General features: G+C 37.7%; 3 protein-coding genes across 4 annotated transcripts; 2 read left to right on the forward strand and 1 right to left on the reverse strand.

The window, feature by feature from the left end:
• Window positions 1–23102: 23102 nt before the first annotated feature.
• On the reverse strand, window positions 23103–35272 carry LOC139196972 (uncharacterized). Its single transcript, XM_070823340.1, has 5 exons — window positions 34809–35272; window positions 34637–34714; window positions 33297–33378; window positions 32158–32300; window positions 23103–23386 (listed from the first exon to the last, which is right to left on the reverse strand). The coding sequence occupies exons 1-5, from the start codon at window positions 35112–35114 to the stop codon at window positions 23183–23185; spliced, it is 813 nt and encodes a 270-aa protein (XP_070679441.1). The 5' UTR covers window positions 35115–35272; the 3' UTR covers window positions 23103–23182.
• Window positions 35273–43742: 8470 nt separating this feature from the next.
• Window positions 43743–45398, forward strand: LOC114825591 (pentatricopeptide repeat-containing protein At1g77360, mitochondrial-like). The gene has a single exon (XM_029104369.2). The coding sequence runs from the start codon at window positions 43805–43807 to the stop codon at window positions 45251–45253; it is 1449 nt and encodes a 482-aa protein (XP_028960202.2). The 5' UTR covers window positions 43743–43804; the 3' UTR covers window positions 45254–45398.
• A 2970-nt stretch (window positions 45399–48368) lies between these two features.
• On the forward strand, window positions 48369–58173 carry LOC103431614 (uncharacterized). 2 transcript variants are annotated; one of them, XM_070823341.1, is made up of 17 exons: window positions 48369–48554; window positions 48767–48928; window positions 49736–49834; window positions 49995–50086; window positions 50667–50767; window positions 51474–51564; window positions 51643–51701; window positions 51847–51967; window positions 53250–53318; window positions 54555–54607; window positions 54732–54840; window positions 54977–55147; window positions 55237–55395; window positions 55818–55913; window positions 56271–56450; window positions 57088–57293; window positions 57696–58173. In XM_070823341.1, exons 2-17 carry the CDS (start codon window positions 48796–48798, stop codon window positions 58066–58068), a joined length of 2112 nt encoding a protein of 703 aa, XP_070679442.1. In that variant the 5' UTR covers window positions 48369–48554; window positions 48767–48795; the 3' UTR covers window positions 58069–58173. The 2 variants fall into 2 exon arrangements, with proteins under 2 accessions (XP_070679442.1, XP_070679443.1); XM_070823342.1 differs by having other exon boundaries at window positions 48379–48554; window positions 48775–48928.
• Window positions 58174–72089: the final 13916 nt, after the last annotated feature.

Below are 72089 nucleotides of genomic sequence, written 5' to 3' on the forward strand. Positions count from 1 at the left end.
ATGTATTTTGGATTAATAATTGAACATCAAATTCTCATGTTCACCCCAAATAGCCTCGCCTAGTGATCATAAAGCACAAATTAAATGATCGCCCGAACGTTGGTGAGCGTACCAAGCTTTTTCGATTTTTGCCTAGGGCTATGCAATCTTGTACACAACTATGTTGGTCCTCCTTAAGGCCCATTGCCACCCAACCTATATGACGTTACAATTTGTTACTGGGTACAAACTTGATAATTTTCGTATTTACGCATTTGGGTATGCATTCCATGTGCCAAGTTGCACCACCGCAATGTACCAATATGGGTCCTCAAAGAAGGATGTGTATCTTTTGTCAATCATGATTCTCCTTCACACTAGCTCTTTTCGAGCCCTTGTATGCGATCTCTTTACCGTTCATTTGCGGGTTGTCACTTTAATGAAACAGTCTTACAGCCGTTAGAAGGAGATAAGAACGTCAACATTATTGTAGAACGGCTCGAATTTACGTGGACGTTGCCGACTATGTCTCATCTCAATCCCTATACCGCATAAGTATGATAAGCAAGTGCGATGAATTCTAGATTTCAGAATGTTACTCCAGACGCATTCCTCTGATCTAGCTAAAGTGATGAGATCATATATCAGCTACAAACATGTCTGCAAGGATATACGTACTTAACGGACGTCGAGTCAACATCCCTGAAAGGTGTGCCGTCCTTGTTGGACTGTTTGGACGGTCCGGTACACCGGCGGATAGCCAATCAATCTGTCTTGGCCTGGAGCACGACAGATTACTCGGTTCGTCATATTCAATTCCCTAGAAGAGGAAGACACAACACAATAATGAATTCATACTTGATCGCTGTCTCAAATCATTTCCATCTCATGAGATTAATCTGGATTACTCCCAAGACTTGAAGTTCTTGGTTCAGTATACTAATTTGGATGAGCTAAATGGATTTGAAATGAGATTACCATCGATGATGTTTTTACTTATATGGTAGCTACCGACATAAATGAAAAAAGCCACGATATTGAACCATGTTCCGTTGATTAAGTGACAACGTATAACTGATTGGACAACTGAAATTACAATCCAGGTCAAATTTCTTACCATAGTGTGTTTGGACCTATCGTTCCTACACTGCCCAAGGTAACTCTATTCTGTTAAAAGTGGGAAAAGAAATGTTATGAGATGAATGAAATAGTGTGATACGATGCATGTCTTACGTCGTAAGGTTTCTCTCAAACGTCTTGTGATTGATAGCAGCATTATGAAATGTGGTTAGTGTTTTTTCCATGGGGATATAGATACGGAGATTTACATGTAAGTTCTCGAAGAATTACATGGACTGGTTCAAATAGTTCCTGTTTGTACCATACTTAGGGCCTCCGTATTTAGAACTCGTATAAATACTCGGGGGACTCAAATATAATTATGTAATAAATGAAGGGGAAAATATGTAATAAGTGAGGAGCCCTTATTCTATAAAATGACTCATCACTCTCCTCATTAAAGGGGCAAAGATTGAGGTCAAAGTTTAGGCCATAGAAAATGGGCTAGAGAGAAATTAGGCTAGAGAGCACACTGCCTCTAGCCTTCTTGTATATTCACCATTCAGAGTGAAACAATATCAACATCAGTGTGGACGTAGCCCAAACATTAGGGTGAACCATGATACATCTTGTGTTCTTTACTTTCTTGCAGATTTACGTTATTCCAAGACCCCTTTGATTTTGTGCATCAACGTTTGGCACCGTCTGTGGGAATCGACACGAAAAGCTATGTCAGTTTTCTTTCATTTTTTTCACCTTCACCATGAATCTGCAAAAACCCAAGAACCCAAAGCTTTCCCAGAAACCCACGGAGCCACCTCCTCTATCTCTCTCCTTTATTGGGTCTGATCGATTCTACAGAATAAGGCTATCGGATAATGAATTAACAGATCGAATGGGAATGGCAAAGTCTTCCTCCACTTGACGACTTTGTAAAATTGTTTTCTTCTGCTTCGCCACGCTATTGGCAATCATTCTCTTCACAGCCCTAACGTGAACTTTCTTGCATGACGCAAAGCTTAGCCCTGAATTCCCTGAGTTCTGGGTCGACTTGGTAGCCGTGTTGCCGTGCCCACTCACATCCACATCCAGCAGCGACTACTTAACAACCACGTGGAACTTGACGTTGGTTGCTATAAATCTCAACCGGAAGCTGGACTTGTATTACGAGAACTTTCAAGCTGATATCTTCTACGGCAATGTCGACGATAAGGAAAACAACAGCAATCTCAAGTTAGGAACGGCGTCGTTGCCTCCCATCTATGTATAATACTACATTGTTTGGACTGGATGCTTCCCAACTGACGCGCTGCTCTTGCGACCTTTTCCCACCGAATGGGATGGCATGGCAGTCAAGGGCATGCCGAGCTTTTTATCGAGGTCATAGTCATTCAGCTGCCCAGTAAGATCCAAGATCACCTGCTCAAGGTTTCTTCAGGGGATCAGAGAGAAGAACCAATGGCAGCCATAGGATTACAATCATCTGCGACCATGGCTACAGTTCTCGACTCCGTCATCTTTCCTCGATCCTCCGCTCTCCCTTCTTCAACCGCGCCTTCTCGGATCAACCCTCGTTCCTCGAAGTGCCTACTGTCAGTGATGCAACATAGCAATCACTTGTCCTAGATTCTGAATCCCCTGTTTTGGTTGAATTCTGGGCTCCGTGGTGTGGGCATTGCCGTATAATCCACCCCATAATTGATGAACTGGCAAAGCAACATGTTGTAAACCTGCAATGCAGCAGAAAAAGAAAAAGGGAAGAAAATGAGTACATAAAGGAAAAAGCCAGGATTGTATTTTTGCTTTTGTCGACCACCAAAGATAAGAAGATGCCCACCAAGGTTCCCTATCTCCACATTCTGTTGGACCAGAAGATGCCCATCAACATGCTGAAAAAGATGAAACTTTCATCATGAAGGTGAGTGTAGTCCCCAATGACTGCTTTATTTTTTTTTAATGATATGATTTATTTTTCTTACCTTTCGGAGACATCTGTATAAACCCCATCAGAGGGTAATCATAAAAAAATAATAAAAATAATAAAAATAAAATAAAATAAAAAACGGCAAGCCCAAAATATTGAGCTGGAATGTTATGTGGAGGGCGAATGCCCATATGCCCAAAAGAGCCAAGCCCTATGGCTTCAAACTCCAACCTCTATCCCTCCACTTAAGGTTCACCTTCTATTATCACCAACCACGTGATCAAAAGTACGTCTAGTACTCCAATATTATTCGGCAGCCTGCCGCGATTATCACCAACGAGGTGATCAAAAGTACGCCCAGTACTCCAAAATTATTCGACAGCCTACCGCTATTATCACCAACCAGGTAATCAAAAGTACGTCCAGTACTCCAAAATTATTCGGCAGTCTACCGCTATTATCACCCACTAGGTGATCAAAAGTACGTCCAGTACTCCAACATTATTCGGCAGCATTCCGTTATTATCACCAACCAGGTGATCAAAAGTACGCCCAATACTCCAAAATTATTTGGCAGCCTACCGCTATTATCACCAACCAGGTGATCAAAAGTACGTCCAGTACTCCAAAATTATACATAAGCATCACTCATGTCAAACATACATAAACATTCATGAGCATCACTCATGTCAATCATACATAACATTCATGAGCATCACTCATGTCAACATCCATGAGCATCACTCATGTCAATCAACATAAACATTCATGAGCATCATTCATGTCCATCAACTTTGAAAGCTTCATTTACAGAGCACCAACTTCGAGAGCTCCAGAGCTTCATTTACAGAGCTCCAGCTTCAAAGCTTCACTTTAAAAACTTCACCTGCAAAGCTTCAGTGCATGGTATACAAAGACCGCCTCCGAACAACTGCCACTTCGGCCCATACATGGATTGAATTTGAAATCTCCAGCCAACAACCTATATTGACTGAAGACTTGGGGGACTGCACTATGTACCAATATATTGGGCTTCCATAACTGGGCCTCATGAAAAATACTTGGGGGACTCTAACCTATTATTCATGTATTGAGGAATGAACCCTTATTTTATAAAAGGGACTCCCTCACCTTCATTAAAGAGAGACTCTTGGCCCATCACTTATGTATTGAGGAGCGAGCACTTATTCTATAAAAGGGACTCCCTCACCATCATTAGTGAGTATCGCCGCCTGCTGAGCAACCGCCTCGCCGTGAACATCAACTCTAGCCTATTATTTATGTATTGAGGAGCAAGCCCTTATTCTATAAAAAGGACTTCCTCACCTTCAACACCACAAGCCGAGCCAACCAAGGCAACACAAGCCACAAGCCGAGCAGCCTCGCAACATGTGCTAGTTCTAGTTGAGCATCATTTCACATTGCACACCGCCTCATATTGAGTATTCAGTTCTAGACGACATCTAGCTATTTCAACCCACACATGAATTGAATTTCAAATCTCCAGCCAAAAGATTATCTTAACTGAAGACTTGGGAGACTAATGTTTGTACCATACTTAGGGTCTCCGTATTTAGACCTCGTATAAATACTCAGGGGACTCAAATGTAATTATGTAATAAATGAAGAGGCAAATATGTAATAAGTGAGGAGCCTTTATTCTATAAAATGACTCCTCACTCTCCTCATTAAGGGGGCAAAGATTGAGGTCAAGGCTTAGGCCACAGAAAATGGGCTAGAGAGAAAATAAGCTAAATAGCACAGTGTCTCTAGCCTTTTTGTATATTCACCATTCAGAGTGAAACAATATCAACATCAGTGTGGACGTAGCCCAAACATTGGGATGAACCACGATACATCTTGTGTTCTTTACTTTCTTGCAGATTCACGGTCGGATTTACGTTGTTCCAAGACCCATCCGGTTTTGTGCATCAACAGTTCCAAAACCACGGAACACCCTCTTAACTTGTTTAAGGCGTTTACTTACAATCCAACGAATGTGGTATACCTGTCTAAGTGATTATTTGATCAGTTAGGGATATGAATTATGCCATTGCATGTTAAACTATGAAGTCTTATTCCAAATTGCTAGAGTTATAGTTTATATCGTTGACACGAATCTCACTAAGACTTCGGAAGAGCTTGAGAAAGCTGTCTCGCAGCTGAAGATGGAATTTGAGATGAAGGATCTTAGAAAAACTCGTTTATGCTTTGACATGAAGTTCAAGTGTTGTTTTGACGGTATTTTGGTCTACCAGTCGAACTACACCCTAAAGATGTCACCTTTTGAGTATACCTTTGATCATCTATACGTTATATGCAAATGAGACCCTTAAAGAGGTTATGGAATCCAAAATTCCATATCTAAAGTTCAACTTTGCGCTTCGTTGTACTTAGCTCATTGTATTAAGACAGGACATCTCCTTCGTTGTTGATCTTGGTAAAGATGCAGCACCGTGCCTACACGCATCCACTGAATTGGTATTAAAGACATACCCTGAAGGTACTACGAGGGTAAATCCCAACGCATCTCGAGTGGATCCAACCCTTTGATCCTCGAAATGGTGCTTACCTTGTTTGTTATGCTAACGCTGGTTACTTATCAAACCCGCACAAGGAAAAATCCCCAAATGGTTATGTCTTTACCGTTAAGGATATCACAATATCTTGGAGTCCACAATATGACCTTAGTTGCAAAATCTTCAAATCATTCCAAGACTCACCTTACTTCACTACGTCACAAGTGAGACATGGTTAGGAGTTCTTGTTAAGCATATTCGAAGTACTTGCTGTGTTTTTCATCCATCGTTGAGTCTCAACGACGATCCATAAAGACTATGCCACATGTATCAACCAGACCAAGCCATGATACATCAACAAAGTCAACACCAAGACATATTCCGTCTACATCTACATCAGCAAAGCATCAGGAAATTGAAGTCATGCAAGCCGATCCCAGATAACCTTCCCGGCCTCTACACGACATCACTGCAGAAGTCAACCTTCCAGAAGCTTGTCCAAGGAATTGGTATGCCTAACTATCATATGCAATGCTTGTAGTTCTCATTTGGAAGTTATGTCAAACTCAGTGGGAGTATCCAGAAGTATACTCACTTGATCTTAATGTACTCTTTTTCCTTACAATTATGAGCATTTTTCCCATTGGGTTTTTGCTACCTAACTAGGTTTTAACGAGGCACCCATCCTGGGCTGATCATACCCTTGTGAGATCTTCTACTTGCATGCAAAAGAAGTATAGTTTTGATTTAATGCAACTTCTCACTTTTCTCCTTAGACTATGGGTTTTTCTCCCACCTTGGGTTTTACCATAGCGAGGTTTAGGGTTTTACCTTTTTATGCATTCTTCCGTTGATCTGAGACTTGCATTCGCTCATTGTGCCGACGACTTCATCAACTGTACTTACTTCATCGCTGAAGACCTGATGCGCCATTTACTTGAGTATTTACACACTCAAGTGAGAGTGTTGCAGTCCTATTAGATTAGGAATGTGATTGTGTAAATCCTAGTTTATCTTGGAATATCTCTTATATTTCTATTAGGAGTTGATTACCTATAAAGAGTTATAATTCTAAAAGGGTAAGGAATTAACCTTCCCTACTACTATAAATAAAAGCACAATAGGGTGGAATAGAACACCCCCACAATTACACATCTCTCTCTTCTCTCTACTATTGCCGCACATTTCTCTCTCTCTCTATGGCCTTCATAATCGTTCAATAAATTATACTTACAACACAATCGAAATAATACAAATAGCGAAATAATACAATTAATTCCAATAATACAATATATTGATATTGAACTCCTTCCAACATAACTCAACTTTAATCCAATTATGTAACAATCGAAATAATACAAATACCTATAAAAAAAAAAAAAGGAAAACTAATGAAAAGGGTTTGAAAACTTTGAGTTTTAATGATAAGGACAAAATAAAGGGTAAAGTGAATAGTACCAGGATTGACTTTTTAGTGTAAAAATGTGGTTTTTCGTTAAAGTGAACAGTACTGGGTGCTTTTCGTTAAAGTTCCCTAAAAAAAATGAAACAACTAATTCCATGATTAACAGTATCCAAAATAAACAAGATACTCCTAATTTGTAGGCAATTCAAACTGGTTCCTAAAGAATAGGACTGCCACTATTTATTTGCAGATAATTAAACATCAATTATTAAAAAAAATAAAAATTAATACAATTAATTCCACTCGTACAACTAATTTTCAGAATAGTGCTCAATGCATTTTAGCGGTAGATTGGTGAAGATGGGAGAAAAACTTATGTATGGCTCATTTTGTCATTAGATTTTACTGAATGACACTTCAATTCACTCAAAAATCATCGCGTGGTAAGTTTAAATATAATATTTTATCATTCTTCTATTTTGAAATTTTTATAATTATCTTTTCTACTAATTAATATACACCATCATATCTGTCTAACAGTTCATATTTTTTGTTCTCATTCCTCTCTGTTTTCTTCCCTCTCTTCCATTGCAGTTTTCTTCGCCACTTTTTATTTCCTTTCTTCATAAGATAAAATATTATATTTAAAACGCATAACCTGGCAAGTTTTGAATAAATTGTACTGCTACTCAACAAAATCTAGGGGCAACCTAAGTTCCACACAATATTAAATAGTTCTTAATATTAAATATTAAATAGTTTTTAATATTATCTTGTACGCATGGCAATTATAACAAGAATAAAAAATACAATCATGTCACATAAGCAAATTTAACTATTATTAACTGAACTAACGGAATATGGTAAAATGATGTAAAAATTGAGTTTCAAAGTGCAAAATAAGATTGATAGTTTGAAGGACATACCATAAGATAAGCCTTTTTCTCCCTTCTTTTTCTTTGCTTGACCAACCCTAGTTCAGAACCATCGCACCATCAACTGCTGACCTAGACATCAAGGATAATATATTACATATTGCAATTTACAACTGATCAACTAGACATGAAGATTGAAGAATACTGCAACAGAAGTCCCGGTAGGCCGTAGTGGACCAGTAGCCACTCAAACCTGTGATACTTGAGCTCTCTTGAACTGCACTTTACACATACGCAAAGGCATAAGATTCTTTGGAGGCCACAAAAGCGATTTTAATGATCATCCTCGTATATAGTACAAATTTGGTAAAGTTCGAACGACTGGTTTGTTAAGTGTCGATTATTGTACAAATTTAGCATATACTATAATTCTGAGTTATATTATATATTCAAGTGCCGAATAACACTTTTTGTGGGTTCAATTCAAATAGTATTTTAATATGTCAAGCTGTTCAAGCTGTAATTAAAATGAGTGAATTGTCAATTTAGTCATTGAATTATCATCTGAGTGAAAATTAGGTCCTTAAATTATTTTTTCAGAAAAATCAGTCCTTAATTATAAAAATCTGCCAATTACATCCCCAATATTAGATTCGAAGCCACTATATTCAATTTTCCGTCAATTTAAATCATGTTACTTGTATGTGATACACAATGGAGGGTAGATTGGTAATTTTTCATAAAGAAATAGTGTATGGAGTTAACTTTGGATGGTAAATTAGACGTTAGATTCGTAACCTATATGAAGTGCAAAGGGCTTAAAGTGACTTAAGTTGACGAAAAATATGATAAAATAGCTTTGAATACAATAGTAAGGATGAAATTAACAATTTTAAATAAGTTTAGGGACTTATTTTAGCGAAAAAATAATTCAATGACCTAATTTTCATTGAGATGATAATTAAGGGCCTAAATCAACACTTATCCATTAAAAATAGACAAACACGATCTTTAAACAAAACACAAAAGTGACAATCATATTGTTGAGTGTTTAAACAAATTCATTTTTAATCTCCGGATATATTCTTCTAAACTTTTTTATTCCAAAGCATATGAATTTTATTAGGTTCTATCTGTCGCTTTTACCTCCAAAGCGAAAGAAATATAGAGCCAAATTGACTCAAAATTATCCCATCTAAGATTTATTTTTATGCATTTTATTCAAAATGGTTGCTGACGTCCATGAAATTTGACATCAATAGAAATGATCATTGAGTTTGTTTACCGTCAATCATTTTAGTATTTCCATGTAAAGCTTTGTTAAATAAGACTAAAATAACAAAAATACTTTTAATTTAATAAACAATTGGCCAAAATGATTTGACAAAATTAAGGGAGTTTTGTCATTTTTTCCTCATTTAATATAGATTTTTCACTGAATGACCAAAATAATTGATTATGGACAAACTTAGAGACCAATTCTATCGATTTTAAATCTCAGGGACAAAAGTAAGGAGTTACGCCTAGACCCTGCAATTTCTAACACGACAAAAAAACGACATGAAAATAACGGGTTTCGGGTCAACACGATAACTAATTGGGTCATTATCAGGTGACCTGTTAAGAACCCATTAATAACGTGTTCTTAACGAGTATACACACGGGTAACACGTGGGTAACCCATTAAGAAAAAAAATATTTTGATAATTTTAAAGTTTAATTACTAAAAGATTTATTATAAAATACAATAGTCATATTAATATATACAATATATTCTATATTAAATATATAGTTTTGTATTATTATTCTATATAAGTTATAAAAAAATGTTTTAGTCATTATTTATTTTTATTATGAGAGTTCCTTATTATCATTACTAGGATAAATTTTACTTAACATGTTGTTGTCCAAAATTAAAATAAACTAGTATAGTATTTGTATAGGCAAGAACTAAGAAGACATACATACAAGTATGAAAAATGTGAAAGAATATATAAACACTCGTGATTCATCGTTATTCCTCCACGAGTAGATAACGGTTACACTTACATTATCGTTTAGATTTTTAAAATCCTCCAAACCCTCATGAATAATGTTTTTATTTGAGGGAAAAATTAATAATAATTATTGTAGAAGTGTAAAAAATGTAAAAACAAATATACAATCACTCATAGTGACAACCTTTACAACTTTCATGAAAGGGTCAGCTTCGAAATCCAACACTAAAATCCATAAACCTTAAATTTATATTTAACCGTCAATTATCATTTACGCTTTAATATTCTTACTGATTTTTCTTTTTTTAATTTTCTTTTTTTGAAAACATGATCATCTGGCGGATGTAAGAAGATGAACGGTTCATATCTTTGATATCACGTCTCGATATTTACGGTTAACTGAAATATGAGTCGATGTCATATAATTTGTAGAAACTTTATAAACATCAAGCAATATTTTCAATAACCGTAAAACTCTGAATATAATATCGATGATCCAAACCGTTCATCTTCCTGCATTCTCTAATAGATCATGTTTTCAAAAAAGAAAATCTGAAAAAAACAAAATTTGATGAGAACAATGAAGCGTAAATGTAAACAACAATCAATGGTTAAATTTTGCTCTATGATTTATATGATTAATGTGGAGAATTTCGAAGTTAAGCTCTTTATGAAAGTTGTAAAACTTGTTATTACGAGCGTTTATATATTATATATATATATTTTAGATTTCTACATTAATTAAAAACTATTAAAGATTTTACTTAAAAAAAAAGGCGTAAGATAAATGAGAGTAAATATGTACCGTTGGATTCTATTTCACTTATATTATTAGAACTTTTTTGGATGAAAAAACCCCTTCTCTATTCCAATATTTTCCAATTTTACCTTTTGATCAATTTAGGTAAGCGAAAATATACTTAAAAGAAAAATACTTTTTTATGTTTTGGATATGACAATATGGTATGTATATATTTATTTAGTATTATGTTTTTCTTTTGATTATTTATTGGTTTAAAATATATTTTCCTTAACAGATAACGGGTCGAGTCATATTACCTGTTAATATTATCGGATCGATTTCGGGTCGGGTCATTTTACCTTTTTATTTTAACGGGTGTTACACAACACGACCCATTAAAATATCGGGTATGACACGAACACGGAAAACACGACACGAATGCCAGGTCTAGTTACGCCAATCTCAGAGACCATTTTGACTAAAAAAAACCTTATTCTTATAATATTTATTTACTTGCACTAAGGGACCATTTGATAACAATTCCTTTCAATTTGCACTCCAAATTTTCTAGAATAAGTAAGAAAATTACACTTGTGAGGGATGTACAATGAGATATTTGAAGTGCTAATAACAATTTTCTTCAGTTTTAATAAATTTTTTTTACATTTTTGAAAATTGAAAACTAAAATCTTATTTGGTAACTACTTTCAGTTTTCAAAAAAAATGAAAAATAAAAACTAGAAACAATTTTCTTGAGTTTTAAAATTTTAGCCTTGAGTAAATGAAAACTGAAACTGAAAGTAATTATCAAATAAGATTTCAGTTTTCATTTTTCAAAAAAGTGAAAATTGAAAAACCAATAACTAAAAACTAAAAACGAAATGATTATCCAACGGCCACCCTAAGTCGATCATAATCGTGAATATATATATTCTTTCTAAAATATGGGTTTGACGGACCCATATATATATAGTAATCATTGTACACTAAACAATACAATTAGTCATATTTATACGTTGTTCAACGCAAGGAAGAAAATATCGGTAATATCGGAAATATCGGTAGTCCGAAAACACGGAAATATCGATGGAAATATCGGGATAATATCGATATCGATAAAAATTACATGGAAACCACGGAAATTGTAAGAAAAACTTGGAATTTTTTATTGAAACTTTGCAGGATGTTTATTTAGTCAATTATCTATTAGTTTATCACAAAAAATTGGAAGGAAATGCATTGCATGATGGATTTAACATTATCAAGTTGATTATATAGCGAGCTGATAAACATTGTGACTATAGAAAATATGTAGAAATTAATGAAAGAAGTCTAAACACACCATAATCATTTATATATAATGAATTAGTACAATATTTTACACTTTATACATTGCATGGTAAGATACATGAGTGGCTTAGTACCACATAGAGTTCCTATGAGGTTCAAAATTTTCAATATCTTCATCATCTCTATGTGTAGAGTGAGTGTATTTTGAAGAGTAGTTACCAACTATGGCAATGGTTTTCAAGAACCAAAACCCAAAAGTCAATAGGAAACCGAATACTTCGGTATTTTTCGGGATTACCAAACAAATGGGATTTGGAAACCAATCCCATATCAAAAATTTCGGTATTTTTCGGGATGGGATTCCCGAACTTCAGGATGGTTTTGGTTTGGGATTTTTCGGTTTGGGTTTGGGACTTTTTCGGTTTGGGTTTGGGACTTTTTCGGTTTGGTTTGGGATTTTCCGGAATTTTTTCCAGCCCTTGACCAAATAAAAAATAGAAAAATTAAAAACCATTTGCCATTGACTAAGTAATTAATTGACACAATTTAAAATATAATACCACAAAAAAATTGGAATATGTGCAAATTTGTTTCTTGTAAAAATAAACCATATATATAAATATTGTAGCTTATTATCATAACAACATAAGTGGTACAGTGGTTAAGGCCTTAAGAAGTTAAGGGGGAGGGGTTCGAACCCCTTTATGCTCAAAACCGAGTCTTTTCCAAATTTTAAGGAATTTTTGGACTAATATCGCGATATTTTAGCTAATATCGCGATATTATCGAAAATAACGATAATATCGCGATATTTTGACGAAAACTCATTGGATACTCCTTAAAATATCGGTAAGTCAAAAAAACGAATTTCGCCGATATTTTCGATATTTAAATCCATGGTTCAACGCTATATCGATTTCATGTTCCTCCCTTCTTTTCTTTGTATCTCTCTTGTTTTCGTTCTAGAAGGGTAATGTTTATATCCCCCTCCCCTTATTTTTCGTGTATTGTTTGTGTTATCTATGATGTATGAGTGGTAAGTTTATGTCCCTCTTGATAAGATGTAATTTCTTTTTTTGTTATTAATAAAATTTATCTCCTACCGTCGAGGTTTTTCAAAAAAATAAAAAAAAACAAAAGTTTATCGATCCTAGGGTTTTCAAGTTTGTTTTGGTCTTTAGATTTCTAGGGTTCTTTCCTTGTGCCATGTCTTCCTTCTCTATACCTTCCATATTCCCGGTCCTAACATCATTCACTTTTTCAAACTCATTAGTTATAAGGAAAATTAATGAAAATTATTTTAAAACTTTGAGTTTTAATGATAAAAACAAAATAAGGGTAAAATAAATAGTACCATGATTGACTTTTTAGTATAAAAATATGATTTTTTTGTTAAAATGAACAGTACTAGAAGTTTTTCATTAAAGTTCTCAATTTATTACGTCGTCTGGTTTCGTCAAATCAATCCATTTCTTATAGGTCATGATCTTTGGAAGTTGTCGACGGTTCACATCCTATTCGACCTCCTACATACCAGTTCCAAGAACAAAGATAAGGATGGAGATCCTCCCGCCAAAGATCTTAACCTTGCTTATTCCCTTTAGATTCAACAAGATCAACTTGCTATCTAAATCAGAAGTGACACCGCCATTGATGTTTGGAATTTTCGTCAACAACATTTTGCCCAAAGTTTCTTTACCGGTGAGGCCAACCTTCGATTCCAACTCCCCGAAATGTCCAAAGGCTCTCTGAGTGTAGATGCATGTATCCAACATGCCAAATCCATCCAATAATATAAGCAGTCATTTCTACTATTTCGTTTTTGAGTACTTTTTGCATGGATTATCTTTGAATGGGGAAGATCTAAAATTTTGACGGTTCAAAATATTAATATAAAGTTGTGTGAAAAGTAAAAAAAAATATAAATATCACATCCCTTGACACTATGCAAAGTAGCTTTACACCCACATTCTCTTTCTTACCATCTATTGAAAGGACTTGGATTCTCTGCCCTCCCAATTCGGTGCCCTTCCCGTGCCCTCCTGTTTGTATGGTCACGGTTAAGCCACGTCAATATTTTATATTACTATTTTTTTTTTGTCTTATTATTTTTATAAAAAACAATATAAAATGTTAGCATGGATTAACCGTGACCACACAAAACAGGAGGGCACGGGAGGACACCGAAATGGAAGGGCAGAGAATCCAAGTCCCTATTAAAAAATGACTTGTATGAACTAGGGACACGGCTACCTTGGGGTTGAAACCTATCTGGAACGCCAGGCAATTAATGTTGAAGTACGTAAAGAAAAATAAAAGGTTTTGGATGCCAAAATGGCGGTGTACAAGCATGAGTGGTTCTATAAAAGGACCAATATGATCCTTTGGGCTCGTTTACTTATCAGCAATGAGAAAATAAAGAATTAATTAACTTTAGAATGAGAAATAGTAAGGAACTATGATGAGAAGAACTCATTCCTATTAAGCTTTTTACCAACCGCATCAGAATAAAAATGAAATTGATGCTCATGGTTATTGTTTACTAATCCTAATGAATCGGAATGAAAACAACTTGATTACTAATATACCCATGCATAAAATTATTCAAATCACTTTAAAAATAAGTGGACAAGCTAATCGAAATTTGAAAGCTTCTAATGAGAGTACAGCAAAATCGTTTGACATTTTAGGGGTGATGAGTCCATCTTTAATTGTTCAGATACTTTTTGTTTTTGCTTTTAACTGCTGTGAACAACAAAATCTTTGGAATTGGATCCTCTCCGAGGCAATGCCTCGGGATCCTCCTAACCAGACAATATGACTTCAACGGCTACAAACAGCAAGTCCCTCTAAAAGATATAATAACTGTAGCCGTTATATCAAAATTCAATGGCCCGTGTTATCGGGTCAAGAGGATCCCGAGGCTTTGCCTCGAAGAGGATCCATTTTATACTTTTTGTTTGTATATCACGAATGAGGATCCTCTTTGTGAGGATTCCGGAAATTCTTCAATCACATCCGTTCATCGTGTATCAGTCAGAAATCTTTGTAAATCTTTTTATTTAAAATTAAATATAAACAATAACTGACAAAAACTAATCGTACAATATATAATGAGCAAATGTGATTAGAAAATTTTCGGAATCCTACCTAGGATCGGGAGAGGATCCTTTCACCTCACCTCATGGCATGCTTTACTTGCATGTTTCTCATATCGTACATCTTGAAACTAGCAGTAGAAAGCTTCATAATCCAAGAGGGTATTTTCTTAGGTTTTGCCAGGGTATTTTGGATTATTATAGAATAATTAATGAGGATATTATCGGAAGACAACATGAGAGAAAAGGAATGAGAATCAGATTAACTACTCCCTCCAAGTCAATCAAGTTCCTGAAATTTGGCTATTCCATTACGAATTTTAATTTCTTACATACAAGTAAACACGGGAGAAGTCATAAAGAAAACTCATTCCCTTTCTTTTACAAGAATCCCATATAAGAATCTATGATGGAGAATCACTTATATTTTCCGTTGGATAAAACCGTTCAAAATGAACTATCATATATATGACCTAGAGTCAACAGTTGCCATTTCCATTTGGAAACCGAATGGTACTTCTCTGTGGAGAAATATGTCCAAATTCTTATTTAACCTTAGAACTTCCCAATTTCACTTATGGAAAGAGCTAAATTTCTAATAGCAGCATTAGAAGAACTAAATTAGCATCTATGATTGCACTATCGTGGATCATTCCGGTTGTGCAAACGTAATTATTAAGCACCGTAGCAACCGTTGTTTCTACCCCTAAACATTTTTAGTCTTCCTTATCCTATTCTAGTTGAAGTTCACGAGTATTGATATTGCGTTACCTCTAAACCATCAAGAAATCGTTTGAAAGGTTATAATCACTTTTTGTATCCAAATGCAAATGGGAAATATCACCATAAGCTCCTGGTACGAGGTATCTTGTACATGTGAAGATTATGATGATGTTTCGATGTTTATAGATTGATTTGACAAGTCAACCCATTTTTCATAGGTTCAAAAGGATTACATTTTAGACTACTCGGTAAAATTACCCATTCTTGAATTTATCGAATTTTCTGGCATTTTAATCAACATTTTTCTGATTGTGACTCCATATTCACTCCTTTGTGCTGGAAAGATATTCTAGTCAACTTTGAGTACGTGCCTACTCTATTGCAGTTTGCATTATTTCGAAGACAGATAGATTGTTCAAAAGAATTGCTTGGATGTTGAAATCGGGTTGTGATCATTAATTCTTCAATCACCCGTCAAATACTCCGTTGAATGGATCATTTCCGTTGGTGATTGAATATTTCGGAAGTCGTTTGTAGTGTGATGGCAGGCAATCAATCTAGATCTCTTGAACTTTAACTTTGATGAACTTGTTTTGATTCTCAAATTCTTGAGTGTTGAGACAACGATGAGTTATCGGCATTACAGGTTGCCGACTATAATATTGATGGCTTAATTGTTGGATTCATTAAGCAAGTGAGTAAGTTGGCTCCTCTACTACAACACTTATTAATTAGCTATGGTTCGGACTCGATTCATAACATACATGCTCATTCTCGAAGTTCATGACACGACAAATGTTTGGCAAGGTCCATTTTCATTTTGGGTTTTGACTTTTCATACAAATATTTTCTTACTACATTATTTTATTTATATGAGTATCTCTACCATTACAAATTTTGGGTGAGTTATTTCCACTCTTGGTTTTAAACTCCATACAAGTATTTTAATCATACATTTTTATATCTTGTTCTTGTCATTATCTTATTATATGCATATATTTTTGACCTTATGTTGTTACGTAGTATTACATATTTTTTACTCTATATTTTATACGGGTATCATATTACTATACTATTGAGGAAGGAAGAAGGTATGAGCTTGGAGGCATGAAAGAGGAATAATTGCAATCCGATCATGACGGAATGGCATTCTCTTTTATGCAGCTGCTCTAACTTGATTTCTTCTTTGTGTATGTATTTATATACATATTTTCTCCCTATTTTCAAGTATTTTACATTTAGCAAGTTATTTTAAATTTCGGGGACAAAATTTTATTAAGGGGGGTAGATTGTAACAACGCGTCCCCAATTATTAAGATTTTTATAATTTAAAAATGAGAAATTACGAAAATGCCCTTTGAGGCAAATACATTGATTTTTATTAACCGTCTTTTCGTGTCACGTAAGACTCGTTTTCTTGGCATATCCTCGTAGTACTCATCGCTACGAATGCATGGGCGAAATGGAACGTGATTTGGAGTTATAACGAATGAGTTATTAACGAATCAAGTCGAGGGCAAAATTGTAAATTTATTATTTTCTGGAATACTTCATATTTTTGGAGAAAAATCTGATAGCCACGTGTGTGGCCCAGATTAAAGCAAAGAGATGATGGGCAGTGGAGATAAAGGATAAAGGAGATAAATGAGGAAAAGTTGAAGCCAATCGGGAAAAGAGAGAGAATAGAGTGATCAATAGGGAAGAGAAGAAAGGAAGGGAAATGAGGGAGTGGAGTAGCACCGGATCACCTTGACCCGGTTCCTTATCGCGCGACCTGACCCATATCGACACTTCCCGTCACATTTTTCATCGGTTTTCCGACGATCTAAACCTCGCCATCACCTAAAAATCAGCCAACGTATTCCTCTCTTCCATTTCCACTCAAACTTCATTGTGTTTAACCATGAACTCATGAAGAACAAATCGTACGGGTTCGTGGGTGCACGGCGGTGAATCCGCCGATCCTGCAACAATTTCCTTCAATTTTCACCACCAATGTACTATGCCTAATCCCAGGAACAAGTCCCAGGCATTGGTAGTGGCGGCAAAGCACCATCGACATTGAATCGAAAGCCACCTATTCTAGGGTTTTGGCGGATTTTCATGAAATTGAGGCTTTTCCCGGCCAAATTGGTCTTAGTCATAGGTATGAAAGTTGCTCCACTCACTGACATCTTCATTTATGTGAAGTTTGAGAATTTTTAGAAATAATTGAATTTTCCGGCGAGTCAAAGCGGCCGACCACCACCGGCGGCGGCGCGTGGCCAGTGGACCACCAATGTTATTTTACGTTAAATCAAAATATTGATCTCATATTTGATATCCATATGATGTGATTTATTATTGTGAATCTAGTTTGATTAAGGTGTGTTACTTGATAATTATATGAATCGACGATCCGACAGTTGGATCGTCACCAAAATTTAATATGTTGTAGTACATAATATTTGAGGATCATAGGAACTTAGAGATTGGGAACTCGACACATGGATCTTCCCGAATTGGATTTGTAAGTTCGTAAAATAAAACGTTGACCGCCACTTGAATTTGCAATTGGCGGAGATCCAACTGTTAGATCATATTAAAATTTTAGAATGATGTTTTAGAAGCATAATGTGGATCCTTGGAAGTTATTGATCAGAAATCCGAGAAGCGGATCTTTCGGATCGAGTTACGTAGGGTTGTGAACCCTACTGTTGATCGTTGACCGACGGTTGACTTTTGGTCAATGGGTCTCAAATCATTATAGAACGTCCTTAAGGATGTTTTTTACGTAAGTTATATATTTGATCGATAAGAATTATGAGATATGATTTGATAATTGTTCTAGGCACCGATCGTTCAGGATGCCTCGATATTCGTGCTACGGAGTTGTAGTGTAGACTCTAGGTAAGTGGGCTTTTGTTTTCTATATATATGTATATATGCTTTACGATTTCCATAAACTATTTATAAATGAATTTACGAATTAAATGCCATGTCAAGGATGCATTATATCTTAGTATTTGCATTAGTATAGTTTTGCATATTATGGAATAATGCTGCGGAGGCCCAAGTAAGCTTCAAGTGAGTACATTATGATGATAGTGGTTGCATAGTGTATGGTTATGTTTACATGCATTTAGTGCTCATTATCCTGCACCCCAGTGTTAGTGTTCCACCCGAGGCCAGGGCCAGCCTTCACGTGATCGTTCACCTCCCACACCGTATGCTCACCTTGGATCCAAGGCAGGTGCCAGCCTTTCATACAGACCACATTAGGTGGTTCCGACTCGTAGGTGACTTACTTCACATAGCTTTCACATGATCGTAGCACTTGAGTGTATTTATTTACACCCAGCCTGTCGTACAGGCCACAATAGGTGGTGCCGACTCGTGTGCAGAAATTGGTTATGAGCTATAGTTTATGCCATATAGGTCACGTTAGGTGACTCCGGCTGATATATCATTTTATATTGATTTACATCACATGGATTACATATTTATCATTAAGATACTTGACATGGCACATACTTTGGTTTTCATTGCTTTTGAGCCTGATTTCTTTATACGTATGTATTATTATTTTCTATGAAATTATACGGGTTTTACGATGAGAGGTTATTATTTTTGGAAAGAGAAATGGTTTCAAAAAGCTTTGTTTTTTCCCACTCACGTTTTCTGTTTTTCGCCCCTATAGGTTTAGCTGATAAAAGTTCGTATCGGCGAGGATTCTTGGTGAATCTCAGTATAGGTGGCTACCTCTGAGGGTATGATTCTTACCCACACTATTGTACCTTACTTATGCTCTAACGTCGCATGTGAAATGGGTTCACACCCTCTCACCGTGCACTCTTGTCTTTAGGCACTTTTAGGTTTAAATTTGTTCACATTTTCCACATCACTATACTTTATGGCTTCGTCACCTTCCAGGTGTCGACCAGCATAGCTCGATTCAAAGTCCTAGTGGACATTCCGGGTCGGGATGTGTCATAATAACCCTTCTCTTATTAAAAAAAATCAAAAAATAAATAAATACATAAACATTCACACAAAACAAAAAAAACAAAAAAAACCCTCACGAAATGGGAATATAGGTGATTTGTAAGTTCATTATTTTTTATGATAATTTTAAAAAATAAAATTAAAAAAGAACTAATTGCCAGGCTAGTCTATGTTATTGATGATTACTTCATCTTCAATACACTTTAATAAAGGGTGTGCTATCCACACATCCTTTTTACTTCTCACACACTCCTTATTAATTTATGTTCTTTGATCGTATTCAATTCATCTGATCTGATGACCGAAAATTAGAAGAGTGTGTGAGAAGTAAAAAGGGGTGTGTGGATATCACACCCTTTAATAAACAGCAGCACCATCCGCCCCTTCCCCCACCTCTCTCTCCCTTCCCCTCACACCCGTCTTCCTCATCTCTCTCTCCCTTTCTCTTTCTCTCTTTCCTCCTCTCTTATGTTGGAAAATGACTTATGGGACATCAAACCTCACCAACTCTTAGATAAGAGTGGAGTTGGCAAATACGAAAATTAGAGTTTGCACCTTGTGGCAAAGTTAGGAATTGTCAAGTAGAGGGCGAAATTTAAAAGGACAAAAGGTCCCATAAAAATATAGACAACTATTCGATGTCTAAATCCATGGTTTGCCGGAAGATTAGACAATACTTCATTCAACTAAGTGACCTTACTTTATTGTGAACTATCTAAAATATTCGAATGAAGATTTATACTAACGAGAATATTCGATTGAGGATTTAGACTACCCGAAATATTCGAAGAAGGATTTGGACTAACGGGGAATATTTAAAGGAGGATTTTAAGCACCGTTTCTTATAGTATAGTTCCATTACATAATAGTATAATGAACATGGTTCTAACAAATGTTGTAAGACCCAAACTACAATCTCCCTGGAGTGAAGATAATATACGCTCGCTCCCTAGGGCCGGACCTGGAGTGAGCAAAAGGCTAAGCCTTCCCCCCAAGGGATATTGATCTAATTAGGTGGTTCCCGGTTTGATCGAATATAACTAGCTTAGCCTCCAAAGTGGGATGGTCCACTCTACAGTAAAGACTCAGCCAACTGTTTCCACCCAAGTACTAGACTGTGCAGTACCTTCTTGCCTACATGAAGTGTCAGACTGCATAGTCTGGTGCAATCGTGCCTCTCTCCCACGATGGAGAAGAGACAAATGGTCATTCTCCGACATGGCATCCGTACGTCAAAATGGTCTCCTCGCCAACCTCCATTATTCCTGGCAATTCAGAGGAATATCGGGTGACGTGGACTGTCTTCGCAAGGTCTATAAATACACTTGGTGACTCCTCACCAGAGGTAAGACATGCAACCCTGGAACACATTATATCATTCTCTCTACAACTGCTAACTTAAGCATTAGAGCCTCCACGCCAGAAACTACCCTTCCCGGCGCTTGGACTCATGGTGTTCGCCTATTTTTGGCTTGCGCAGATTTCACCCCTTGACGGTTGAAAATTAGCTCCAACAGATGTTATTCGCTAGCCAGGTGAATTGATGTGCCCTAATGCCTAGCACCTAAGCAGTACCTAGACAGACTAGCCTGATTTAAGTAATTTATTATATATTGTATAAATAAGTGTTATTTATTATGATATATTTTCTTTAATATTTTTGTCAATTGTAGTATGAGATAATGGTTCAAGTGATTATGGACTTGTAATCCTTTACAGAATGTTTTCTGAAACTCGTATGAATTTATAATGAATTTCAAGAGGAATAACTATGTCAAACATGTGTTAAAAAAACATTGGCAAAGTAGGACACATAGAAGGGCACAACTTAATTAGACAATAACTATATTTAAAATAAAATATAAAATAAAAAAAGAAGTGGTGTAACTTGATTAGACAACAATTGAAAAAACAAAAAAATTGGTAGAAGTTAAGAGGTCACGTGGGTGGGAATTGGAGAGATAAACTCGCTTCTCTTCTGATCTCTTTTTAGTTGGAACCAAAACTGCAAAAATTCCATTTTTTTTATTCTCGGGTTTTAAAAACAGAAATCAAATTTTGATTTCAAATTATAAAATAATCGGATTGAAAAAATAAATATGGCGTGCGTAGCGCAGTAGCAACGACAACATGCTTCATTTAAGCATTTATTCAAACATTTTTCGTGCAGGTTTAGATGGGCAGATTCCTCACTTTTCTTTGGGATTTTGGACTACCAAGGGGGCGACCATCCCTCTTTGCTCTAGTGCAGCTCCACCCATGTTTCCACCGATCATCCCTCGTGTTTCATGTCAAAGTAACGGTGAGAGAAAGAGAGAGAGAAAAGGAGATAGAATAGTGAGATTGAGAACACATGGAGGTGGGTGGTCGATGCGTGATTGGTGCCTAACGTCACTTACATAAAGGGGTGTTGGTTGGGGCATTTTTTTTAATTTTAAAAATGAATTAGACAGGTGTCAAGTTTTTATTTATGGTCAGTTTTTTTATAAAGACATACATATGCATTTGTATTTTTTAATACATGTCAGCAAATTCGATTGATGAAACGAAAACAAGTTAACATGGAGCGAATTTTGAATTTTAAGTAATAAAATAACCACTTTATACAAAAATAGGGTATGCCGATCTTATCAAAATTATCAATGTCCAATGATGGAGACAGTTTTAGGATAATCAGAGAGGAAGTGGATCTCACTAACTTCGTCTTGTTATGTTAACTCCTTATTATGCATGGATTAGTGGTAAATCTAATTAGCGTTATCCATGGACCCACTGGATTGGGATTAGTGTTAATCCGTCGATCAGTAATTTTGCGTGTGCCTAAGCTACATGTTGGGCACTGGTTCAACAAAAAAAAAAAAAAAAAAAAAAGCTACATGTTGGGCTTGAACTGGCCCACCAATTGCCTTGATAAAACAAGCATGGTTGGACTTGCTGTAATTAGATCCTAGGCCGAATTAGATCCTAGCCTCAAACGGACATTTTTGAGCTTCTCCTAGAGTTTCTTTAAATTTTTGTTTCACTACTGAACATGATTAAAAAATTATTTTAGCTACTCGGTTTAACATCCTCACTCTTCTCAGAAACTCTTAAAATTCGATTTTCTCCCTCCTGCTCCCGAGGACAAATTATGAGCTCGAGACTGAGACCACATGTCCGTGCGAGCTCTAGACACAAAAAACACCACATATCCATCCACTCTGATTTGTCATTCTAATCTTACCCCACTTTGATCCCACACTCTCTCTCTCACCCTCCAATCCGATTTCCCTACCAAAGAACTTCCTAGACTTAAAAGTGCCACTAATCATCTTCTCAAGTTAAAACACCCTCTAAAGAGTCATGGAGATCAAATTTCTTGAAGTAATGCTGCACTTATCACATATTTGTACTTCTCTAATAGACGTAGAACCCAACAACACATGGATTACATCTCTTCCTTGTAGTTTATATGCCTGGAATTATGATACACGATTCGAAACAGCTCAAAAAAAGGACTCCCGCAAGTGATCTTTACGCATAAACATTTCATTGACAAGCTGTATGAAAGATATATGTAGCTGTGTCTATAGTGTGTCTTTTCAAGTCTAGTCGCTGAGCTTAGACAATAAAAAGAGGCAAACAGAAGAAAGGAGGACAGACGCGGAAAAATAAAGCAAGTCCAGAGGAGATTGTATAACAGCCTTCTTACTCTTCTCGAACAACCCAATTAGAAGTAGCATCACTATTACATGGCCAAGCTTCGTTTTCAGCTCATTCACGCTTGTGATATCCAACCATTTCGGTCGCTCCTGTAAAAACGAAATGAAACGAAATGTTCAATACAGGGAAAAGTTTAAGGAAACCAAATCAATCAAATTTCCTTCTAGTTTCGATATGTGACTTCCACGCGACCCCCTATTGAGGATATTTCAGTTCCTATCTTTATTCTCCTGTTTTATTCTCTCCTTTCCCCTTTCTTTTCCACTCTCTCTTCTGTGAGCTCTCAGAACAAGGGTAAAGGACTTGGTCATTTGGAATGGCTACGGTGGCTGTGAAATGAGCATGCCGAGGCAGCGAGACCAATCTGGTTGAACCACTGGCCAAGCCAACCAGGGAAGTCTGATGAATACTGATTTTGCAATTTTTATAACCACTTACAAAATCAAAGACCGAAATCAGTACTACCCTCCCCAATGGATGTCATAAGAAAGCTGCTCCAGTTGAGAACCACAGATCTTTGTTTTTGTCTGAAACTATGGTATGAAAACTTCAGGAGCGAGAATAAGAACTTCAAGAAGAATAGAGAGTGCACCTCAAAGAATAAATTTTGTTCCCACCTGAATTGTAGTGTTTTACTTTGTTTAGAAACTATTTCTTCTCAAGTCTCAACTCTTACGTGAAGTTACTGTTTCTCAAGTTTGCGATCAATCCTACAGCCACAATAGCAATTCCAGATGCACAACCACTTTACCCCAGTTCTGAGAATTTGCAGATGAGAGAGAGGGAATAAATAAACTAAGGACTTAACCTAAGGCTAGGGGTGTGCATCGAGTGTTTCAAATCAGGTTGAACCCCAACCTGCTGACTGGTACAGTAAGCTCGGATTGACAATATTAAGGGCAAGTTGCATAAGATTTTATTTTTTCGGAGTAGGGTTGGATACGAGTTCGAAGGAGAAATTTTGGGAAGATCTTGGAGACTTGGTGCAAGGAATTGCTCAGACGGAGAAGTTATTTATAGGAGGAGATTTAAATGGACACGTGGGCAGGGAGACAGGCAACTATGGAGGTTTTCATGGTGGCCATGGTTTTGGGGAGAGAAACGAGGATGGGGAAGCTATCTTGGATTTTGCAATGGCATATGATCTCTTCTTAGCCAACACCTTCTTTAAGAAGAGAGAAGAACATGTGATCACCTACAAGAGTGGGTCGTCAAAAACACAAATAGATTTTCTTCTAATGAGGAAAGGGGATCGTATAACTTGTAAGGATTGCAAAGTTATACCAGGAGAGAGCGTGGCTAATCAACATCGCTTGTTGGTGATGGATGTACATATCAAAAGAGTAAGACAAAAGAACAAGACTTGGAAGTGCCCAAGGACTAGATGGTGGAATCTAAAAGAAGAAAAACAAGTCATTTTCAAAGAGAAGGTAATCACCCAATGTGTGTGGGATAGAGATGGGGAAGCTAGCCAAATGTGGGATTCCATGGCTAGTTGTATCCGAAAAGTAGCAAAAGAGGTATTAGGAAAGTCCAAGGGCTTTGCCCCACACCAAAAGGAATCTTGGTGGTGGAATGAGGAGGTACAAACAAAGGTGAAGGTTAAGAAGGAATGTTGTAAAGCCTTATACAAGGAGATGACCGATGAAAATGGTGAAAGGTATAGAAAAGCGAAGCAAGAGGCGAAGAAAGCTGTCAGAGAAGCTAAGTTAGCGGCTTACGACGATATGTATAAACGACTAGATACCAAAGAAGGAGAGTTGGATATCTATAAACTATCTAGAGCAAGGGAAAAGAAGACAATGGACCTAAACCAAGTGAGGTGCATCAAGGATGAGGATGGAAAGGTTCTTGCTACAGAGAACGCGGTTAAAGACAGATGGAGAGGTTATTTTCATAATCTTTTCAATGAAGGACATGAAATGAGTGCTTCTTTAGGGGAGTTGAGTAACTCAGAAGAGTGTAGAAACTACTCTTTTTATCGTCGAATCCGGAAGGAAGAAGTGGTTGTAGCTTTGAAGAAGATGAAGCATAAAAAAGCAATAGGCCCAGACAATATACCAATCGAAGTGTGGAAACTTTTGGGAGAGACAGGTATAACATGGCTCACTGACCTTTTCAATAGGATTTTGAAAACGAAGAAGATGCCAAATGAGTGGCGAACGAGCACTTTGGTGCCTATCTACAAGAATAAGGGCGACGTACAAAATTGCATGAACTATAGGGGTATTAAGCTAATGAGTCATACAATGAAGCTCTGGGAGAGAGTCATTGAGCATAGATTGAGGCAAGAGACACGGGTTTCGGACAACCAATTCGGGTTCATGCCAGGGCGCTCAACCATGGAGGCAATCTATCTCTTACGAAGATTGATGGAAAGATATAGAGATGGGAAAAAGGATTTACACATGGTCTTTATAGATTTGGAAAAAGCGTATGATAGGGTCCCAAGAGACATTCTTTGGAGGATTTTAGAGAAGAAAGGAGTACGAGTAGCATATATCCAAGCTATAAAGGATATGTATGAAGGAGCAAAGACTGCCGTAAGAACTCATGAAGGACAAACCGAAAGCTTTCCCATAACTGTAGGATTACATCAAGGCTCATCCTTAAGTCCTTACCTTTTTGCGTTGGTAATGGATGAGTTAACAGGACATATTCAAGATGATATTCCTTGGTGTATGCTTTTCGCAGACGATATAGTGTTGATAGATGAAACTCAGGAAGGGGTAAATGCAAAGCTTAACCTTTGGAGAGAAGTGTTGGAATCTAAAGGTCTTCGCCTAAGCCGATCAAAGACAGAATATATGGAGTGCAAGTTCAGTGCAAATGGAGGCCAAAACGAGTTAGGGGTGAGGATCGGAGATCAAGAAATACCAAAGAGCGACCGTTTTCGTTACCTAGGATCTATCTTGCAAAAGAACGGAGAATTAGATGGAGATCTCAACCATAGAATACAAGCTGGATGGATGAAGTGGAAGAGTGCATCCGGCGTGTTGTGTGACCGCCGTATGCCACTGAAGCTCAAGGGAAAATTTTATAGGACGGCAATAAGGCCGGCGATGCTGTATGGCACAGAATGTTGGGCGGTGAAACATCAACACGTACACAAAATGGGTGTAGCGGAGATGAGGATGCTTCGTTGGATGTGTGGGCACACGAGAAAGGATAAGATTAGGAATGAGGATATCCGGGGTAAAGTAGGAGTAGCCGAAATTGAAGGAAAGATGAGAGAAAATCGGTTACGGTGGTTTGGACATGTGCAAAGAAGGCCTACTGACGCTCCGATTAGAAGATGCGACTATGGGACAGAGGTTCAGGGGCGAAGGGGTAGAGGAAGACCTAGGAAAACTTTGGAAGAGACCCTAAGAAAAGACTTAGAGTACTTGGATCTAACGAAGGACATGACACAGGATCGAGCACAATGGCGTTCTAAGATTCATATAGCCGATCCCACTCAGTGACTTGGATTTTCCAAGTCTCCAACCGAGAAGTTTTCCTCACTCGGGAAATTAAGGGAACAATACCCCAACCTACATGCTCCACTCAGAAAGCTTCAACATACAAGCTTCAACAAAAGAAAATTCAAAGAACTTAGCGAAGAAGGCTTTGGTGTATTTAACACAATACGTTGAAATGAAGGAAAGCTTATTTATTGATATCCCCGATAAGTTACAAATATGTACATATACATGAGTCAAAATAAACACACAAGAGGGAGCCTTCACAAAGGTTGCTTAGGAGAAGTCTCAGCAGTCGGTAGAGCCCCAGAAAGAGAAGGCACCGGAGGGGGATCATTTGGAGCCTCAGTACTGGACAGAACCCTAGAAGGAGGAGGCATCAGAGGTTGATCATTCGGAGCTTCATTACGCGGTACAGCCCCAGAAGACGAAGGCAATAAATGCCTTTGGAACAAACCCACAAATCTCTGATGATCAAGTAAAACCTGACCATCAGTTTCCTTCATTTGGTCAAGCTTCCTCTTCATGTTTGTAGCATAGTCATGTGCGAGCCGGTGCAACTGTTTATTCTCATGCTTGAGCCCTCTAATCTCCTGTTTGAGACTTATCACTTCAGCCGCCAATGATTCAACTTGGCGGGTTCGAGCAAATAGGCGTTGGGCCATATTAGACACAGAACCTGCACACTGAACACTGAGAGCCAGCGAATCCTTAACAGCTAACTCATCAGACCGTTTGGAAAGTAGTCTGTTATCTTTGGGAGTGAGAAGGTTCCTGGCCACCACCGCAGCGGTCATATCATTCTTCATCACGGAATCCCCAACGGTAAGAGGACCAGTAGGGGAGACGAAGGATGGGCGCCATATGTTGTCTGGAGAAGGCGGGGCTGCCTCTTCAACAAGGTTCAAGTCAAAACGACGGTCGGAGGGGCCAGACATTTTCAAAGGTGTTGAAGAGAGAAGAGGTCGGACAAATCAAGATCTTAGAAGTGCAAGAATGAAGCTTCTACTGGTGGAGATTCAAGTGTGCTTTGGAACTTAATGCCAGCCCCTATAAAAATCTGCACTCGACAGAGCTTCAAAAATCGAAGAGGCGCCTGCTCAGAAATCGAAGAGGCGTTTGCTTTCTCAAAAGCTGGGCTGCTTAGAGATCACGAGGGTTGATCTCAGAAATCGAAGAGGCGTTTGCTTTCTCAAAAGTTGGGCTGCTCAAAGACCACGAAGGCCGATCTCAGAAATCGAAGAGGCGCTCGCTTTCTCAAAAGCTGGGCTCCCCAGAGACCACGAGGGCCGATCTCAGAAATCGAAGAGGCACCTACTTTTCCAACATTGTCAGCACCTGTCACACGCACACTCATCTTTGCGGAAATTATGGGCATTCTGTCGAAGACTTCTGGGGAAGTAGAAAACACATGAATCTTACTGTTCAATCACCCACTTCCCACACGCAACAATAGCTCATGGGTACCACAGATAATTTTGCCAAAGTTCTCTGCCAAAGTTGAGCATGTGAAGCTTGCAGCTCCCACTACATCGATTTGACCAAGAAGGGTAAAAGAATAGCAAAGAAACAGCACTAACAAAGTTTAGACCCATAAATTTTGAAGGTCTAGCTACCATATTATTACCCACAAGGGTAAAGGAACAGTACCACTGCTGGATAATTGGAAAGTCCCTGTGTGTCAACCTCTGTGCTTCGTGGCAAGGTAGACTAGCAAACATGCCCAACCTTTACTCACATTCGAGAAAACACTCCCAATAAGATTGCTTGCTCCAAAATCGAAGAGGCACCGTCCTCCGAATCTCGAGAGCCAGACTCCCAACATGACTACTTTCTTAAAAATCGAAGAGAGGGTAAAGGAACAGTACCATTGCTGGATAATTGGAAAGTCCCTGTGTGTCAACCTCTGTGCTTCGTGGCAAGGTAGACTAGCAAACATGCCCAACCTTTACTCACATTCGAGAAAACACTCCCAACAAGATTGCTTGCTCCAAAATCGAAGAGGCACCGCCCTCCGAATCTCGAGAGCCAGACTCCCAACATGATTACTTTCTCAAAAATCGAAGAGACACTACTCCCCGAATCTTCGAGAGCCAGACCCCCAGCATGATTGCTTTCTCAAAAATCGATGAGGCATCGTTCTCCGAATCAATCGAAGAGGCGCTCGCTTTCTCAAAAGTTGGGCTGCTCAGAGACCACGAGGGCCGATCTCAGAAATCGAAGAGCCACCTACTTTTCTAGCCTTGTCAGCACCTGTCACACGCACACTCAGCTTTGCAGAAATTATGGGCATTCTGTCGAAGACTTCTGGTGAAGTAGAAAGCACATGAATCTTACTGTTCAATCACCCACTTCCCACACGCAACAATAGCTCATGGGTACCACAGATAACTTTGCCAAAGTTCTCTGCCAAAGTTGAGCACGTGAAGCTTGCAGCTCCCACTACATCGCTCTGACCAAGAAAGGTAAAAGAATAGCAAAGAAACAGCACTAACAAAGTTTATACACATAAATTTTGAAGGTCTAGCTACCATATTATTACCCACAAGGGTAAAGGAACAGTACCACTGCTAGATAATTGGAAAGTCCCTGTGTGTCAACCTCTGTGCTTCGTGGCAAGGTAGACTAGCAAACATGCCCAACCTTTACTCACATTCGAGAAAACACTCCCAACAAGATTACTTGCTCCAAAATCGAAGAGGCATCGTCCTCCGAATCTCGAGAGCCAGGCTCCCAACATGACTACTTTCTCAAAAGCGAAGAGAGGGTAAAGGAACAGTACCATTGCTGGATAATTGGAAAGTCCCTGTGTGTCAACCTTTGTGCTTCGTGGCAAGGTAGACTAGCAAACATGCCCAACCTTTACTCACATTCGAGACAACACTCCCAACAGGATTGCTTGCTCCAAAATCGAAGAGGCACCGCCCTCCGAATCTCGAGAGCCAGACTCCCAACATGATTACTTCCTCAAAAATCGAAGAGACACTGCTCTCCGAATCTCGAGAGCCAAACCCCCAGCATGATTGCTTTCTCAAAAATCAAAGAGGCATCGTTCTCCGAATCTCGAGAGCCAGATACCACAGACCACTTTTTCAAAGTGCTCTGACAAAGTTAAAACATGTGAAACTGGCAGCTCCCACTACCGTGCTATGACCAAGCAGGGTAAAGGAATAGCATTACTACTTGTTGTTAGGGAGACTCCTATATATGTCGACCTCCATCCCCAACGGACAGGCAGACCTGCAAAAATGCTCAACCCTTCATCATATCTGAGAGGGCACTCCCAACGAAGCCTTTCGAAATATTCAGCTTTCTTTCCCCCCGATAATACCTCTGCAAACAAGCTATACTAGAGCAAGAATATCTCATATCATCAGGGTTAAAAGCAAGAGTATCCCATATCATGCTTTTTCCCTGTCTTTTCCTTTGGCCTTGTTTTTACCTGCAAGACAAGGAGAAAGAGAGCAATCAGTCAGCACTTGGAATCAAGCTTCCAGCTAGGAACTGACTGCCTGGAACCCCTTACCTGATTACTTACCTGGCATTGCTCTCGAGTACTCATCTTCAACATCTTATGTTTCCAGGGAAGATTCCGCATCTGCTTGAGGAACAGATAGGGCAAGTGCGAAGGATACAAGGAAGCATGTGGAGACAAGCGTAACAGCACACGTGCCGATACATCCATTACTCTGTCAAAAGCAAAAGTATCCCATATCAGCAGGGTGGAACGTACTCTAGATTTGATGGACTTGTTTTGACCCTCAAATTCTTCAGTCGGCCTTATACTCTGGAGGAAACCAGAAAACCCTCCAGCTCAGTTCAAGAATAAGCCTGTGGAAAGTTACTTCTTCAAAAGCAAAAGTATCTCATATCATCTCTTCTCATTTTTCTTCTCTTTATCCTTCATGCTGCTGCAAGATGGGGAGAAGGTGAACAATCAGTCGGAGCTCTGATTGCTTACCTTGTCTGTCACCTCTTTCAGCAGACCCCCTAGCTCGGCGACTTGGGGGACTCCTACTACATGGTTTGTATCGCGCTTGACCAAGCCTGAAACTACAAGTAAGCTTCAAGTGAAATTGATACATTACCTTGTGCATCTCCACCAGTTAAAGATACCACCCCTGGATGGAGGAAGAGTACTTCCAAAGAAGATGCCACATCTACCTATGAGACAGATAAGGCAAATCAAGACGACACCACACTCCAATACTTAGAAGTTTCGTGATTACGAGATCATTCTCCCACAATATTTCCTAATGTCATTTGTACTAAATCATTCACTTGTACTCACTAAAGGAGAGCTTGAACCTATGTACTTGTGTAAACCCTTCACAATTAATGAGAACTCTTCTATTCCGTGGACGTAGCCAATCTGGGTGAACCACGTACATCTTGTGTTTGCTTTCCTATCTCTATCCATTTATATACTTATCCACACTAATGACCGGAGCAATCTAGCGAAGATCACAAAAAGCGACCGTTTTCGCTACCTAGGATCTATCTTGCAAGAGAACGGAGAATTAGATGGAGATCTCAACCATGGAATACGAGCTGGATGGATGAAGTGCAAGAGTGCATCCGGCGTGTTGTGTGACCGTCGTAGGCCACTGAAGCTCAAGGGAAAATTTTATAGGACGGCAATAAGGCCAGCAATGTTGTATGGCACAGAATGTTGGGCGGTGAAGCATCAACACGTACACAAAATGGGTGTAGCGGAGATGAGGATGCTTCGTGGGATGTGTGGGCACACGAGAAAGGATAAGATTGGGAATGAGGATATCCGAGGTAAAGTAGGAATAGCCGAAATTGTAGGAAAGATGAGAGAAAATCGGCTCCGGTAATTTGGACATGTGCAAAGAAGGCCGACTGACGCTCCGGTTCGAAGATGTGACTACGGGACAGAGGTTCAGGGCCGAAGGGGTAGAGGAAGACCTAGGAAAACTTTGGAAGAGACTCTAAGAAAAGACTTAGAGTACTTGGATCTAACGGAGGACATGACACAAAACCGAGCGCAATGGCGTTCTAGGATTCATATAGCCGACCCCACTTAGTGGGAAAAGGCTTTGTTGTTGTTGTTGTTATTGTTGTTGTGGTTGACTGCAGAATAACTTTTAAGTGTTGGTAAGATAAGCTGTTTACAGCATATTACATTTCCTTAATTCAGGGCTACCTTGTTCACTTATTCTCGCCTGCTCTTATGATGCAAGGCTGATTTCTTAGAGCATCTTACTGGATAATGAACTACTAGCATTCTATGTAAATACCTGTTAGTTGGACACACGTACAATTTCATTCTTTAATCTGCTAGCATTGTCCACTAATTTTAGAAAGGAATAATATTATAAAAATAAATGTAGCTAAGAAAAGGGCCTGCATCCCGAGAAAATTCAGAGACGGACCTTTAGAGTGAACATGCCAAAAAGATTTGATTTGTGAGAAGCTTTATCATCTGCCGAAGATTCTGAAGGACCAAGATTACTGACAAAGAGCTCATAAAGACCCATTCCAAACACCAACATCACTGTTCCCAAAAGATAAACATCTAAACATGCCATAAGAAAATAGTTAGTGAGTCATTTGCAGAAACATATGTTGTATTACAATAAAAATTAACAGATGTTGGTCCTCTACCGTCTCAAGTTTGTAGGGAAGTTCAATATCTAATATTGATGACACAAGTATAGCCCTCCCTAATATGCTCCTCCTTAAAGTGCTTTTACGCCTAGTAAAGAACTCTACATATGACCTCCTTATATCAATTTGGAACTCTTTAAGTTGAAACAACAGTGGACATGTTAGTCCTATTTTTTCGATTAGAATTATTTTATAACCATTTTTGCATGCGAAACTTTTAAAGACATGAAATTCTAGAAACACAATGACCACCCAGTGCATGCGGAGATTATGGTAAAAGTTTACAATCTAAACCGGGGTCAGATAACCCAGAAAAAAAGAAAAGAAAAACAAAGAAACTAAATTCACCAACTAAAATGCAGACTGTCGTGATTGAACAGAAACTACAAAAGAGTTGTGCAACAACTATAACAATTGTCTAACAAGAGAGCAAATCCTCAACTGTCTTAGTCATAACTCAACTAATCTTATTTAAGCCCAATGAATGCAACAACTATAACAATTGTCTAACAAGAGAGCAAATCCTCAACTGTCTTAGTCATAACTCAACTAATCTTATTTAAGCCCAATGAATGCAAATTTATTTCTTAATTTCCAAATCTCTAACATCTGATTGGTGAAAATCCATTACTTTTGGGGATGTGATAAAGTTTTATTAAGTTTTAGATAATATAATAGGGACTTTTAGAGCTTCAAAAAAATCAATTCCTCTAGAAGTTTAAATTTCTTGGCCGTCTAATGAAAAAAAACTCTCTAGGTTTTCTTCTTGTTTGCTCTGTCTTTACGTTGAAAAATATCTCTAGTAAAACAAATGTTTGTTTCATGGTTCTTAAATCAAAGACAATAAAAATAAAAATAAAAATAACCATAAATCATGGAAAAAATATAATATTTAAATACTCACCAATAGCCTCAACCAGCAACCAGATTACTTTACTGCGATTTACAGAGTACTCCACGAAAGACTGTATTACATAAGTGCAGCCCTGCATATTTAGGTAAGATTTTAAATCAGTGCATAGAAGAGAAAGCCCATATGTGTCAAGAGATCAACATAAAAGCATCATGTTATCCTGTATCATGTGATTCATAATTTCTAATCCCTCTTAAAGTTTCACTTCCTGAATCGAACAACAGGATGGCTATACATCGACAGCCACATACACCACCATGCATAATCATATCACGTGATACCCAAATTGTTGGGTATAAAAATGCAGATTGGCAGGTTGCTGATTTCATTACAAAATTACAAACCACAACTGGCTACGCACATTTGTTGAAGGAAACTTGGTTACTTGAAAGAGCTAAAAATATAATGTTGTTTCACGCTCAAGTACTGAAACAGAATATAGGCAATGGCATATAGCGAGCTACATACCACATGTTAGCTAACAACTTTGGATTCATCTAATCATAGCTTATGCATATGCTCTGTTACAATCAAGCTAACCTGCATATTGCTTGTAATCCTGTGTTTACTGGAACAAAAAGAAAAAGAAATATGCGCTAGATTGTCATTTTGTACCGGGAAAAGGTTGAATATAACACTATTTAAACTCTGTACGTTCATAGTGATGAACAACAAAGGTAAAACACCAGCTCAAATTCAAGAGGTACTGTCCTAGCTTGGCTCAATTGACATTTTTGAGGGGGGATGTAAATGAGTTTTTTCAAAGCCTTATTTTTGCATTCATTGGTCTTTTATTAAGTGGCAGACGAGCTTACCTCATTTCGTCCTTACGCTATATTTTCTACCATTACCAAAATCTTCTTTTCTTGCATAATGCATTCTAGCCTTATCAACCATGCAAATCTGGAAATCGTCCCAATTGTGAGACCTCTCTCAACAACACAGGAAATTGGGCTGCCTTATATATTTTGAAAGAAAGAGGAACGAAACTCGGGGTTGCCAAGTAAAAATAACAATCATAATTTAGCAAATAAAACAAAAACAAAAAGCATAACTAAAACATGGTTCGGCTAATGAGCTACTTTGTACTGCAATATAAAGTCGGAGATTTTAGGTTCGACTCTCCTTGATTGGACGTTTGATACCAAATGCCCCAACCTTAATGTAATATATTCGTTGTATTTTTCTTTAACAAACAATATTATCTACACTAAGGAAGGAGTAGGCTAAACCTCATAATGGGCCAGCAAATAGGTGGTTCAAATTCGTCTTTGGCCAAAATCGAACCTAAAACCTCTTGTGTACAAGCGAAGAGGATTTAACAATCATACCTTGATGAAACAAAGAAATGACCCAATCAAAGACCCCAAAACTCCCATAAACGCCAAGAACCGAAATCTGTATACCACCTACAAATCCACCCAAAAAAACAGAGAAGTTAAAATCAAAGTATGCCAAAACCGGTAGAAGTTACATGATTGAAAAATGTAAACTTTTTCGTACCTTGTCTAAGTATTCCTCGACGGCTTCTACTTGATTTGCTGAATTTGCTGAATTCTGACCGACTCCGGCATCGGAAACGATATCGGAACTGATGGGCGGGGAGGATGAGTGTTGTGGGGCAGAAGAAACGCCAGGCCTGGAGCTGGCGACCATGAAGACGATGGGTCGGAGAGCATGGAAACAGTACCCAGATGCCCTATTCCAATTTGGGCTCAGTTTTGAGGCTTTGTTGAAGGATGATGGCAACGGCGGAGGAGGTGTCGTTGCTCGGATGGGTTTTGAGAGCAGAGGCCGAGGCGGTGTCATGAAGGACTATTTGACTGGTTTGCCGAGTTCGAGTTCTGACACTTGGGCGAGTCGGTTTCGGTTGAGGAACTGAAAAGCGGTTCGGAATTTGGAAGGAACGGCCTAAAATTGGATGGTAAAGTCGTCTTGTATGTTTGGGACAACAACAAAATTCATTTGGAAAATTTGGCCCATTGGGGCCCAAAAGAACTTTGCATTTTTCCTAACATTCTCATAATTTTTCACTTTTATACACGTGGAGATACTTAACGATCCTGTGTATTCTCTTCGTTTATAAATAAAAAGTTTAGATTTAAGTATCAAAAATGATGAGTTCGTAACTAATTTATTCGTTCATTTCATTAGTGTAAATATATGTGTTGACCTTAAAAACTATCAAGCCTACGTGGCGCACAGACCAAGTAACTAATGAGCTAACTACGTCATTCGGTTGTGTACAGGGCGTGCCAACTCGACAGCCAAGCTCGGCCAAGGAGTAAATTTGTTGATGTCGCGTTGAGCACGTTGTTGACTTCTTATTCTTGCGACTGCAGCCGAGGAAGGAACACGTATCGGCCGTCGAGTTCTAGAGCCTGAAGATAAGGCTGCTAGTTCTGCGAAATTCAATATCAAATTCGACTCTCAGGGTGCCGAATGTAGTAACCTGGTAACATCTCATTTCGTCGAGAAGGCTGATGAGATGACATTTGCCAATAAAGATTTGAAAATCCTTCTCGACCGAGACTTGGATAAATAACCAGTCGGCCTCGTCGTAGTGCTGTTTATCCAAACTGAAGGTGCTTCGCAATCGGCTGATTCTACGGCAACAATGTTGTTTATCCAAACTGAAGATGTTCGCCGGTTGCCTTCACATTGCTATTTATCCAAACTGAAAATGTGTTGGCGAAAAATAAAATAAAAAAATCTCAAGGTTGTTGAGTTGGACTGCTAATGAGATGACTGCCACTTGGTATTTATAGAGACCTGCATACCTAAGTCGTGGAAAACAATCCCAATTGCACTGTGATTCCAAATCTTTAATTGTTGTTGCTGACCACGCACTTATCTCATGCATAATCACAATAAACGAAACTCTGAAAACTTTATCTTTTATGCACCTAAGCCCACACCTTAGGCCTTATCCCATCAATCAAAGTTTAATCCCATCCTTATCACGACCTTCCTTTTCAAAGATTCAATCTAATTACGTCATCACCATCGTTCAAAATGGCGAGATAATTTGTAACAACCCAATGCAATCTGTGTAACTAGATTATGCCAAGGATATTCGGTGGTGCTACTTATCCCATCACCTCTTCATAAGCTTTATCCATGCATGCATGGTAATTAAAATATCATGGTTGACAGTTTCACATTATCTGCAAAACCAACTGATTCCATCACATCACTTCATTTTGATTACTCCAAATGGCATATCCACATACTGATCATTCAATATTAACTACATTCTTGTAGTATCGTTCCCCGTGGTTTGCATGCAGGATAGGACTCTAATATTCACGACATTCCACACTTTTAAGGATATTTTCAAGATAATTACTATGGTAAAAAAAACAATAGTAATGTCAAGAAAAACATCTAATCATCCAACGACCTTGATTAATTGGGTCGATGGTGTAAATTTGGGTCCAGACAATATGATACATAAAAAATCACGCGAAGAGAATTAACTAAAGAAAAAGCTCATTCCAGCATAGTTCGAGCTTTGAAAATCAGCTGATTCTTAGTACTAGTTTGGTACTGAGGTGCTTTTATAAAAAAGTGGGTATAAAAAAAGGTGAGCTCAAAAAGGTGTTTGGTAAACACTTAAAAACAGCTTATTTTCACATTTTTGGGTGAAAAAAAATACTGAAAACGTGAAGCAGCAAAAATGAGCTTATTCTCACAGAACATAAGAAGCAGTTTTTTTTTCAAAGCACAGCAATACCAAACCAGCCCTAAGAACTCGCAAAGAAGGCGAGTACATTTTATACTTGCACACATGACTGCACATGGAAGCTGCAATGCCTGCGTGTGGGGTACACGGGCCTTCCACTTGAGGATGTGTCGACGGTGACCACGGTGAAGTTTGGGGAACTTTCTAGCGACATAACTCCTATGCGTGTCGGCGCGAGTTGTCCCCACGTGGGAGAGCATGAGGGGCACGTACAGTGGCACGTTGAGGAATCTGAGGTTGCTCCTTAGGTTTATTGACATGCCAAATCCTAATACCCTCTTTGTTTCTACAAATGCGACAGTTTTAATGTAGTTCCTTCAATGACCATTGTTGATGCACAAAATCAGTGAAGACTTTGGTACAACAGAAAATGTTAAGTTTGTGACCTTCGCTAGATTGCTCCGGTCACTAATGTGGATAAATATGTAAATGGATAGGGACAGGGAAGCAAACACAAGATGTACGTGGTTCACCCAGATTGGCTACGTCCACGGAGTAGATGAGTTCTCATTAATTGTGAAGGGTTTACACAAGTACATAGGTTCAAGCTCCCTTTTAGTGAGTACTAGTGAATGATTTAGTACAAATGACATTAGGAAATATTGTGAAAGAATGATCTCTATTTATAGAAGAGAGCTTCTAGTTTCATTCTGACATTGACACGTGTCGTGTTGTGATTGGCTTCTGATGTTGACACGTGTTGCGCTATGATTGGCCTCTGATGTCGACACGTGTCGCGCTGTGATTGGCCTCCTGGTTGTAGGGAAACTCTTCTGGGTCCTTGATGGTATAACGTTGACCGGTGCTTAGTAGTTTCGGGATTGGTCAAGTATGGTACAAACAGTGCTTCCCTAAGTTCCCGAGTGAGGGAAGCTCCTCGGTTAGGGACTTGCAAGATCCAAGTCATTGAGTAATCACGAAACTTCTAAGTACCGAAGTGTGATATCATTTTCACTTGCCTTATCTGTCTCATACGTAGATGTGGCATCTTCTCTGGAAGTATTTTTCCTCCATCTAGGGGTGGTATCTTTAACCGATGAAGATGCACAAGGTAATGTATCAATTTCACTTAAAGCTTACTTGTAGTTTTGGGCTTGGTCAAGTGCGATACAAAACCCTATAGTAGGAGTCCCCCAAGTCGCCGAGTTAGGAGATTTGCCGAAAGAGGTAACAGACAAGGTAAGCAACCAGACTTCCAAGCAAGTAACCTGAATCGGAGGTTCGACTTCAGCTTCCGGTTGATTGTTCTCATTCTTCTTGTGTCGTAAACAGCAACAAGGATAAGGAGAAGCAAATGGAGAAGAGATGATATGAGATACTTTTGCTTTTGAAGAAGTAACTTTCAACAGGCTTATTCTTGAACTAGGCTGGAAGGTTTTCTGGTTTCATCCAGAGTATAAGGTCGACTCAAGAATTTGAGGGTCAAAACAAGTCCATCAAATCAAGAATGCGTTCGACCTTGATGATATGGGATACTTTTGTTGTTGACGAAGTAATGGATGAATCGACATGTGTTTTGTTGCGCTTGTCTGCACATGCTTCCTTGTATCATTCTCACTTACCCTATCTGCTCCTTAGGCAGATGTGGTATCTTTTCTGGAAGCATAAGATGTTAAAGATGAGTACTCGAGAGCAATGCCAGGTAAGTAATCAGGCAAGAGGTTTCAGGCAGTCAGTTCCTGACTGGAAGCTTGATTCCAAGTGCTAACTAATTGCTCTCTTTCTCCTTGTCTTGCATGTAAGAACAAGGGCAAATGAAAAGACAAGGAAAAAGCATGATATGGGATACTCTTACTTTTGACCCTAATGATATAAGATACTCTTGCTCTGGTGTGGCTGATTTGCATAGGTGTTATTGGGGGGAAGAAAACTGAGTATTTCGAGAGGCTTCGTTAGGAGTGCCCTCTCAGATATGAGGAATGGTTGAGCATTTTTGCAAGTCTGCCTGTCCGTGAAGGATGGAGGTCGACATATATAGGAGTCTCCCTAATAACAAGTAGTAATGTTATTCCTTTACCCTTCTTGGTCATAGCAATGTAGTGGGAGCTGCAAGCTTCACGTGTTTTAACTTTGTCAGAGCACTTTGAAAAAGTGGTACGTGGTATCTGGAAAGCTGATGTTGCGTGTGAATATTATAGACAAGCTTTATCCAAGGAAATCTGGCTCTCGAAGTTCGGAGAGCGATGCCTCTTTGGTTTTTGAACAAGCAATCCTGTCCAGGATCTGGCTCTCGAGATTCGGAGAACGATGCCTCTTTGATTTTTGAGAAAGCAATCTTGTTGGGAGTTTGGCTCTTGAGATTCGGAGAGCGGTGCCTCTTCGATTTTTGAGAAAGTAATCCTATTGGGAGTCTGGCTCTTTAGATTCGGAGGGCGGTGCCTCTTCGATTTTTGAGCAAGTAATAATGTTATTCCTTTACTCTTCTTGGTCATAGCAATGTAGTGGGAGCTGCAAGCTTCACATGTTTTAATTTTGTCAGAGTGCTTTGAAAAAGTGGTATGTGGTATCTAGAAAGCTGATGTTACGTATGAAGATTGCAGACAAGCTTTATCCAAGGAAATCTGGCTCTCGAAGTTCGGAGAGCAGTGCCTCTTCGATTTTCGAACAAGCAATCATGTCGGGGATCTGGTTCTCGAGATTCAGAGAACAATGCCTCTTCAATTTTTGAGAAAGAAATCATGTTGGGAGTCTGACTCTTGAGATTCGGAGAGTAGTGTCTCTTCGATTTTTGAGAAAGTAATCCTATTGGGAGTCTGGCTCTCGAGATTCAGAGAGTGGTTCCTCTTCAATTTTTGAGCAAGCAATCTTGTTGGGAGTGTTTTCTCGAATCTGATTAAAGGTTGGACATTTTTGCCAGTCTACCTTGCCACGGAGCACTGAGGTTGACACACATTGGGACTTTCTAGTTATCAAGTAGTGGTGATGTTCCTTTACCCTTGTGGGTAATAGTAGGGTAGCTGGACCTTCAAAATTTATGTGTCTAAACTTTGTCAGAGATCTTTGACAAAGTTATCTGTGGTACCCGATGAGCTGATGTTGCGTGTGGAAAATGGTGCCTCTTCGAAATCCGGAGAGTGGTGCCTCTTCGAAATTCGGAGAGTGGTGCTTCTTCGATTTTTGAACCAACGTCCCTATTGCCCTTTCTTTTATAAGGGCACCAATTGTGTGCAAAGAGTACATTCAGAGAGTTATTGCTTGTAGAATTTTCCCTTTACTTCAGAGATTTATTGCACCTCATTTCTCCTTCATCATTTCTGAGAATGTCTGGCCCATCCGACCGTCGTTTTAACTTGAACTTTGGTGAAGAGGCAGCCATGCCTTTTCAAGACAACATATGGCGCTTATCCTTCTTATCCCTTACTGGTCATCTTACCGTTGAGGACTATGTGATGAAGAATTATATGACCGCTGCGGTAGTGGCCAGGAACCTTCTCACTTCCAAAGATAACAGACTACTTTCCAAATGGTCTGATGAGTTGGCTGTTAAGGATTCTCTGGCTCTCAGTGTTCAGTGTGCAGGTTCTGTGTCTAATATGGCCCAACGCCTATTTGCTCGAACCCGCCAAGTTGAATCATTCTTCATTGCTCCTGGAGGGTCTCAAATAGCTTCTCATACTACTCCTGGAAGACCTCATTCTTCATTGCCTTCTTGTTGTTTTGAGCTTCTAGCTCATCGATTTTAGCTTGAAAAGTAACCCTCTTTCTTTCCTTCTTTCATTGCTTCGCATTAGGTGCAAGAAGGGTGTCATTCTGTATGTTGTGGCTTTCTTCGCTCCCCATGTTGGAGAGGGATACTTGGTCAAAAGAGAGTGTACGAATGGTGGAAACCAGCTTGACAAAGCTGAAGATAGTGGGATTAAGTGTCGTTCCCACAGACAGCGCCAAATGTTGATGCACAAAATCAGTGATGACTTTGGTACAACAGAAAGTGTTAAGTTTGTGACCTTCGCTAGATTGGTCCGGTCACTAGTGTGGATAAGTATGTAAATGGATAGGGACAGGGAAGCAAACACAAGATGTACGTGGTTCACCAGATTGGTTACGTCCACGGAGTAAAGGAGTTCTCATTAATTGTGAAGGGTTTACACAGTACATAGGTTCAAACTCTCCTTTAGTGAGTACTAGTGAATGATTTAGTACAAATGACATTAGGAAATATTGTGAAAGAATGATCTCTATTTATAGAAGAAAGTTTCTAGTTTCATTCTGACATTGACACATGTCGTGTTGTGATTGGCTTCTGATGTTGACACGTGTCGCGCTATGATTGACTTCTGATGTCGACACGTGTCGTGCTGTGATTGGCCTCCTGGTTGTAGGGAAACTCTTCTGGGTCCTTGACGGTATAACGTTGACCGGTGCTCAGTAGTTTCGGGATTGGTCAAGTATGATACAAACAACCGTATTTCATACAAATACACGATTTTACTTTTGATCTTTGTATTTACCGTAGTAGTTACATTTATAGGTGAAACGCAACTCAAGGACCTCTAAAACCTGCAAAGCAATGTCGAGTCGACGACTCAATTGTAAGTGGGTCTTTGCTAAAGACCTTTATGAGAACAACTAAGTTAAACCAAGAAACGATCAACAAAAGGCTCTTGAATATCTAAGTTAGACTTGATAAACGACATTAACCTCCCATTGTGAAATGTGATGTCCTTTTATACTAGTAAAGATAAACACGATGATAGAATGTAGAGGTGCATGTGGCATTAGCTTATTGGTTATTGTATGTGATAAACTTAATATTCAAGATGTATCTCCACGTCAACAATCCATGCCAAATGACTCCCCAAGTCAGCATCAACTCCAGCAGTTTGAATTAATCAACTCATGTTCATCAACTCAACAACATTGTTGGATAGCAATCCAACTCTTCATTAGATATAGAGGAATCACAATCCTTCCTCATCTGAAACTTCTTCTCAAACTTCGTTTTTAACGGGAATTGAACCTAAGACCTCTCACTTACAAGTTAAGAGGAATACCACTATATCGTAATACTATATAATACAACAAAAGAATGCTAACAACCCATATTTAATGAAATAAGCACATAAATTGGCATCAGTAACGGATCACACATTAGAATCATAAGTTCCCTAATGTTAAAGGTTCAAATTTTTTAGATAGATACAGAAAGGGAAATGCGCAAAAACATTTTCAATTTATTCATTAAGGCATTTCGTCAAACAGTCGGCTTGTTTTCGCTGAACTATGTTGGGCAAATGTCAACAGACATCGACATATGTTGAAACAATCTGATAAGTGTTATCTAGAGCATTTGTTGAATGCAGTCGACGCAGCCTACCAAATGTTGTCAAGATATGCCTAGCAGAAAACCTACACGAAATGTTGGGTAAATTACCAATTTAGTCAATGAATTATCACCTGAGTGAAAATTAGGTCTCTGAACTATATTTTTTTTAGAAGAATCAGTCATTGAATTATAAAAATCTATCAATTACATCCCTAATATTAGATTCGAAGCTACTATATTCAATTTTCTGTTAATTTAAGTTACATTACTTGCATGTGATATACATTGGATGATAGATTGGTAATTTTTCATAAAGAAATAGTGTATAGAGTTAACTTTGAAAGGTAGATTAGATGTTAGATTCCCAACCTATATGAAATGTTAAGGGCTTATAGGCGAGAAAATGACGGTATTACACTCTAAAATGTGTCAAGTTACTTAAGTTGATGAAAAAATGGATAAAATAGCTTTGAATATGATAGTAGAGATGAAATTAGTAATTTTTAATGAATTTAGGGATTTATTTTACCAAAAAATAATTCAGGAACCTAATTTTCATTGAGGTGATAGTTTAGGGGCTGAATTGACACTTCACCCAAATGCTTGGACAGTGTGCAGAAGACCTTCACAATATTTTTTGGCTTTCCAGTGACCTTGAGACCACTTGATCCTATGTATATCCCCTTTTGGCATGACATATAACACCTTAGAGCATTTCTAGCGTGCCCTAATTCCCTTGGGAATTGGCTGTTTAATGACCTAATGCCCCAACACTTAGCTCCAACCCATTCAAATAGCTTGGGCTCTAGGTGAGCTCGGGCTCTCCACCAGGCATAAATCCACGCCCCAACACCTAAGGGATATGACACAAGGTTGACGTCAGCCACTAATAAAATAAAATAAAAAATATTAATAAAAAATAATTAAAAATACAATAAATTATAAAAAAATAATTAAAAATACAATCAATTACAAAAAATTAATTAAAAATACAATCAATTACAAAAAATTAATTAAAAATACAATAAATTGTTTTATAATGAAAATAAAATTATTTTATAAAATAAAAAATACTAATATTTTATAATGAATTGTCTTGACTATTCAGTTTAGGGATGAAGATGCACTTAGACAATTACTGTTCAATAGAGGTAATTACTATTCATTTTAGGGGATTGGTTGCCTTAGCCCAGGGGAGCCTAGCAACACTGTAAGTGCTCTTAGAAGTTATACCAATATGGTAAAAATGTAAATGTAAATAAAAGTTTTTAAAATATTAGGAATTGTTATTATCTCTTCAAAAATCTCATTCTACACTTTTTCTTTCTAATTATAAAAAATTTAGGATGTTAAATGAAAATTTTAAAGTGCTAATAATAATTCTCAAAATATTTAGGATTAATGTTTCGGTCAAGTTACCGAATTATAATAAGTTATCAACATGGAAAAAGTGAAAAGAGGTCCTCGTCCAACATCATCTTCAAGGTAAACATGGAGGAGGGCATGGCGGAGAATGAAATATCACCACCGCACTCAATTCGCCCTCCCCCTTCTTCGCAAATCCCCATCTCACCGGAATCCATCTCATCAGCCGTCAAGGTCTTCCTCGACATCCTAATCCGAACCTCACCCCAGCAAATCGGCGCCGCCCTCGCCTCCACCGGAATCATCCCCAGTGCCGAAGTCGTCATACAAGTCCTCAAACTCTCCTACGACTACCCCTTCTCCGCCGTAAAGTTCTTCCAATGGGCCGGGTTGGCCCACAAGCACTCGGCTCAGGCCTGGAACCTGATGGTCGACGTCCTCGGCCGCAACCGGCTTTTCGAGTCCATGTGGGACGCCATCCGCTCGATGCGACAAGAAAAAACCCTCTCGTTGCCCGCCTTCGCCGCCGCCTTCTCCAATTACTGCGCTGCCGGGAAGTTCAACGACGCCGTCATGACCTTTCAAGTCATGGACAAATATGACATCCCACAAGACGTTGTCGCCGCCAATTCCCTCCTCAGCGCAATGTGCCGCGCAGACGGAGGCGTTGAGAGGGCTCTGGACTTCCTCGAGACCATGAAATCGAAGCCCGAATATGGTCCGGATGGCGATTCGTTTGCCATTTTACTTGAAGGACTGGAGAAGGAAGGGGAGGTGGCGAAGGCGAAGACTACGTTTGGGGAGATGGTGGTGAAAGTTGGGTGGGGACTGGAGAACGTGGCGGCTTACGACGCGTTTTTGGCGACGCTGGTGAATGGGGGACAAGCGGAGGAGGCTGTCAAGTTCTTGAGAGTGATGAAGAAGAATGGCTGCTTGCCAGGTTTGAGATTCTTTTCCATCGCTCTTGATACTCTTGTTAAGCAAAAGGATTCAACGAATGCGATTTCGATTTGGGATGTTATGGTTGGTAATGGATTAATGCCTAATTTGTCAATGTACAATGCTATGATTGGATTGTTGTGTGATTGCAATGAGATCGATGACGCGTTTAGGCTCCTTGATCAGATGGTTTTTCATGGTGCTTTTCCGGATTCTTTCACTTACAATGCGATCTTTAAGTGTTTGATTAAGAACAAGAAGGTTCGCGAGGCCGGTAAGTTTTTTGTGGAGATGGTGAAGAATGAGTGGCTTCCGACTCATGCTAATTTTGCTGCGGCCATCACCATGTTTTTTGATGGGGACGACCCCGAAATGGGGGTTGAGCTTTGGAACTCTATGCTTGAAAGCAACGTCGAGCCTCTTGACGCGGCTGCCAATGCCTTGCTTTTGGGCCTTTGTAAATTAGATAGGTTGTCGGAGTTGAAGAGGAATGCTGATGTTATGCTTGATAGAAGGATCAACATATATGAATCGACTATGGCGAGCTTGAAGAGTGCCTACTATAAGGATGGGAGAGGTGCAAGGGAGAAATATGATGGCTTGGCGAGGAGGTGGAAGACCTCACTGGTTCGGTAGAAATATTATTTTGATGTATATAGAAGTTATGTTCTTTTCGTTTTAGGCTTTCCTTGCATAGTATAATCACTGATGAATAGTGCATATTTCGTTTTCCATAACAAGCTGATTTTTCTTTTGGTTGTCTAACCTCTTTTTTACTCTATCTTCTGGTTCCTTCCTATTGTCTTTGTTTTCGATTTTGCTTTTCTTTTTCGACATATTCAGTTCAGTTTGATTTTGATTCCTTAGCGTTCAATCTTCAATGTGACTGTTTCTACTTGTCATATTCTTTCCTATATTGAGTTCCTGATATGAAAGCTTTCTTGTTACGTGTTGTGGAGCTTTTATTTTGACAATAGAATCACCAAACTGGACATACATACTCAGGGTATTAGTTGCCGCCCTCTTTACTGCATATTGGTGCTTTGTTCCTTTATGATTGTTGTTGGTCCTTTAAGCGCCTTGTTGACAGTATCTATGCTTGACTTTTTCTAGATGGATTCTCATCCTTGTAGACTTGTAGGTTCCCGTCCTGCAACCGTAGATTGCGAGTAATTGCATGATGCATCTCTCCTTTTTCTTCTCTTTGAATTTTTTTATTTTTATTTTTATGAGAAACGAGATTTTGTTAAAGATCTCAAACCTCAGTTCATGACTTGGTGAACCAGAGGTCCACCAACCAAACGAAGCACTGCCAAAAAACAAGGGAAGTTTTGTTAAGTTCCCTTTCCCTCCCACTTCCAACTTACCAGATGCTGATGCGATGCCTCACCAACGCATCACATCTCCCCCTCCCCGTGCACAGTTGAGAGCCACTTCTGCTTACGCCTTTGCTGCCTGTGTGTTATATGGGTTGTGCAACTCAAAATCCTACTTCATGAGGCATAATGAGTAGATTAAACACTCCATTCTTCTGCCTTTTTATTTTATAACCCGTCATCAACAAGAATCTATTTCCTTTCGCACGTTGTTTGCACGTTTGCTTGTTTAGAATATGATTTGTTTTTCATCTTAAATCGTCTTGCAGCGCATGATATTGTCCCAGTGCATTAGTTGATGTTATTCATATTTAAAGTCTGTTTTGAAACTTACATTCGTATATTGGCTGTCCCTGTGTATTCACTGCAGGAAGTCCCAGCAATGTACCTGACCATATACATCATTTTCTTTTGTTTTTCAGCAATTCGCTTGATATTTCATGTGTCAATTACAACCTACTAGTTATCAACACACAATAAAGATGTCGTCGTTAAGTCATTGATATATAATCTAGATATCGTTGATATTTCATGTGCTCTCAGTTTTGATATGCAAACGGTAATCAACACCGAGCACCCACAGAGTAGACATCCACATGCTTGCTTAATCCATCTCAATTCCTTATAACTTTGACGTTGCATCGACACATATCTATCATTAGTTGACTCAGATGCCTTGCAAATACAGAGATATGCAACGAGAGATAGCTACGAATTTCGAAGACTCACTCATCCTCTCCTACAAATATAGCTATTGGTAATGGTTTGTGACCGTAGTCTCTTGGTAAATTCATTCCGACTCTAATCAGGCCATGATCCTGATTTCCTGAATTTGTTGGACTCTATTTTGGAAATTATCCCAAATCGTGTCCTTCTGTTTAATTCTTTTTAGGTCTCTTTTAGTCTCTACGTTGTTCTGTTTAATTCACCTTATAAATTATAACTGGAATCGTTCAATTTCGTAATCTTCATTAAAAAAATTATCCTTACAAAAAATCATTTGAAACAAAGATCGTTTAATTATTCATAAACAAATATACTTTGTTAACGTTAAAAGATGGGAGGCTAACAAAGACCAGTACGGTCGGTCCTTGGTGGGCTCGTAATTAAAATTGTAATAACTTGACAACAAGGATTAAGTAGTTCACCCCTTACAACTGGCTGTGTTCATTGTAGTGCTCGTATATATATTGAAGATTGGTTACAAAAAATGCTCGGTAAGAGTCTAATCTTTTTTTTCTTTCTTGTGTCCGACCGTTGATAAGAGGTGCTCATTCCCCTTATATAGGCCCTCAATGAGCCTCAAAAGCCCTGGGCTCAAGTATTCCATCGCTTTTGCATATAATGAACCAGATATGTCGACATAGCTTGTTGGGTACTCCTCTGCTCTTGTTGGGTACTACTCTGCTCTTCAGTCGACATGCAGCGATGAAGTGACATTTGTTCATGCCTAATTGCATGGTTTCATGGGCCAATGTGTACCGAGTGCCTTGTTCGGCCCTATTGAATCAAAGGTACACACCTCGAGCAGTGGGTGTGACAACCTTTAAGGTCCCTTCATAGGCTGGATGGTGCACACATGGCTTAGGGTTAGTGTCTAAGTAGGTTGGCTCCTAGGACTTCGTGCTATAAAGTTGTCAATTTGCCAACTTGCCTTACATAGTCGGAAAGTACTTTATAAGAAGGTGCTCGGCTTACTTGTTGAGAGTCAAATCAGACCATTGAGCGGTCGTTTATAGCGCTCGAGGCTATTTCCTCCAGTTTTTTTGAGCTGGTCAATGGTCCCTTTGTCTTGGTCTTATGTTCCTTCCTTGGGCCTTATTTGAGCCTTTCTCAAGCTTGTATTATTTCATGAGTAAAAAAAGACCTAGTAGTAACATACTTACAATGTTACATCTTAAGATCTTTGTTTGGTCTTCTACTTGAATCTTACATTTTAATTAAAAAAACAAATTTTCAGATTTGAATCCTTGCAAGAGTATTTTCAAAAATTGATGTTAAGACGAACTTTAAAATAGCTTTCTTGAAAACACTCAAAAGTGAGTGTTTTAAACACAAACCAACTCAGACTCAAATAAAAATAAAAAAATAAAAATCACAAACCCACTCCCACAGAAATCGCGCCTGAAGGCCAAATGAAAAAGGGGGGACGACAAACGTTGTTTCGGAGTACGACGTCGTTCCTCGGGAAACCAGCCCAAAAAAGGAAAAATCAAATTGTGACCGCAAGATTTGAGGGGACGGTCTGGATTACACGATCCGGACAAGTCCTGTTAAACAGATACGGATAGGAGAATGGGTTCTTTCCAGTTGGTTCCGGGTCAAATAGAAATGGGTCGGTTTGTGTTATAAACCCTAAACCCTCAACCGAAAAAACGTAGTGTTGTAATCGTCTGCTGCTCCGCACCACATCCCCACTCCGTAATAGAGAGGAGCCGCTGTCCGTCTCTCCCTACGCTCTCTCTCTCTCCGCCGCGGCCACCGCCAGCCGTACCTCCTGTCACGAGTTCCTCCCACCTAACTATCTATCCTCTCCAAACCACCACCGATTTAATCCCGAGGTACACACTTTTTGGTTTTTCATTTTTTTTTTAATTTTTATATGTTTGATCGGTACAGGGTTTTGTAATTATTGTATTAATAGGAGAAATAACCTCAAAGAGATGATATTTTGTATTTGATTTCTGAGTATTTGTTGTTTTTGTATAAGAATCACTATTTGGATTAATTGTTGATATTTTTTTATTGTATTTTTGTTTGTTTATGCTTTAAGTTTATCAGAATCTCATTCCTTCCGGTTCCATGGCGTACGACGGAGGCAAACTCAAGTCGACCTCCATCAATGGTGTCAAGATGTACAGCGTTGCTTCCCAGCAACGCTCTCTCGCCACCTGGCTTAACCCTAAGAAGCGTCGAGCTCTTCGCAAAGACCAAAGTACCTTTTTTTTTTTTACTTAATTCTCGACTTCAGCTGCTAAGTTTTGGATTTGTAAAATGATTTGAACATTATGGTGGAATCTGTGATCAGTAATTGGATGCTATAGAGCACTATCTGTTTGTTTTCTCTTGTTTTTGAAATTTTATATGTGCTTTACAAATTTAACATTTAAAATTTGTCAGTTTGGGTCTTTGGATTATACCGAACGTTGTCTAATTTGCGTGTGAAGATTGAATCCCTGTTAAAAGGAAAAATAACAATTCTTATAGAAAGATCCTCTGTTAATTAAATGTTTAATATTTATTATGTAAAATAAAACCTGTTTATAGTGATACTCTGTGAGGATAACGTCTATTTAGTTATATGCAATTTTGGTCCCAACTCGGGCCAATTATATGAATAAACTCCACATTGTAATAAGTTATAATTTTCAGAGGTCCCGTCTTAAGAAACTTGCTTCTACATAGTGATAATTGTCAATAAGACCTTCAACATGACCCTTCTACTTATCTTTCTAACCATACATACATACACACAGTAGCTATTTGAGATAAGGTGTTTCTTTTTTCCTAATGCCTATATCTTTAAAAGTTGACATACTTTACTATTAATGTAGTACTTTGTATCCATAGAAAGAACTTTCTGACTTCTGTTTTGTTTTTGTGGACATCTTGTCCGCCCTTGTATTTTTTGTGTTTTCTGCAATTAAAATTTGTCTCAATTTCCCAAAAAAATAAAATTATAGAGATGCTTTTAGCACCAATTTTACGTAATGAGAGACTTTTATTCACTGTTTATTTTCAGACTATATGCAAAGAGTGGACTTGATCCAGGATCTGAGGTTTGAAACTGCAACGACCAAAATCAAGGCAACTCCTGACGGAGAGTTTCTAATTGCAGCAGGTGCTTTTAAAGTTTACTTTCTGTCGTGTTTGGTATGTAGTTTTATTTTCACAATCAAAAGGGAATTCTGCACAGAATGTATGTTTGTGTGTATGTTCGCAAAATAGAGTTGCAAAATACTAACTTTTCTTAATTGTGTTTTTTTACTATTGAAATCCAGGTATTTACCCACCACAAGTCAAAGTTTATGAGCTGAGGGAACTTTCACTCAAGTTTGAAAGGCACTTGGACTCTGAGATAATCGATTTTCAGGTAGTTTAGTTTCACCAATTGGATTCATATCTGATGTAACAATGGTATTTGAAATACTTTTTCATGGTCTATTGCCACTCTGTCTTCGGCTTTGGCTGGTTTTATCAATATTTTATCATTCAAGTTCTCCTATCCTGGAAAATTTCTCAAATTTTTTATTATTGAATATTGCGCCATTGGTTGTTACTTTAACCTGCCTTACTGCTTGCAATGTCAGTCAGTCGTTCTTGCTCATTTCTATGGAATCTGATGAACTTGAAAAAAGAAATCAATTACTTGTTCTTACAAGAGTTTAAGTTTTATTAACTAGTAATGAAAATTGTAAGTTTGATTGAGTATTCTTTCTTAAGCAACTTAAGAACACCATATGGGCTCAAACCCTACTATTTGATCTTATAAGCGCAGCCTCTTTTTCCCCTTGGTTAAATACAGTTTCCTTTTAAATTGTTTTCTCCTTCTGAAATCCACAATTATTCAAGTTTGTATAGTTTCTATGTAACAATGACAGTATTGTGCTGTTCTTGAGATGTTCACTTGATGTTTGAATTAATACTGGCCTAACCTTTACTTGCTCATTTAGGTTTTGGCCGATGATTATTCAAAGCTTGCGTTTTTGTGTGCTGACCGTTCTGTTTATCTACATGCGAAATATGGAAAGCATTACAGCTTGCGGATTCCAAGGTTTCCTTTTATGCTTTGCTTATGTTTATGGGCCATGCATGAAATGTTGTGTAAACCATGTATTTTCTTTGCTTTGCTTATGGTTTGTACTCTCGCAGATTTTGACAAAGTTTTTGTATTTAGATTAGTGTGTAGGTGTTTGCGTGTGTCTGTAAATGTCTTGGTGAATTTTTAACATAGAACACACCACAAAATAGAGTGCCCTTTATTGTATCACTCAAAATTTGAAATTTTGTAGTTTTCACTCCTTTATTATTTGAAATGAGCCTGAAACTATTCAGATATTCACATTGGAAAGTAAAGAAGATTAGCATGGACTTTTAAGGAGTTGGGCTACTCCCCCATTTCCCGGATGTGGGATTTACACTCTCTACAATCATCATGTTAACACCATTTCAATCATCTAATGAGTTGAAAAACCACGAACTCATGAAAGAAAGGCTACCCATATATTAAAAATATGAAAAAATATGTAAAATAAATACATAAAAATGTTTGCATCTACTTTTTTTTGTTTTAAAACATAGTTTTGCATGTCTAGCATTTTTCCAAATTGTACTTTGTTTGTGCCCACTGCCCTCTTTATAGTAGATGAAAATCTTACCTTGACATTTCAAAATTTTTTCCTTGCAGAATAATATAATCATACCAGTTATAAAAGTTTGGTATTCATTGTCTAATGAGTTTATTTAACTTGGGTGTACAGAATGGGAAGGGATCTTGCATATGATTGCTGGTCTTGTGACTTGCTTTGTGCTGCCTCTTCTCCAGAATTATACAGGATTAATTTGGAACAGGTTTCTTGCTTTAATAGACTCCTTTGAATTCCCCTTAATTTATAAAGTCTGTCGATAACAGTTTTGCATTGGTTGCAGGGGCGATTCCTCTCTTCCCTTAGCACACAATCGCCAGCACTAAATATAGTTTCTCGGAGGTGGCTTGTTGATCTTTGTTTTCTTTCTATTATAGGGTCATTATATTCTGTAGTTATCAGACACATGCTGGATACCCTTATATAGCTATATTGGTTATTTTTCCTTAGCTGTCTAGGTTAAGGATATTTTGTTTTAAAATTTCAGCAAGCTTCATGGTCTTGTTGCTTGTGGTGGTGAGGATGGTGCCGTGGAATGTTTTGACTTGAGAATGAAATCTTCAGCTGGCAGGATTAATGCTGTCGCACCTGCTGGTGACTTTGACCAGGTAAGAGGCTTTTTATATATTTGTTAGAGTAAATACTCTTTTCTACAGACAGAAGTGTGCTTGGTTTCTGCAATGGAGTCAATGTCCTGGATAAGTGTGGAATAGTTATGGAGTGCAACAGTGGTTTGAGCTAGTGTGGTTTTGACTCATGGTTGTGAGTATAATTGAGCCATGGGAAAAGTCTAGTCAGATTGGCATGAGTAATTCCCTTTATCCAGAGACCATTTTCTTGAGTCCATCCTAGGTGAATGGGTCAGGACACTGTCCAGCAAGCACAGAACAGGCGAAAATGGACACCGTCCAGTAAGCACAAAACAGAAGAATCCTCATACACCTCACTGTCATTCAAATTTCTCCTGAACCTTAAATTCCAATTCTTCCTTGAATTATATAATTAGATAAAGTAATTTGTTTCAATTCTAAGAATAGACATGGAAATGCATCTTTAATCACTTATTCACAAACTCTTGTGGGGCTAATATTCACAACTCTTGTGCGGGAAGAGCTACGGCATTCTTTGCTATTTCCTCTTTTGTTTTATTTATGTCATACTTAACTTTTTATTGTAAAAACCTGTTGAACCTTTGGCTTTTCAAAATGATATACCTTGTTTATATTTCATCTCTGCGGTGATTAATTTTTCACTCCAACCATTGGACAAGTCCACAAAGCAAGAAGTGTCTGTGTTCCAATATCCAAATGAATTGTAGAGCGATGGAAACCGAGATTGAGAGGCGAATCCCCCAACCACGTATCTTCCCAAAACATGATTCTTTCACCATTCCGACAACAAAGTGACAGTTCATAATAAATGAGTTGTAGCCATGGGTAAGGTCCTTCCAAGGGCTATGACAAGTTCCGGTCAAAACAAAGTTGGAGTCCCACCCATTGGACGAAATCCCATATTTAATATTTATTACAGAATGCCGTAGTGCTTCCCGCACATAATGCAAACCTCCATAACCACTTAGCTAGAAGAGCTTCATTTCTAGCCATCAAGTTTCCAAATTCCAAACCACGTCCAAATTAACTCTTGGAGGCCGTCTCCTAGTTTAAACCAAACCAAAATTCCCATTTGTAATTGGATTAAATGATTTGGTCAGTTAACAAGTCCAATGAACAGATGCCTGGCAGGGGAATAAAGTTTTCTGTTGCTCTCTATTCCACTTGCTAAGACATAGGCATTGGTGGTATTTTTATGTTTCCGCTGATTACTACATTTTCTCTTCAACTTTGAATCAGACATGGCTGTCCTTAATCTGACTTCCTCCTGGATTTGCAGGAAGTCACCGCATTAGAGTTTGATGAGAAAACGGGTTTCCAATTGGCTGTTGGAAGCAGTGGTGGAAAGGTATTATGTCAATTTTCTTTTTACTAAAAAGTTATCCTATAATTTCACATTTTTGTGATGATATAGCTTTGATTTAATTTAATTATGCGTGTTATCAGAAGTTAAAAACTGTGCCATATTTTTCATTGCTAACAATGCAATATCTACTGCAGTTTTCTTCAGTTGTGATTCAAAAAATGTAATTTGAACAATTGTTTGGTTCCGTATATCTGTGTTTGCATGGGTAGGCTTGGCAATCATATAATTGCTTAAGACAGCCACTTGTTTCTGTGACACGTAAGGACAGGGAAACTTGAGATAAACTAGTGGCTCTTGAAAGGGTGACCTGTACTCTTTCAAGTGAAAAACAAATGCACCAACCAACTTAGAAGCTAATCGGCACTGTTTGTCAAATTGTCAACAATGTTTCATAAACCTTTCTCTTACAAGTCAAGTGAATTGTCTTCTTTTTGTCTACACGAGGTGAACATTTATTTTTTGTTTCTTAATATTGTTTCCTTGAGAGAGTGCGTAATTATTTGTCCAAATGGATATGGTCTTGACGTAGTGGGATGATGATTTTTCATTGGCAAAAACATTAGCATTGAAGAGAAAACGAGGTAATCGTCTCATATTAAAAAAGGTAATCAAGATTCAAGATAAGAGATAACTTGCCAAGCATAAGGTAGGTGTTGATTTTACATGGTAAAGTCTTTTGTGGAGTAGCTAACAATTTCATGACTACATTACTAATGTATTAGGTGTCAAATTACATCTTTAGAGTTCCTAAATATATTAATGTGGAACTTCAGTTTTCTGGATCCATGTGCCAATCACTCTATAAAGGGGATACTTTGTGATCTTTAAAAATAGTGTTAATGTGATTAATGGTGGTGTATGTGAGGCACATGTTTGGAGTAATGCTGGAATTTTTGTGATTTCTATGCTGGAAAAACTTTGGTGTGATGCCAAAGGCTGCAGTGAGTCCGGATCTCTTCTTATTGTCCTACATTGTAATCTGTGTCTGTATCCTAGTTTTGGCATCACCATATCTTATTTTATTGCATATCAGGTTTCCATATTCGAGAAACATTGTTTGCTTTCCCATTAAGTTGTAAAGACCTGTCTGAGGCATGCCCAATGTTCAAAAAAGAATTCAACTTTCATTTTACATTTTGGTTTCTATAGATTGAATCCAAATCCTTTCACTCATATGTCCACAGAAATCTAATTTCGATCATGTGGTTGAATTTGCAGGTGCTCATCTATGACTTGCGCTCATCACATCCTATACAGGTTAAGGATCACATGTGAGTATTACCTCCTTATGGTTTTTTTTATTTTTTTATTTATTTTTTATGATTAGAACACTGAGGGAGTCTGAATTGTTTCTTTTTAAAACTTGCTGTTGAAAACCCTGTCGTTGGTGTATAGGTATGGTAGCCCGATATTAAACATTAAATGGCATCAAACTCTAAACTCTGAGGGGCCAAAGTTGATTACCACTGATAATCATATTGTTAGAATATGGGATCCTGACACGGTAAGAAATTACATTTTTAAAACACATTATTTATTTATTTTTATTTTACGGCGTAACGGCGTAGATGTTTTTATATTGTGGTTGGGGTTGATGTTGGATTTTATTGTTTTGCTAAGTAGATTCCCATTGTCTGCAGGGTGAAGGCATGACCAGCATTGAGCCAACGGCTGGCACAATTAATGATATTTGTACATTCCCGGGCAGTGGGTTGATGTTGCTTGCTCTGGACTGCAGTCAGATTCCATCTTATTTTATACCTGAACTTGGACCTGCTCCGAATTGGTGTTCTTACCTGCAAAACCTTACTGTGGGTTTATTTTACATCCCTACATAGATTTAGTTTCATCTCGTTTGAGGTCTTCAGTTATATTCTAATGTTCGAGTTCTTTTTTACAGGAGGAGCTAGAGGAGGGTGAACAGACTACCATTTATGATGATTTCAAATTTTTGACAAAAGAAGACCTCGAGAGGTTGAAGTTGACTGGTCTCATTGGGACCAATCTACTTCGAGCTTACATGCATGGGTTTTTTATTGATTATCGGTTGTATAAAAAGGTTAGCCTCCCTTTTGTAAGTATGTTTTTTATTTTATTTAGCAATTGGTGCCATATTGCTACAAGAAACACAACAATTCGTATCATTCATTGTGTATAGCCTCCTCCGTCTTTCATTTACAATTAGGTTGAAACATTTTTTAGGGAGAAGCGAATCCAGGGACATATATGAAAAACATGAAAAGAGATCACACAGGCAATTTGTTGGTTATAGATATTATTTTGAAATGCATGTTTTGGGCAGTTGAAGGATTTAGTGAGCTAATGTGTTAAAGTTAGGGTTAGTGTATAAATCTTGTGTCAGTGATGAATGCATATCTTCATAGTCATTGACGTTCTCCATGCTCGATTAGGGTATTTCTTTGATTACTTCTAGTTATTGTACAAAGTTTGCATTATTTTATAGTATATACATTCTGGCAGGCAAAAGCTTTGGCAGAGCCTTTTGATTATACTGAATACAGAGAACAGCGGAAACGAGAGATGCTAGAGAAAGAACTTGCAGGAGAGCGAATTACGGTTAGCTATTCTCATCTATGATTATTTATTTTTGTATATATATGGGTCTATTTATACACGTGCCTGGCATTAATTTCTATGTATTCCAAGAAATTCTCTCTTGTGACCAAGGAAATCACAATATATAAGGATTTCTGATCCTGCATGTTAAAATTCTTTAAAGCTCTATATTATTTGCATATACTATGTCTACATCCATTATCAGGTGAGGATGGTTTTTAATGAGAAGTTTGAAATTGGTATCCTCTACTGTTTGTGCTATTTTCTAGCTGCGATAAAACTTTTGCAACTTAACCTTTTTTGTGAGTCTTTCTCCAAAGTACTTCAACCAGGCATGACGTCCATTTTTTACTGCAGATTAAGAGGAAATTGCCCAAGGTCAATCGAACTCTTGCAAAGAGTATTCTTGATAATGAAGATGCAGAGAATGAAATTAATGTTGATGACAATGAGACTAAGAAGCCAGCCAAGAAAAAGAAGGCACTTGCTAGTGATATTCTCAAAGACGAGCGGTTTGGAAAAATGTTTGAAAATGAGGTAATATAATCTCAACCTGTCTCATGTAGAAAAAGAGCGAGTATTTAAAACAAAATTTTGTTAACGCGGTTCACCATCCTTCCTGTATAATTTTTCTATACTAATTTCACGAAACTTTTCCCTAATTGGTTTCTGCATTTATATGATTGTAGCATCGAATGTGCTAGATTTTGTGGATCTATAATGGGGGTTTGATGCTTGATAGTATGTTATAATTTGTGTTGTTCAATCGGTCACCTCTTTTTTGCCATTGATGCACTATGTGCAGAGGCACAAGCAAAGTTTGATTGCCTTTTCTTTTTCACCTCTTTTTTTCGCCATTGATGCACTATGTGCAGCTGCACAAGCAAAGTTTTATTGCCTTTTCTTTTTTTTCCTTTCAATTTGTATGGGAACTAGATCTCTTATATGGTTATACCTATGGGTTTGGCTTTGCTGTATTCTGACTTGCACTGTTTTGTTCTGTTTAGTTTAGTGGACTGCTGGATATATTCTGTATAGCTCCATTTCTGTTTATGATGTCCTGTCATTTAAAAGAAAGAAAAAATTGATGAGAAGCTAGGGCCTACTCTTGCACCACGTTCATTAATTTGCATGATCCCTAACAGTTATAATGCTTTCTATGATACGTGTCCAGGATTTTGAAATCGATGAGTTCTCACAAGAGTATAGGGCTCTACACCCTATGCCTTCTACGAAGCAACCATCTTTGGTAGAGGAACATTTCAGACCTTCCATGGAGGATAATGATCCGGATTTGAGTGATTCTGATGCCTCAGCGACATCTTTGGATGAGCCTGGCCACGAAAACAGTAAACTGAGAATGAAGGGACGAACTCCAAGGTGAGGGTTTCTTGTTCTTTTGTAGACATTCGCCATAACGTCTCTTTACTGATACTGTACATCCAAGCTCCCTCGGTTTTGTGAAATCTAACCTCTTCTGTTTAGAACTCATTCTTTCCTGCCTTCTACAAGGGATTACACAATACCTTAGTGTTGGACATGGAGATTTCGCTTATAAAGTGGGTTTGAATCATACAAGTATTGGCTATGGTGTTAAAAATATCATAATGATCAGACACGGAGGAATTTTACTAGTCCCATGTCAAAAATCATTAATCTGATTTCTTTATTTTTTCTTAAGCTACACTATCGATTTCTGTGTATTTTTGTGCGAGTTTGTGATTTGGAGTTTTCAATCTTGAACTTGAGTTACTAACTATCTGTTTGTTGAAAATTCTATAGATTGTATGAAGTTAAGGATGAGCGGCATGCAGAAGCATTCTTGAATCGCGAGTCTTTTGCAAACGAGGAATCACTTCCACTGGGGGAGAGGGTGGCAGCCCTCAGAGATGATCGGCGAGTTTCTGCCATCCCTAGTGATGTTAAGCTCGGACCTGGAGGTTCGCGTGAGATTTCTTTTAGGGCTAGAAGCAGCTCTAAGTACAAAGAGGACGAGGATGACGAACACCGTGGAAAGAGGAGGGGAGTTCAATCGTTAGGACTAAAACAAAATGGGCCTGGATTCGGAGGCCGAGGAGGAAGAGGAGGAAGAGGAGGCCGAGGGAGAGGAGGGAGAGGAGGGCATCGCGGTAGAGGAAGAAGAGGTGGCCGGTAAACATTTCAAGCATTGTATGAATGATTTTGTTTCTTGTTCGACCAAGGATGCACTGAACATTGAGCCATAGTGTTGTGCATTTATACAACTTTGCCTTTCCGGGGACTTCATGATGTTCTTCGGAATCTGTCGTGTTCTTTAACCCCAATTTTTACCGATTGCTGTTTCATTTTTGTTGTTCAGACCGTAGGGATCAGGGAGGATGCTCTTTACACAAATAAAAAATAAAAAGGTTTTTATGACAAATGATCATTGAAATTGAACCATCCCATCAAGATGGTTTTTGAAATTGAAAATCAATCAATATAGTCTTTGAAAGTTGATGTCACAAATCAATATGGTCCTTTCGTTAAAATTTCTATTTTCTATTATGTGCTTATGTGTCACATAAGTAGGTCTCATAAATATAATTAAATATTAGCATCTATATTAAAAATAATAGTAAATAATATTTTTTTAATAGTAAATAAGTAGGTTTCTTAAATATAATTAAATATTAGCATCTATAAGAAGAAGAAGGAAGGATGAAGGAAGGAGGAGGAGGAGGAAGGAAAAAAAAAAAAAAACTGAATCTGGGCAGATTCGGAGGAGGAAGAAGAAGAATAAGGAGGAAGAAGGAGGAAGAAGAAGAGGAAGAAAAAAAAAAAAAAAAAAACCTTCCCCAGATTCGGAGGAAGAAGAAGGAGAAGGAGGAAGAAGGAAGAAGAAAGAAAGAAAAAAAAAATGTGGATGACACGTGGCATCCAGTCATTGTCCACATGGGTGCCACGTCACAATTAATGGCAGATTTAACAGTTTGACTAACGGATGTATGAGACTGTTCCAAAATTTACACTTTAGGTATGAATCTGAGACGAAAAAAACTTGATGTAATAAATGTTGAAAACCACGAAACATGAGGGTAGTAAACAGTCTTTTACCCTATTTTTTATTATTTAATTTTATAGTAATATTTAATAAGACTTGTGGAATCCACTTGTGACATATAAGCACATAAGAGAAACTTTAAAAGAATTATAACGGAATGACCATATTAATTTGCGGTATCAATTTTCAATGACTACATTGATTAATTTTCAATTTTAAGGACCAGCTTGGTAGGGTTGTTCAATTTCAAAAATCATTTGTAATAAAAACCCAAAATAAAAATAAGAGGTCAAGGTTTTCGCTTTGCCACTCGAGCTTCTACAAGATTATAGTTAATTGTAGGTGGCACATTGATGGTCTACCTAAATAAGTCATAAAAGCAAAAAAAAATAAAGGAAAACTAATGAAAATAGCTTGAAAACTTTGAGTTTAAACGAAAATGACAAAATAAAGGGTAAAGTGAATAGTACCAGGATTAACTTTTTAATGTAAAAATGTGGTTTTTCGTTAAAGTGAACAATACCAGGAGCTTTCATTAAAGTTCCCAAAAAATAATGGCCCGTTGGCAGCTTTCATCCCCCTCCTCTTTATGAAAATTAATTTACTAGTGTGACAAAATATGAAAACCATGTGAACCCTCGTGAGCATGTTCTCTATACTTTGACAATAGGTACATTGCCGTTTGAATTTGTAAAACGGGGTGTGATATCCACACACCCCATTTTACTTCTCACACACCTTTTTAATTTTCGACCGTCGGATCAGATGAATTGAAGAAGATCAACGGACATAAATCATCAAGGGGTGTATGAGAAATAAAATAAAGTGTGTGGATAGCATATCCCTTTTAAAACATAACAAACTCTTGTGAATAATATTTTTAGGAGAGTTTAAAATAAATAAAAATTTATAATAATTAAGTACAAGTGTGAAAAATATGAAAGAATATATAAACAACTGTAATTGCATCCTCTATGCTTGGAAGACGATCACAACAAGCATTGGTAAATTTCGGTGAGAAGAGTGGAACATAAATTTAAAAGACAATCAATAGTTAAAATTTAAATCAATGGTTTATGGGATTATAACGGCGAATTTCGGAGTTGACTTCTTCATAAAAGTTCTAAAACTTGTCATTACAAGTGTTTGTACACTCACACGCGCGCGCGCACGCACACACACACACACACACATATATATATATATATATATATATATATATATATATTATGTTTTTTCTCATTTCTACATTAATTAAAAAAGGCTTTTTAGCAAAATGATCTCTGAAATTTGCATAACTCCTCACTTTGGTCAATGAGATTTGAAATCAATAGAAGTGGTCCCTAAGTTTGTCCACCATCAATCATTTTTGTCTTTGTTTGAAAAATCTCCATTAAATAAAGATAAAATGATAAAAATACCCTCAATTTTTGTTAAATCATTTTGGCCCATTGTTTATTAAATTGAGGTTATTTTTGTCATTTTGGTCCTCATTTAACAAAATTTTATAGGAAATGACCAAAATGATTGATGGTAGACAAACTTAGGGACCACTTCTATTGATTTCAAATCTCTGAGACCAAAGTGAGGAGTTATGCAAATCTCATATACCATTTTGGTTTAAAAGCCATTAAAAAACAATTAAAATACCTCATATAACATAGTCCTTACCATTGGATTCTATCTCACTTGTATGATTATAATTTATATCTTTTATCTTGTTCTCTTATGTTTTATGTTTGATTTGTCGTTTGGTTTTGGTTTGTTGTGTTTCTTTTCAGTCTTGACGGTTCTGGATTCAGTTTGTAAAGCTTAGGTTTATTTATCTTAGTTAGGCGTGGATCCCCTGGAATTTGATGTTCTGCGATTTGTTTATTAATGAAATTCTCATTTAAAAAAAAGAAAGATTTCATACATCATTTCATTTTTTTTCAAGGAAAATTAATGCTAAAAAAATTCATTGTGCTACTTAAGCCATCTCCAACCGAAGGGTCCAGAGGGCCAGAGGGCCGAAAATAGCCCGAAAACCGTCACCAACCGAGGGCTAGGTCAAAGGGCTTTGGAATCTGGGAGGGCCACACAGAATCGGGAAGGGCTGGAGGGCTGGTCACTTCTAGCCAGCTAGCCAGCTCCAGGCTGACCAATTTTTTTTTGAAGTGTTGGATTTCTTGTCGGTTAAAACTGACAAGAATAATATAGAATATAATGAATTAAGGCTAACGGCTATTGGGATATTTATTAATTAGTATTAGTGTCGGTTATAACTGACACATATAGTGAATTTGAATACAACGGCTAGCTGACTGCTAGCCGTTGTATTCAAATTTTTTTATTTTATTTTTTGAATTTAAACCTTTTCTTTACTTCTATAAATATGGTGAAGCTCTTTCAATTCTTCGCTTCATCTGCAATATTTCCTTCAATATATTTTTCAAGATTTCCATCTGCAATATTTCTTTCAATTTTTCAATAATTTCCTTCAATATTTTTTCAATAATTTAAATAATAAATTATGTTTGGCCCTATGACCCTTTGGCCATCGGTTGGAGACGATTTTTTGTGACAGGGCTAAAACGAGCCCTCTGGCCCTCGGTTGGAGACGGAGGCAAATATGACCCTGTACTGTTCATTAAAATATTAATATCTTGGAGAATCTTGGAGGGCCAGAGGACTAAAATGAGCTCTCTGGCCAGCCATCGGTTGGAGATGGTCTTGTTGCCAAAAGCTTACGGCCAATCGTTTTTATTCATGTTTGTCTTCTCTTTTTCACGCAATGATATACATATGTTCATGGCAATCACGATCACGATGTCGCAGTGATATACAGACATTCATGACAATCACGATTACAAATTGACGATATATGAATGGTGTTGTGGTTTCTGTATTGTGCTACATCAACAAACTAATAGAAAATATAACAAAATTGGACATGAAGGTTTAAAGTGATTTGTTAAGTCAATTTTAGAGACGAAACTTATCTATTTCAAATTTAGGGATGAAAGTGATGATATGTCTATTTCAAAAACCTTTTGTGATAAAAACCTAACATTTCGTTAATTTGAAAGGATGAATGTATCACCTTTCTCAACTTCAAGATAAAAGACAAGAAGCAAAGGTAAATAAAGCCTTGAGAAGGTAGTAGAAGAATTGTACATGAAACTATGAAAGATTATAATCGATTAGACCGATTAAACGTATTTAAGTTTTTGTTTCACACATTTTTTTTTATTTCTCCTTCCACTTTTTTCGTTCGCCATTCCTTCATGTGCACTCTTGAAAATAAAAAACAAAAATAATTATCAAGCGAGCACTTAAAGCGTGGTTTTTTTCTTTTGCTGTTTTTATTTTCTTATCGAAAATAAGAATTTCATTAATATTTCAAAGAACCCCTAACACAGAAGATGATCCTCTATGGATTCACTTTGTGGGGATCCTACATTCTAGTCGTTCATCGTACATTGTGTGATTAGTTGTGTTTACTTTTAAATAAAAAAAGTCAAATAATTTCTGACTGTACGATACATAATAAATGATTAAGATGTGAAGTTCCCTAAATTCCCACAAAATGAATCTGAATGGGATCCAATTTCCCCAAACACAAGGAGATGCTAGTGGCCTCGTGGAAACCCTACAACAATTTTTTATTTAGTAAAACCTAAAGACTCCAAGTGAGTGTCTGAACACGCCATGCTTTTCTCATTCTTTTGAAACATTCTATTCTTTTCTCAAATTTCCCCAAAACAGTAACTCTGTTTCTCTATGTGAATGCAAAAAGGTGAAGGAGGTGACAAGAAATATCAATTATTTACATAAATAATTAATCTCGATAATCTGCTTATTAACACAAATCCCTCAACAGGATTTGGAAATTAAAACAGAAAATTACACCCTTTTAAGATATGAATTATATTTCCAAATGAACACCAAATGCAATTTGTCAAACCTAATGGGAATAATTTGATCTTAAATATTTAATTCTGGTGATATACCCATAGAATTAAATGAGCAAGATCTATCAATATTCCATCCATAAATTTATTTATTTTTTACTAACAAAAAAAAACCGAAATTATTTTATAAAAACAATAAGATAATCTACTATAAATTCATCTGAACTCCGATATTAATTCATTGCCATTAGCAGTAAGTGGTTGAATCAAACAAAAATAATAAATATTCTTTGGAGTGGCCAACCTGAGACGAGATCTGACGAACGAGCAAAGCAGGAACGCAAGATCCATGAAACCGCCTTCACCGCGGTCTCCGATTCAGTTGATGCAAGGCGGGACCCGTTTCGCCCCGCAGCCTCGAGCCAGCTGGTTTATAGGCTCAAACGGGACGAAGCGGTTCCCGACCTGCACCAAGCGAATTAGAGACCGCCAGGAAATGAATCATCGTGCCCTACGCCTCCTACGCCTCTCACGGAAAAAACACGTCTGTTTGTTTTGATAGATGGAGGGGGCTTTTAATCTAACCCTATGAAATCTGTGACAGCAGCTCGGACGTGAGCGATATATACTCGTTGCAGACCAAGGCGATTGCGCCACGTGGTCTACCACCAGCTCGGATGGGCTGACGCTACAGGTGATTTTTATTTCAAAATAGTGGGCCCTCCCTCACGAGGAAATTGAGTTAAAGTTTGCGCGTCTGGCGTGAGGGGTATCGGAAAGGACCACAGTGTTGGGTTTATTTACGTGTATGCCATCATCTTTGAGCTCAGCGTAACAGTGCATTCACGTGCGTGTGTGGTGCTACAGCGACGTTTTGCGGTAGGTGCTGTCAGTCGCGCCGATTTGGGATCCAGCGGCTGATCTTTCTCAACTGTGGTTTCTGGTTGCGGAACTTTTCAGAGGTCCAAATCCGGTATTGCCATCAATCGAAATTGTGGTAAATTCGAGTAAATTGTACAAATGGTCCCTCAACTTTAATCAAATTGGAGCAATGGTCCCTCAACTAAAAATTCATTACCATTGGTCCCTCAACTTATCAAAATGTGTAGCTATAGTCATTTTCATCAATTTTGTCAAAAATTTGTCAAAATAAGCTATGTTGGAATGATCATTTATATAATTAGGGTTCATTAACTCATCAAAGTGTATAATTATGGTTCTTTTTGTCAACTATGTCAAAAAATTTGTCAAAACGAGTTATATTGGAAGGACCATTGCTACAATTGGGTTAAAGTTAAAGGACCATTTCTCCACTTGAATTAAAGTTCAGGGACCAATGATAATGGATTTTTTGTTGAGGGACCATAGCTACACGTTTTGATAAGTTGAGGGACCAAATGTAATGGATTTTTAGTTGAGGGACCATTGCTCCAATTTGATTAAAGTTGAGGGACCATTTGTACAATTTACTCGGTAAATTCAGATTTGTGTTTTTAAGTAGGAATCCAGACATCAATTCCGTCAGATCACGTGATATATAAATCATAGTATAAAAAATAAGAATATTTTGGCTCACCGCTTTTAAGTAATGGTGATGTTCATTATCCAATTTATTACCTTGTTGAATTTAAATTTTGAGATCTATACGATAGATCAAATCTTAAAATTTAAACTCACAATAAAAATAAGTAAATTGGTGAGCATTACCATTATTTGAGAGTGATGAGCAAAATTGCACCAAAAAAATATAGTTTCTCAAACAACTGATGAAATTGAGATTCTACCATAAAACCAATTGATAATATAAGGAGTAACCCAAAACCATATAAGCATATAACAAATTTTATTCCTCACCGATATATGACAACTCTCAACAACAACACCCTGGTTGTATTTGACTTTGTACTTCCTTTCTAATAGTTTTTAGGTTACTTTTGGATACTACTTTCACTCTGTACTTCCTTTCTAATAATTTTTAGGTTACTTTTGGATACTACAGAAATAGAATGTGTAAGACTCTTTCAATCAAACTTCAAAAAAGGGAAGATACGAATATATATGAATAAATTGAAAATATTCAATTAACTTCTTAATCGTAAAGAATTGAATTGAAACTTCGAATTTATAAAATTTATCACGATGGACAAAAAAATCAATACATTGATGGTTATGATAGTTAGGTATCTATATTTCTTGTCATTTCTGTCATAATTAGTATGCGTGATGGGATTATGCATTATGCAATCTGCTTTTGGCTACTTTAGTTCATATCTCAACTAGTTGCATAATATGGTTTGTGAACCTCGTTCAACATCTGACACATGAATAAGACTTTCAAAATGGGATGAATCACGAGTTTATTTATGTACTGCAACTTTATCTATTAGGTTTAAAGGTGTGTTCATAATTTCCAAATGCCCATTGGCTACTCGAGCACCTTCCTTAATTGGTGGTGTAGTTTGACTAGTGCATATCGTTCATTTTCGGACAAGTGGATAGTTGATATTATTGTTCAAATAGAAATGAATCTCAAGATCATTGATGGTTATGACAGTTACATATCTATGTTTCTTCTCTTTTTTGTCAGAACCATGATGTGTGACGAGATTATACATTATGCAGTCTGTTTTTATCCGTGAGGTTTGAAGTTGTGCTTCTAATTGTCATGCTTCTATTGGCTACTTTAGTTCATATCTCAACTGGTTGCATAATATAGCTTGTTAACCTCGTTCAAAATCTAACACGTGAATAAGACATTCAAAACGAGATGAGTCACGAGTTTATTTATCATTGCAACTTTATCTATTAGGTTTAGAGATGTGTTCGTAACTTCCCAACGCCCATTGGCTAATCAGGCAACTTTCTTAATTGGTGGTATAGTTTGGCTTGTGCACATCTTTCATCATCGGACAAGTGGATAGTAACGTTTGTGAATGGTAATGTCCTAATAGGGATGAATCTCAAGATCACTAATGGTTATGATAGTTACGTATCTATGTTTCTTGTTATTTTCGTCATAATCAGTTTGTGTGAGAGGATTATGCATAGTGTAGTCCCCTCTTGTCTGTGAGGTTTAGAGGTGGCTTCTAATTGTCATGCTTCTATTGGGTACTTTGGTTCATATCTTGACTGGTTGCATAATATAGTTTGTGAATCTCGTTTAATATCTGACACATGAATAAGACTTTTAAAACGCAATGAATCACGAGTTTATTTATGCATTGCAGCTTTATCTATTAGGTTTAGAGATGTGTTCAAAACTTTCCAATGCGTATTGGCTCCTGGTGCACCTTCCTTAATTGGTGTTGTACTTTGGCTTGTGCACATCTTTCATCATCGGCAATATAGGTAGCAACGTTTGTGAATAAAATTGTCCAAATGCAGATGAATCTCAAAATCATTGATGGTTATGACAGTCACGTATCTATGTTTCTTGTCTTTTCTGTTATATTCAAGATGTGTGAGCAGATTATATATTATGCAGTCCACTTAGAGGTGTGCTTCTAATTGTCAGGCTTCTATTGGCTACTTTATTTCTTTCTTGACTGGTTGCATGATGTTGATGCACAAAACCGGAGGGGTCTTGGAACAACATAAATCTGACCGTGAATCTGCAAGAAAGTAAAGAACACAAGATGTATCGTGGTTCACCCCAATGTTTGGGCTACATCCACACTGATGTTGATATTGTTTCACTCTGAATGGTTAATATACAAAAAGGCTAGAGGCAGTGTGCTCTCTAGCCTATTTTTTGTGTGCTCTCTTCCCATGACCTAGAACTTGGCCTCAATTTTGGCCTCCCTTAATGAGGAGAGTGAGGAGTCCTTTTATAGAATAAGGGCTCCTCACTTATTACATATTTGCCCCTTCATTTATTACATAATTACATTTGAGTCCCCCAAGTATTTATACAAGGTCTAAATACGGAGGCCTTAAGTATGGTACCAACAGTATTCCCCCAAGTCTTCAGTCAAGAGAGACTTTTGGCTGGAGATTTGAAATTCAGTCCATGTGTGGGTCGAAGTAACTAGATGTCGTCTAGAACTGAATACTAGATATGAGGCGGTGCTCAATGTGAAATGATGCTCAACTAGAAGTAGCACATGTTGTGAGGCTGCTCAGCTTGTGACTTATGTTGCCTTAGTCGGCTCGGCTTGTGGCATTAAAGGTGAGGGAGTTCCTTTTATAGAATAAGGGCTCGCTCCTCAATACATAAATGAAAGGCTAGAGTTGATGCTCGTGGTGAGACAGTTGCTCAGCAGGCGATGATGCTCTCTAATGATGGTGAGGGAGTCATTTTTATAGAACAAGGGCTCGCTCCTCAATACATAAGTGATGGGTTAGGAGTGATGCTTGCGGCGAGACGGTTGCTCAGCAGGCGGTGATGCTTTCTAATGATGGTGAGGGAGTTTTTTTTATAGAATAAGGGTTCGCTCCTCAATACATGAATAATGGGTGCTCTCTAATGAAAGTGAGGGAGTCCCTTTTATAGAATAAGGGTTCGCTCCTTAGTACATAAATAATGGGCTAAGTCCCCCAGGTATTTTTCATAAAGCCCAATTGCGGAAGCCCAATATATGGTACATAGTGTAGTCCTCCAAGTCTTTAGTCAATAGAGTCTGTTGGTTGGAGACTTCAAATTAAATCCATGTATGGGCCGAAGTGGCGGTTGTTCGGAGGTGGTATTTGTATACCATGCACTGAAGCTTAGGGCCTTCGTATTTAGACCTCGTATAAATACTCGGGGGACTCAAATGTAATTATGTAATAAATGAAGGAGCAAATATGTAATAAGTGAGGAGCCCTTATTCTATAAAAGGACTCCTCACTCTCCTCATTAGGGGAGGCCAAGATTGAGGCCAAGTTCTAGGTCTTGGGAAGAGAGCACACAGAAAATAGGCTATAGAGCACATTGCCTCTAGCCTTCTTGTATATTCACCATTCAGAGTGAAACAATATTAACATTAGTGTGGACGTAGCCCAAACATTGGGATGAACCACGATACATCTTGTGTTCTTTACTTTCTTGCAGATTCGTCGGATTTACGTTGTTCCAAGACCCCTCCGGTTTTGTGCATCAACACATGATATGGTTTGTAAACCTAGTTCAACATCTGACATGTGAATAGGACTTTCACAACAGGATGAATCATGAGTTTATTTATGTGTTACATCTTTATCTGTTAGGTTTAGAAGCATGTGCTCATAACTTCTCTAGTCACATTGGCTACACCTTCCTTAATCGGTGGTATAGTTTGGCTTGTGTACATCTTTCATGGTTGGACAAGTGGATAGGAATGTTTGTTAGTAGTATTGTCCAAATAGAAATTAATCTCAAGATCACTTATGGATATGATAGTTAGCTATCTATGTTTCTTGTCTATTCTATCAGAATCATGATGTGTGATGGGATTACACATTATGCAATCCATTTTTATCCATGAGGTTTGGAGATATGCTTCTAATTGTCCTGCTTTTGTTAGCTACTTTGTTCATTTCTAGGGGGTTCTGTAGAGAAATCGGCAGCTTCCAATTTCTCTAAAGCTCGGGGAAAGGATAGGTTGCTTTGGTAACCATAGTCCAGATGCTGGTATGTGGTCTAGCTCGCCTAATCTTCTGTGACATTGACTAAGTTTTCTTCCATTTGGATATAGTCCTTATTCAACATTTATATTATTGATTTTCATTAAAAAAAAAAAAAACAAGTAACCATAGTTTAGAACAAGATTCTAGAAGATAGTACGAGTTAGGTTTTTAGATGCAAGAAGCATTGGAATTTAAGAACTAGTAGTAGGAAAAAAAATAGATAAATCGAAGTGAAATTAACCTTAAGAAGAGTGGGAGTTGACGGTTTAGAAGTCAAAGAACACAACAGAAGACAATTTCATTCATCAATCTACTGTATCAATAACGAATTACATAGCACATATTTATAATAACCTACTTGCTGCAAACAACCAAATTACAAATAAAATAGGAAACTAAATTAATAAATTCCCAAAATTTTATTCAGCCTCATTCTCCTTCGAAAATAAGAACTCAACCCCATATGACATCCTTGTAAGTGTTTGGTTATGGTAATGAAATTATATCGTCTATGTTAAAAAAAAAAAAGAGCTCAACTCCATTTGAGTTAAAGGAGGGGTCTAGGACATCATTGCCTAGCCATTGTCAAACGGATCCAAGACATGAACATCATGGGGAAAATATAGGATTCGAATCATTTCCTTACCATAATTGTCTGATGGTGTTGCAAAGGTCGCTTCAAAGTTTTACAATGCAAGTACGTAGGTCGCACGAAGCTAGGATAGGATATGTAGCATGATAACGGTGATACTTTGTAGAACAAGAACAACATCGTTGATTCGTCAAATTGAACTATCTGAGCTCGTTTGGCCATCAATTGAGGCAGCTAAGGTTGCACGAAATTATTGGTATTCATGGTTCTTGTCACTTTTCTTTTTCAATGCATGTTTAGTATTAGCCGAAAACTAGAATTTAGGAGATGGATGATCGAAACAAATTAGGGTGCCGCCGATTGAGGTTTTGGCTTTTATGCCAATTGATGTAGAACAACTAACCAGAATTTAGAATTTAGAATTTGGAAAGAGATTCCGGAAGAGAACAGTAAGTGGTTTCAATATACAATAAATAGAGGAAGTTTAGCTAGAAGTAGAAGACAAATCAGGACGATCATGCCTCAACGAAATGAATCACTCGATGATTCTTAATCCCAAGTGGTAATTCCAAAACATGCATAGATGTTAAGGAAAAGTTACTTTCCCGAAAGATCATTGAATATATTTGCAGTTTATAATGTCTTAGTCATGTTAGTAGAAGTAATTTAAGATTAAACGAACAAACATGTTATCTTGATGAAGTGGTTTTTAAGGAATTAATGATAGTCGCTCACTCTTGAATTTGATTGATGTAAACGTGTCACCGTCAATTAGTGGAGGAATGAAATTGAATAAATTGTGCGTTGCGAAATCAAGTTCTAAACATGAAATTATGGATTGGGTGGGGAAAATGACCCAATGCATGCTAATTTCTATACATTTGTTTCAAACAAGGACTTTTTAAGTCTCGCAATAGTCACTAACTATTGTTGTCAGTATCCAATTGGCAATTTTATAATCAAGCGTGTGTATAAAAAGGTCTAAAGAATATAACTTCTTTACTTACTAAGTATTGTTTCAACCTGAGATTGATCTATAACATTATTGCTACACTAGTATGAATTCATATATTAACATCACATGAGTATAATATATCGAACTCATGAATTCAACAAATTGATATTACACTCAAATTCTCCAATTCACTGTAAGAATATGATTCCTATATGCATTCAATGTATTGATATGACACTCACTTTTTCAACTTACAGTAGAATTCCTGAAGGGAAATAAGTTGGTCAACCGTCCCTGTTGCTAATTATATCGGTTGCCCCACAAACCATTTGCTGTGGAGAAATCTTACAACAAGAGTGCAGGCCACATTAAAAATCCTAATTTGCAAAACTTGCACAAACAATGCAGCTCTTTTAAGGTTTTTATTTTGAGGTCTTGTGAGAATTAAATACATACTAGTCATAAGATTATATTAGTTTAGATCAAAAGGTTTAACATATTTGACAATTTAATAAAGCAAAACAAGAAAATGAGTTTTCTATTAGTTCATGAGTTTTAAGTTGGTTTTGCTTTATTTTTAAGTGCAAGCACGATATTCTGATGAAATTGAGGTTCCACCATAAAATCAATTGGCAATATGAGGAGTAGCCCAAGATCATATAAGCACATAGCAAACCTTGTCCCTCACATATGTGGGACAACTCTCAACACGCCCCGCACGTGTGACGGATTTTCAAGCTTACACGTGGACAACAATTGGATGACGTGGAGTGCGTGTGGCCGTTTGGCTTCACACGAGGACAACTCACTTTGATATCATGATGAAATTGAGATTCCACTATAAAACCAATTGGCAATATGAGGAATAGCTCAAGATCATATAAGCATATAGCAAACATTGTCTCTCACAGATGTGGGACAACTCTCAACAGATGTCCTCAAAATGAAGATCATAGGAGAGCTGCTTACAAAAAAATGTCAATTAAAACAAAATTTAGTAATTTCTTTTTATTTATAATTACGAAATCTTAAATTCAAATACCGTCAATATTAAATTCAAATTGAATTATTATGACTAACCATTTACATGTAATTTGAAAACTTTGAAAAAACTTGTCCACCTTGTCCTTGCAAGATGAAAAGGCACTTTGCCATTGCCAATTAAACCAAGGAATAACTAACTAGTGCCAATGTATAGTTCGAGTGAAGGAAATTGGCATAAATTGACAAGTTGACAAGTCCACTTCCAGATTTAATTGCACAGATTAAGACGGGGAGTTGGAAAGTCAAATACCATCTCCTCCTTTTAGGACGTCGATTTAGGTAACTAATAACTGAGAGTCGTAGCCAGACAGATGTCACTAGCTAGAGATGAATACAAACTCCATCACCAAACCAGAAACAAAAAATTGCGTCAGTTCTTTATCCAATCACCTATACGTGTGCATCACTCCTTCAATTGCGTTACTCATCATGTCCCCGCGTTCTTATCCAGATTCAGATTTAGCTAGCGTCAATTGCTCATGTGTTAATGACACTATTTTTTATGCGAGTATTTATAACCGTATCAATTTAAAATTTCACTTTAAAGTAGGCATGAAACTCTTTTAAATGGATGTTAAAATGTCTTGTAACACTTTAAATAGGCATGAAACTCTTTTAAATGAAGGATTTGTTATATCAAGCGTGCCACTGTTGACAATACCAACAGAAAAGTTGAATTGTAATGTTCGTCATGATCTTAGACTTTACTCATTCAGTTTGTGTACCCGGAGAAGGAAGTGCATTTGAATGTAAACTTGCACCACAAGTAAATTGAGCTTCTATTCAAAAGGTTGTGCTATGAATGGGGTTAAAATCAATGTTATGTTCTTTTCCATGCCTTATCTACGAAAGAACTTCAAAAAAAAAAATTTATGTATGCCAAATGAAACTAAAAATCAGTTACCACTTGGCTCAACTTAGTTTGCAATTCTCACGTAGATATAATCACAGAAATGCTCATTCAGTTTGGGACCAAGTGCCTAAGGGGTCATACGTGGCCTAGGCAGGGGCTTAGGCGGGCTAGACGGACACCTAAGTAGTCTAGAAGCACTTTCTTAATTTTCAAATGCCTAAGGACTAATCA

The sequence above is a fragment of the Malus domestica genome, chromosome 06 (assembly GCF_042453785.1).
Source record: "Malus domestica chromosome 06, GDT2T_hap1".
Classification (NCBI taxonomy): Eukaryota; Viridiplantae; Streptophyta; class Magnoliopsida; order Rosales; family Rosaceae; genus Malus; species Malus domestica.

Bases quoted from the DNA above. Each gene is read 5' to 3' on its own strand.
- LOC139196972 (XM_070823340.1), bottom strand. From the start codon at position 35,114: ATGACACCGCCTCGGCCTCTGCTCTCAAAACCCATCCGAGCAACGACA. The intron at 34,715-34,808 runs GTACGAAAAAGT...GTGGATTTGTAG, and splicing joins TCGAGGAATACTTAGACAAG to GTGGTATACAGATTTCGGTT. The intron at 33,379-34,636 runs GTATGATTGTTA...CTAAATATGCAG, and splicing joins CATTTCTTTGTTTCATCAAG to GGCTGCACTTATGTAATACA.
- LOC114825591 (XM_029104369.2), top strand. From the start codon at position 43,805: ATGGAGGAGGGCATGGCGGAGAATGAAATATCACCACCGCACTCAATT.
- LOC103431614 (XM_070823341.1), top strand. From the start codon at position 48,796: ATGGCGTACGACGGAGGCAAACTCAAGTCGACCTCCATCAATGGTGTC. The intron at 48,929-49,735 runs GTACCTTTTTTT...GTTTATTTTCAG, and splicing joins AGCTCTTCGCAAAGACCAAA to ACTATATGCAAAGAGTGGAC. The intron at 56,451-57,087 runs GTAATATAATCT...ATACGTGTCCAG, and splicing joins GAAAAATGTTTGAAAATGAG to GATTTTGAAATCGATGAGTT.